Source organism: Cryptomeria japonica, chromosome 3 (assembly GCF_030272615.1).
Source record: "Cryptomeria japonica chromosome 3, Sugi_1.0, whole genome shotgun sequence".
In the NCBI taxonomy this organism is placed as follows: Eukaryota; Viridiplantae; Streptophyta; class Pinopsida; order Cupressales; family Cupressaceae; genus Cryptomeria; species Cryptomeria japonica.
The window spans coordinates 1,004,687,478-1,004,759,566 of record NC_081407.1 but is presented as its reverse complement, the minus strand read 5'-3'; the positions used below and the strand labels follow the sequence as shown (position 1 = coordinate 1,004,759,566).

The 72,089-nt window shown below is 38.1% G+C and overlaps 1 protein-coding gene across 5 annotated transcripts; it reads left to right on the top strand.

Annotated features, from left to right (window-relative positions):
• Positions 1-11,407: 11,407 nt before the first annotated feature.
• Positions 11,408-53,903, top strand: LOC131048474 (pentatricopeptide repeat-containing protein At1g71210, mitochondrial). Of its 5 annotated transcripts, none has more exons than XM_057982426.2 (4): positions 11,408-11,678; positions 11,859-14,694; positions 39,731-40,626; positions 52,963-53,903. In XM_057982426.2, exon 2 carries the CDS (start codon positions 11,934-11,936, stop codon positions 14,628-14,630), a length of 2,697 nt encoding a protein of 898 aa, XP_057838409.2. In that variant the 5' UTR covers positions 11,408-11,678; positions 11,859-11,933; the 3' UTR covers positions 14,631-14,694; positions 39,731-40,626; positions 52,963-53,903. The 5 variants fall into 5 exon arrangements, with proteins under 5 accessions (XP_057838409.2, XP_057838408.2, XP_057838411.2 ...); XM_057982425.2 differs by adding an exon at positions 40,718-42,374 and having other exon boundaries at positions 11,408-14,694; XM_057982428.2 differs by having other exon boundaries at positions 11,408-14,694; positions 53,033-53,903.
• The last annotated feature ends 18,186 nt before the right edge of the window (positions 53,904-72,089 follow it).

Here is a 72,089-nt window from a genome sequence, read left to right as displayed (position 1 = left end):
CTGTGGAGGATCCTATCAACAACATGCACCTTCGCAGGTTTTACACATAGCTCTTCAGAATATCCTAATTCAAAAAAAAAAAAATACAAATAAATACAAAAAAAAAAAAAAATCATAAACATAAAAAATCATTACTTGGTGAAAACCTGGCAAACAGGCGCCTTGTAACACAAAAAATTGAGAAACAGAAAACATTTCGTCCAACGGTGAAAACCACTTCGGTGGTGCCCTAGGCAAGTACCATGATGAAAACCGGGTCACTGGCGCCATGTGTAGAGACATTGCTCCTCCCTCTTTCAGGATTCCATTTCATCCTTTCACTTTGCACACACTCACAACCTCTTCATCCATAATAAACACCCATTCCCATCATGGCTTATTATTGATCTACCTAAGATTGGTTAGCCATTCATAATAAACCTTCATTTTCACCTATTTCCATCCATACTAAATCAACTCCTATCTGTGGCTAAGGAAAACCCTATGTCTAGTAATGGGTGTGGAACTGAGAACATCACACGTTCTAAGGAGTACAGTTTCTTCCAAATTTTCTTCAGTCTATCCGCGCACAATCTGTAATAAAGCAACATTTGCATCACAATCTGCAATAAAATTCCGTCTTCTCCACAATAAAGTATCAGTTTCATGGATTCAGTCAGTTTCAGATGGGACTCAGCAGCAACAATGGGCTTCAACAAATCAAATCCTTCAATAGACTCAAACAACATTATGGTTCAGTGCTATCTATCTTTTTGTGAAAGTAAACATTGTGATCACAATCAAATAAGACTTATACAAGTGACAAGAGACACTAAACTTGAGGACTATTGTGGATGTTGGTGTCGAGTCTTGGTTTGCTTTTGATTTTATCTTTTTGGTGACATGTTTTTTAGCTTTTCCGGGATGTCTTTGACTAGAGATTCTATCTCCAGGATGTCTTTGACTAGAAAGGCGAGGATGGGGTATCGTCACCTGATTTTCTTTGTTGTCTATGGATTGTCTCTTAGTAATGCTTTGACTTGTCCAAGGATATGAGGACACTGCGAGTATAGTGTGAACTGGGGCATTCCTTGTTTGCGACTGTCTTATCTCCATGCAAATGGGTACAATGACTTTTTGGGTCGAACATATGCCTCTATTGTCATAACCTATTTGCCATAATAAAGCTCAATGATGATAACGCACAAGAAGCTCTTTCACTTCCATATCTTCTATCTTCATCCCCCTTTCTTGATTGAATTTCATCATCCTTCTTAAGTTCGTGTAGCCTGCTATCACATGACTGAGTATAATGACACACCAAAAATATTTGCATTTCATGTAGTTGCACCTACATTAAACACATGTTAGCATTTCATACAAACATATAGATATCACAATTGCATCACATCCTGCACACAACACATGTTAGCACATTTTACATTCTCATCATGTAAATAGTTACAAGCATTATCATATTCATTTGCATTTCATACATTTACATTCACATATGCATAACATATAAAACATAAAAGAACAAAAATATTGCATTTCATCAAGTACATAGACACATACATCATGAAACATATAAAAGCATCACATAGGTACACATGTATATAGCTGCCGCAAAGATGAATCATCTCATATATATATATATATATATATATATATATATATATATATATATATATATATATATATATATATATATATATATATATATATATATATATATATATATATATATATATATAAGTGTCATGATACAATGATGTCAAATTCATATGGCTACAATCACCCGAAGGTGTTATCATACAAAATGGTACAAAATTGATACATAGGGAGCCCTCTAAGGCTATGATGAACTCCCTCCCTCGGAGCCGGCTGGCCTCAATGGAATCTGAGCCCTGGAAGGACCTGCCTTATGATCATGTCTCTTGTCCCCTCTCTCTGGTGGTGGTGGAGGACCCATGACCCCACCGCTCGATGCCTATCTCCTGTCCCTCCCTCCCGTGGTCGTCACTATCTGCGATGGTCTACGGAAGCTCCTAGCCCGCTGCTCTGGTGGCACTGCTCCATAGTATAGGTCTCTCCAGTAGCCTATCTCCTCCTTGGCTCACAAAACATAGGCGTGTCCCGCTCATGTGTCCTCTGCTGCCTGTCTTCCTTCCCTCAATGTTGTCTCAGCCTCTGTATAACGCTGGATAGCCTAATCCCTCTCCTGCTCAGTATCCCTCAGCTGTCTCCTGAGCCTATCCCTCTCCTGCTCGAGATCCTAGATCTCATCTGCCTATCCCTGGTAGATCTCCCTCAAATCCAGTAACTCATCCTCTTCCTCTCCCCCCTCACCCTGTCCCTATACCTGTGGCTTCCCCTATCCCTGTACCTGTTCAGGAACCTGTGCTGCTAGCACCTGTAAAGTCAATCCACCTCTGCCCCTCACCATGTGGGCCTATCGAGCCTGCCTCTCCTCTCCACCCTCCCTCCTCGGAGCCATTCTCCTCTCTCCTATTGCACCCCGCCTCCTCCATTGGCCTCTACCTCCGCCATCTCCATCATCATCTCCATCACCTCCGCCATCTCCATGTATCAACTCCCCTAGATCCGTCAGTCATGCAAAGGGATGCTCTGCCCAATATGCAGTATACTCTGCATCCTCTATCTCTGGCCATATATCCCAAGGCAAGGGAATCATCTCTACTAGCTATGTCACTACCTGATCATAAGACAACAATGGCCCAGAGTGCGCCTGATCTCTCATTGTTTGAGCATATATCTCGGAACCCCATGGCATCCACTATATCCTGTCGAACTGCCTACCCACATTGTCCACCAACTGCCTCTCAAGAACATATGGCATTCGCCCAATCAGATACCTGCTCCTAAACACATATGGCAGCTCCACTACGTCATCCTCCCAGTCCTCACACTCTCGGTACAACCTCCATACTACAGTGTCAATCTCATCAATGACCTTGCACCAGTACTCTAATCTCCCAATCTGTGGCTGAGATGTAATCATATCATACAGATGTACAAAATTGCGCCCATGGCCCCTGCCTCTGAAATGAATCAGTCGTGTCACCAACAGATGCTCATATGCCCACACCTGCAACAATGTCACTCCACAGCCCAATCCTGCTGATCCATGGTATACAAACTGATGTAACTCATAGTACAAGTGTGCCAGCAGACATGGTCCCCATGCAAACCTAGTGTGCTCTGTCACCAATGTCTCTAGTGTACTCCCCAACCCACAACCAATCCTCATGTCGCCCTATTCAGATAGAGGAACCCACTGATCACTCCTACCAGTACTGCTAGTAGTGCTAATCCTGTTCGTGTCATGGTATCCCAAGCCACGTGTCCAGCCCTCATCTCCAGTCCCGAATCCTGAAACACTCGTCTCAGTGCATCCCTGTCTTCATCTCGATCGTAGGGTACTAACTCCCCATCGATCGGTATCCGTAGTATCCTGTAAATATCCTCTAAGGTGATTGTCATCTCACCCATCGACAAATGAAAACTGCAAGTCTTTGAGTGCCATCTCTCAGCCAACACAGTCAACAACCCCATGTTCGCCCCAAAACTCAGGCACATACAAAATATATCGCAGGCCCATAGCCTGAACCGCTACTCTCTCCTCAATTGTCAGCTCTGCTCGCAAACTCTGAGTCGACGAGAATCTCTCTCGTGACTCCAGCATAGGTAGATCCTCCTGTAGTCAAGCAAATCAACTATGACAATTATAGTGGCATTCCCTGTTCATCACAAAATGTTGCTTATTATCCTAGTGCTTATAGTACTCTATCCTAGTGACACTCCCTGTTCATCACAAAGTGTTGCTTTTTATCCTAGTGGCACTCCCTGTTCATCACAAAGTGTTGCTGTTTATCCCAGTAGTACTCCCTGTTCATCACAAAGTACTACGTGTTTTGCACTCCCTGTTCATCACAAAGTGCTGCTCTTTTTAGTACTCCCCGTTCATCACAAAGTACTATGTTTTGGCATTCCCTATTCATCACAGAGTGCTTCGATCTATCCTATCCTAGGGCCTTTACTTGAGTGTATCCTCTTGAGTAGTTTACTGATTGGCAACGTATGTTATATCACATAATTGTCAATCCTAGCCTTATCTGCTATTCCAGTCTTCCCTAGAGGACCTGCTTGAGTGTATCCTCTCAACAACTTATCCAATCGATAACATATGTTCATCACATAACTGCCAATTTGGCCTAGAAGACATAAACGCACTTTTATGACATAAATGCGCTTACATACTGCACATACACGTCTGCTCTACACAAACGCGCCTGACATATATAGACGTGCCTCTGCTTTGCACAGACACGCCCATATAGCATAAACGCGCCTGCACAACACAGACGCGCTCGCATCTGACACAAATGCCTTTGCATTCATAGACGCGCCTGGCACAAACACAGATGCGCCTAGCCAACCCAGACATGCCTGGCACCAGCATAGACGTGCCTTAGTGTTTTTTGGACCCCACTTGACATATCCTAAAAAGCATTAAATGCGTTACCTAACGTGCATTTATGACAACATTTATTGCGACAAAGTACAATGAGGTTTTGTGGTACTCACCGACTCTCTTCCATCTACTGGCCTCTGAAATCAGTGAACGCGATCGAATCTGTGAACCAATGCCATCCCTGCTGACTGCTGTTGCTCTATTCTCTCTCTGCACTCTGATCTCTTGGATGTGTGGATGACAATGAGGATGTATTCCTCTCGTGGTCTATCTTATAGACTACCCTACTCTACCATAGTCCTAGCCCTCGTCTCCCGGGTCAGTCTTCTTTATCCCGTGACTCTATCACTCCATCTAGTCAGTCCATTCTACCCTTTCTTTCTTATCGAGAGATTGTCTGCGATCTTTTTAGACATTTTTCATCCAATCTCTCGAGGGGGCATATCATTCCCATCTTGGGGGAACGTTGTATCAGTTCATCTTATCTTCTTTGAAACAACATGACAAGCTGCATTTTCTCAAAGAGGGGCAAAATGTAGACACCTAAAATTGCCCTGTCTAATTAAATGAATATCTTTATTTATTTAATAATTTTAGCCTAATTCTTCTATTAATTGAATAAATCTTTATTTATTTAATTAATTCATTTAATTCATTTATCCTCTTCTAGCCTTATTTCTCATTTAAATAAATACATTTATTTATTTAAATTATCCTTTTCCTAAATTAAATAAATATTTTATTTATTTAATTGATCCCACTTCCTCTATTAATTAAATAAATCTTTTTTATTTAATTAATTCATTAACCTTTTCTACCCATGACACATGTCATTCATCTCTTAATTCCTACACTACCTACCCTCTCGTTATTTTCTTATTTTCTCTACCTACCCTCTAATCATAGCCGACCATTTATTTTTTACACCTCTCAATCTTATCCCTTCATTTCTTATAGTATCTTCTATATAAGGAGATGCTTCCTTCATTATCAACCCCTCAACTACGCATTCGGACCCAACTACTCTAGCATTCAAACTTTCATATGCGATCAAGCCTACTTGCAACCACATTTCCATTCTTTGTTGAGCTCTTGTGCACACATAAAATCTGAGAGCAAATATATCAAGCAAGATCAATGGAAATAAGAAGAATGGATATCCAAACCCTATTGGACATGTGATGCTATAATCTTTGTGATTTCATTTGATTTGCATTGTCTTAGGTAATCTTCATATGTTATGGTGGATCTTTGTTGTTGTTTAGGCTAGGATTTTGTGGTTGAATTCATTTAGTCTTTCAACATTGTTGTTTCCATTTTCATCATTAACAGTTGGTAAACAAGGAGGGAGATTTTAGTTGGCCCGATGGTCATCCCTGAATGAGAAAACTGCTTATTGATCTAAAATTCCATATTATCTCACTTAGAGAGATATGATCTCTATCCCTATCAAAGATTGGATCTAGCTCACAAAGGTATGGATCTTCAGTTCACTCTAGATCTTCACCACCAAAAAGAATGGACAAAGTTTGCAGAACAAATTTATGAAACCCTACATGATAGATAGTTCACCAAAAAAATAATCAAAACATGCTAAAAATTTACTTTCAGCTATTCCTCTCTCCTTCTCGTCTATTGAAAAATGCAAATTTCTTTTCTTTTTTTGTCTTAATTTTTAATTTAAGACAATTAAAATAATTTAAATTTTTAATTTAAGATAATTAAAATAATAATTTATCTGTTTAAAACAAAATACTAATTTTGTCTTAAAAATCGTCTTAAATTGCTCTCTTATGTAGAATTTAAAACAACTTACTAGGCGGGGGAGTTATTGTATATATAATTGTTGTTCAAGCATAAATATGATATTTAGTTGTGTATTTTATCTGATGATCAAATTAGTCATTTATCTAATCATTTTTATTTGTGTGACTAATTATTTAGTTGTTTTTTCTTGCCTAGTGACCAAATTAGTCATTTATAATTGTGTTGCAAAAAATGACTAGAATTTGGTCATTTTTACTTGTGACTAAAAGTTTTAGTCACCCAGTCATTTATTTGCCATATATTCTACTAGTGAATGTTCAACTCATTAGGTTTTGGCTGGAAAAAAGTAAATAAGGAATTAATCTAATTAAGTAAAATTAACCCCATGGTGGGAATAATGGTATTAGGTACCCATAACTTAGTTTGAAAAACAATTTGATATATAGCAGTTGGTATACACACACACACACACACACACACACACACACACACACACACACACACACACACACATGCATGTGTATATAATTGTTGTCCAACATAAACATGATATTTAGTTGTAATAGAGGAGTAATAGTCATTTATTTAGTCATTTTTATTCGTGTGACTAATTATTTAGTTGTGTTTTTTGCCCGATGACCAAATTGGTCATTTATTTAGTCATTTATAGTTGTGTTGCAAAAAATGACTAGAATTAGGTCAATTTAACTTGTCGTGACTAAAAGTTTTAGTCACCTGGTCATTTATTTTTCATATTTCTACTAGTGGATGCTAGGTCTATGGTTGGCTGGTAAATTGCCTTGATGATACTTTCCCTCCAGTTAGTGTACTATGGTTCTTAAAAGATTCATAATTGAATCCAAATGCTGGGAAACCCTAAACTACTGTTGTACTAATTTAATATTGCTCTATGTTAGAGTTGATTCCTTATTTTGTTTTATGCATATGAAATCATTCTTGGAAAGTTGATGCTATTACTTGCTTATAGAAAAAACTTTCTTTACTTGTTTTAAAAAAAAAATCAATTCTATGTATTTTCATTTGTAAAGAATTAAAAAGTTAGTTTGCAATCTTTTTCTGCTATTGTACTTAACTTGTTACACAATCCCATATGAGTTAATACCATGAAAGAGTTGGTATGGAGTACTCTATACCATGCAAAATTTGGCTAGATATGTTACTACCTAAGATCTAGGAGCTTCATTGAAAGCACAAGAGAGATCAAATATGAGAGAATAATGCTATTCTATCAAAATATATAAATATACAATGATAATCACATTGATATGGATTTTGAATGCAAAAGGAATCTCTTGGTTATATAGACTAAGGTGAGAGATAGGATTGTATAAGATTATGTCACATGTCTTAATCTTATAACTTAAGACATAAAATGATAAATATCTAATGTTTACCCTAGGGAAACTTAAGTAGCTAGTTTGGATAGGACCTAGGTGATGGATTAATTAAGCAAAACACCTTTTTACATCAACATTTGTTGACCAACTTATGACTCATTATAAGAAATATTTGAATTGAGATAATTGAGCCAAAATGGAGTGTCCAAGTTGATGAGTGGATTATGTTGAGCATTAAATGTGTAAAAAATACACTATTTTTATCTTTTGGACTAATATTGGGAATTGAACATTAGATCTTAACTTTAGATTTTTGTGTCACATTTTGAGAGGTTTTAGCTCATAGTTTTTCAATTGCCATTTAATGACTTCATGCATTTATCCTTGTACTTATTGGGTGCTTGAGATGGAGGTTTAGTAGTGAGTTTTGTAGGTATTGTTATGCTATTCAAAGTGATCAATATCTCTTGTTGGTGACACCTCTATAGTGGCTTAGACTCTGCAAGTGTATTGTAATCATTTACTAAATACTACATTGATTTGTTTTGGAGTAGGGTTTTTCTCTTAGAAGATTTTCTCCACACAAATCACATTGTTTTTTATTAAAGTAAAAGCAGGTTTTGAAGGGGCCCTGAAACCCTTTACAAAATGACCTTACAAGATAAAAGCATTAAGAAACCAGGAGGAACATACTTTAGAAAAAACAACAAAATAACTAGAAAAAACCAGCTAAAAGCCCCAAAAAACTAGCAAAGACCAGCCAGACCAGACAAAGCACAGAAAAGGAACTAATTTATGTTTTTCAGGGCATTAGCCAAGTTACTACTAATCCCATACAGATCTTTGATATTATCCCTAAGATTAGGGATTTTCTTAGCAGACACAACAACAATTTTCTTAACACTCGCTCTAGTTCTCTTTGTTGCTCCACCAGGTGTAGCTTCCCCGCTTCCAATCTCAATTGCATCTTCATCCATGTCGAGGTCCACCACTAGTTTGGGAGAGCTGGAGTTATCGAGGACCTTACATATATCCTCTAGGTTCTTTGTAACAACAGACAAGATATTCGGGATCATACCCAATAGGTTTTTCATCACCACTTTCCCTTCTTCCAGATAGTCAATCTGAGCTGCCATTTTTTTAACTTTTTCCTCCATGTCTTGCTTCCATTGCTTCTGATTCCTGTCATCTTCCTTCCTTTTCTCATCCATTTGTTTCCCATTTTTTTCCAGGTTCTTCAATAGTTCATATGTCTATTTGTCATAACCCAATCTAGCCTCAGTGAGTTTTTTAAGGTTATCTAGGAATAACCCTTCTCCAGCGCTCTCCTTATCCTCACTCAAACTATCCTTAGTCGTTTCCTTCTCGGGTTCCTTGTTCTTCTCCCTCTCAGAATTCATATCTTTTTCCTCATTATCCTTATCATCCTTATCCACCATAGGCTGGCTGTTGTTGTTGCCTAAGCTAGCACTGTGAATTGGGCTATCATTGTCGGACTCGTTCTCACCTTCTTCTTCCTCTGCACCCACATCCTCATCTTTCCAACTTTCCTCACCCTCTGACTCATCCATTTCCATTTCACTTCCCTCTTTTCCAATTTCCTCTGTATCATTCTTTTCATCATGGGCTTTCATCCCAGTGGCACTCTTACTTGTTTTGCTCGGAGTAGCCTCATAAATCAGACAACCTCTTGTTTTCTTGCATAGAAATAATTTTACAGTGCTCATAAATGAGCAAAATGAGCCCACAATGGAGCACCGGGTTCAATGGGTTTCTTATTGTGTTTATTGAGAGACCTAGACAGGGACCTAAAGAGATAGTAGGGTAGGGAAACCCTTTTCTCATGCCTGAAGTGGTTTAATAACACAAAGTGATAAGTGTGGGCCCTAGAAAAGCGGCCCTCAACAGTTATGTATTCCATGATGGCATTCAAAACCCAACCCCGGATTTTCTTGATGTTGGAGGCTTCAAAATAACTCCCTGTGGCTTTTCCAATTTTAGCCCTCTCCTTTTCCTTATGCGGGAAAAGTTTTACCGCATTATTGGAAACTTTAAGATCTCTAAAAAAATTGAGCCCTGAGTGGGGCATACCTGTCACAGTTGCGATGAGGCCCGCGTCCAATTTGAACCTCACACCATAGATTTTAAAAGACCCATTACTCCAATTTTCAGTTATTTTGGAGACTGCGAGATTTACCCTACTTTTGTCGTAATCAACCAGCTTCTCCATGAAACTCGTTAGGGACCCTTTTTCTAGCTTCGCCCAAACTTTTGACATATCCTTCCATCTGGAAGTGTTGTCTAGTTCCTCCCTCATTAAATCACCTCCCATATTCAATTTCAGACTTTCACCTCTGTTCTTCTACAAACTCAAAGCTTTCTTCCCATTGTCTCTCGAGATTTTGAAAAAGATGACCCACAAAGTGTGCGGAGTGTTATTATATTTGATTGGGATTCCGCCACTTTGCCAAGTAATCATTACCTTTCTATCAATGCATAAATTACTCATATCAACTATCATAATTATGCGGTCCTTCTTTCCCCGTAAATCCATCCTTCCGAGGAGCTCTTTAATACTCATATTAATTTCTTCCCCATGCCAAATTGTTTGAGATTCAGAATTAATGCCTAGGTTCGCCAGACAATCCGCCACCATATTACTTTTGTGTTTATTTCTTTGCAATTGTATGGTCAATTTAATTTATACACACAAATCCTCTCATAGATTATTGTAGGAACACCTTTGCTCCCTCTTAATTTTTGTGTTGTAATTGTTTCTTACTCTCGAGAGTTCTCTTAATGATTTAAACACATCAAATATGCAATAGTTATTTTGCTTCTTGTCTATAAGATCTTAATGCATGTTCTAAAATTTGCAATCTTGTTTGAGTGATCTCCATCACCCATATGAGTTGTAGATTGTCCTCCATGATCATCTGGATTTGATATGTATCACACATGATATTCTATTAAACTATCATGCTAATAAAACATGAGCTAGTTGTTAGACTTTTGAACAAAGATAATAAAATAAAATGTGCTACCTAATATTTAAGGGACTCTCTTAATGAGTAGAATTATGTAGAAGGTGATTGCTCATGTATAATTAGAGGGTTCATACTTTTTTTTATATAATTGTAACACACAATTATTAGAATCCTCCTTGCATGATTATGTTCAACACTTCGAAATGATCATTTGAAGACTCATATCCACATAATAGGTTGTTCCACTTTTTAATTAATATCAAGAACATCAGACAAAAGCTCCAAATTTTTAATTATTTAAAATAAAAATAAAAATCACGTATCCTTTAATTTGCACAAATGCTCTAATACTAATGAAGAGATAAACAAGTTTGTATTAGAAAAGTTTAGGACTATCATGTGGATTGAACAAATTGGTCCGAAAAAAGCACGTTATGTCAAAGAGTTCAATCTCACTTGAAAATGCTTATATGAGGGTTTTTTAAAGAAAATAATAAAATTTTAGTTGCTTAATTGAGGATTGGTTCTTATCATCTTAAATGTGAGACAAATAGATGAACAATCCTCAAAGAAGAGTCGACACAAATAACTTAAATTTTTTTTTAACAAAAAATGATTGAAATGGAATGACACTATTCTTATTCTATCTCAAAACAACTGAAAGATGGACAATTTAAATGAATTATTTGAAGAAACCAAACTTCACTAAACAACAAATTTCTTAAATAAAAAAAAAAACTTCAAAATATGTTAACCTTGATCCCTTGAACTTTATTAAAATTTCTTCATTTTCATTAAATTAAGAACTTGCTACGAAGTTAAAGATGAAAAATGGTTCCATAAAGATTGACTGGTTGGATTTGTTTTCCTGCATGCCTCGGAGATCCCAGGAACCACTTAATAAAATGCCTAGTCGCCTTCTACCCGGAATCACTAGGGATAAACTTGCAGCATAGCTGGTGCATTGTTCCATTTCGTATGGGGCAACGAGCAGGCTTACGCTTGCCTAATCTAAGGGCATTCGAGGGCCTGCACACTAGTTGATCAGGGATTGATGGACAACTTTATCCCGCCTCTACATTTCTGCTCAAGGTCAGTCGCCTATTCCACATACCGGTGAATAAATGAATTTGAATTAATGCATATGCAAACATGCTGGCAATACCTTTCAGTGCCAATATTCTTTTAAACCCAACAAAAGATGAATATGCTAATTGGCCTACCAGTTATTTGCCTTCACCAAGATCAAATTTTAATTCTGATTGTCAACAGAGGGCAGCATGCTATATGCCTATCATACAAAGACGAGATTATTGATTACAAACCTAACAACAGGCACTTGGAGGAATGATGATGAGATATATGAAAATATTCCTAGTAAACAATACGATATTGTTAGCAGGGCGCAGGCTATCAGGACTTATAAAGCCTAGATTTTTGCTAAGCAGGGATGGGATGCCATCAGTGCATTTCCGTGAAAGATCAAACTTAGTCGGCGCAGTAGCAGAAACATCATACGATTTGAGTCTGAGAGATGTTGCTAGGACTTTCAAAGAGTGGTTTACAGACAGGAAACTTAGGCCTCCCGTTTGGAGAAATGCAGAGGTGCAGAGAGATGCGGAAAGAATTTGCCAGGTTCTTGCGAATCCTGAGGATGATGCTGCACTTGCACAACTCAACATCAACCTCACAGAAGAATGCGTTGTGAGGGTACTTCAATGCCAGAATGATATATTTCTTGGCCTAATTTTTTTTGATTGGGCTGGTAGACAGAGTAACTATCATCATGGTAGAGTTGCTTACTTCACCCTGTTCAAAATGCTCTATCGAGCCAAAATGTCCGAAACCATCTTGAATTGGCTAGAGTCATTTCAGATGCAGGGACAAATAATCGGTCTTCGATATTACGAGACATTGATAATGGGCTATTCACTTGCAGGAAAGCCAGTTATCGCACTGCAAGTGCTTGCTCGGATGAGATTTCAAGGGCTAGATTTAGATTGGTTTGGATACAACGTTTTATTGAATAGGTTGATAGCAGAGGAATTCTTCGATGTTGTTGATTCACTTTGCAGACATATTTTAGACAGAGGTTTAAAATATTCTGGCACTTCTTATGTGATGATAAAAACTTTATGCAAGAGGAAGAAAGTAGATGAGGCGAAGACAAAGTTCGATGAACTCAGAAGGAACAATGATCCTATTAATAGAGACATACTTGTTGCACTTGTTAGTGCACTTGGCAAAGAAAAAAGAAATCAAGAAGCCTACCAGCTGATAGAAGAATTCAAGGAAGAGGGAAAATTCTCAATGTGCAGGGTTTATGACACATGGATCAGCACTCTTCTTCAACAGAAGAGAGTGGATGATGCATTGGATTACTACCGTAACAAAGCTTCTGAAGGATACATTCCTGGGCATTTTTGCTACAATGCTTTGGCAAGCGCTCTCCTGAGACAAAACAGACTCGAGGAGGTGTTGGATTTGCTTGTTGAGATGAGAGAGAATCATATTATCCCAGATCAGGCTACCATGAATGCAACAATTTGTTTTTTCTGCAAGGGAGGACTGATTGAAGTGGCGTTTGATTTATTCAATGGAAGGAGGGAAATTGGGTTTACTCCAGATAATTTGACTTACAATGAGCTTATCAAGGGTCTTTGCAAAGCTGGAAACATCGAGGTAGCTTACAGTGTCCTACAAGACGGGCTAGAAATAGGTTATTTCCCAGGTAAACAGACTTATGCCATTCTTGTAGGTGCCTTATCAAAGACTGGGAGATATGATAAGATGTGTGAACTTATTGACATGGGTATTGACAGATGCCAAGCTCCCAGTCTTCCTATTTGCAAAGAATTCATTTCTGCTCTTTGTAAGGCAGGTAGGGTGGAAGAAGGATACTTGCTGCCAAGCAAAATGAGAAGAAATAACATGACCGTTGACAAAAAAATTTACTATGCACTAATATACAGCCTTTGTGATGCAAAAAAGGGAGAGATGTCCTCAAAGCTATTGCTTGAAATGCAGGAGGAAGGCTACTTTGTAACTCACAACTTGTACAAAGCTGTAATAATGGTTCTTTGTGAAACAGGTCATGCAGATCAGGTTGTTCAACTTTTAGACATGAATGTAACAATTCAAAACCACAATGCTAATTTGTACAATTCTTTTATAAAAGGTCTTTGCGATGCAGGCCGATCAGATATAGCTACAAGAGTATATGAAAAAATTTTAGATAATATGCATATGCCCATTTCAAGTAACCATCTAAGCTTGCTACATGGCTACTTGAAGTGTAAAAGGATAGTAGATGCATTGACATTCTTTGAAGCAATATTAACCCACCGTCCCCCAAACAGACAGTTATACAGTGTTCTGGTAAGTGGGATTTGCAACGCAGGCAAAGCAGAGCTAGGACTCTCAAAATTTGAAGAGATGATTGGGAAAGGATTTACACCCAATCTTCAGTGTTATGAGGAACTTATTCATGCTTTATGCATGGATAACAAATTCAACAACGCATTGTGGGTTTTTGATCACATGAAGATGAAAGGTCGTCTCTCCTCACCCTTCATCTACAACATACTTTTGCGTTGTAGTTTTAAGGTAGCAAACATTGACAAGGCCTGGGATCTCTTTACAGACATGTGTAAGCAACGAAATTCTCCCAATGTTAGGATATTTGGGACATTTGTTAGTTTGCTTTCTAATGCAGGGAGACTTGAGTTCAGTCTACAAACTCTGGAAGAAGCAATAGAGCAATCATTTGGGTCTAATATTGTTGCATACAATTTATTACTAAGATCCGTGTGTAAGGAGGGCAAACTGACAGTGGCTTATGGTCTATTCAACAGAATGTATGAGAAAGGTCGTGTTCCAAATGCATGGTCTTATGATATCCTAGTACACGGTTTCTGCAGGGTAGGCAGGGTACTTGAAGCTCAGAAGCTAATGGAAGAAATGCTTGAAAAGGGGTTTTATCCAAGCAGCTGGACAGAAAAAATATATGGGTCATTAATCAACTGTGGTGTGAGAAAGGTCTGATGCCACACTTTTAAAGAGTGTTTGAAGCATTTCTAATTGAGGTCTTTAAGGTATCAGCTATCAGGTAATATTCTCTAACTTTTTGTACTTCATAGCTCTGGAAGCTTGTATACATATATTGAGATTGATTGATTGATTCATAGGTAAATCAGGGGTATAAATTTGGGACTTGGCCAAAAAAAGAAAAACTAAATTTTTTACATTGTTGAATCTTATAGCGGCTGGGTGTATCCATGGTCACACACGCAAAGATGCACAAGCCGTCAAATTCAACCTAGTACAAACGACTACCTCAATTTCAAATACAATGGGAAAACTAAAATACGACTGAAATTAGAATCTGATAATCCCAGACTATGGCCAAATTATTTACATAGAGCAGAACCGTTTATGAATTTATCTGATGTGTAATCTTTCTGCTTCCCACAGCTATCATACAGTCCAGCATACAACGTGCAGCCTTCATGTTATACGCATGTTAAGATGCAGACATGTTTAAAGTTTTATCTGAAGCATGCCTGTAGCCATATATTTTCCCCAAAACACAAAAAAAATCTTACAAAGCAACTCAGCTTTCAACAAAGCTTTTATCTTTGGTTGTAAAGTCACCATAGAATCCCCTTACACTCGGCTGGATTTTATACCAAAATATTTGGCCATTTTGAATCCATCAAAAAGGGCTGAAATTTTAGATTCAAAGTTAATCACTTTTGGGATGGTGTGTTGTAATAAACACCCCTAAATTATTTTTTTCTGAAACTTGTGCAAGGGTGATTAACGACATGAACATAAAATGGTGTTTTTAACTGCTTTCGTAAGTCTGATATACATTTTAAAATCCATGCAAACTGATACAATGTTCAATGACAAGTCATACATAATAAGGCTTCAATTTCATGAAATGAACATACATATTAAAATACCTTATTTCTGGAGCCATTAGTGAGCAATAAAGGTCTGATTTAATGTTCTAAGTGTAATAGCAGGTCTGTAACCACAAAATGATCACTCTAGCAGGCCCCCTGACTTCACCGAGCTGCTGCTACAGGTCTGCAGTTTATGGCAGCAGTGGTGACCTTCAAGAACCTCCCACCCAACAAGCATGGACTACGATTCAGCTATGGCGATAGACTGCAAGTACACTAATTTTCACCAAACATCATCACAGGAGAGGAATACAATCAGCTATAGGTCTGCTACAGCAGTGATTTCTGTTGTAGAAAAACTGATATAAGTCTACAAGTTCGCAACAGCAACATACATTCCTTAAACAACACCTCCAACCAGCATTAGCTCACCCTCCCAAGTTGCATATCCATGTCCATCATACCCAACAGCCTTGAGAAACCTCTGCTGCTACAAAGAAGTGCAAGGAATGGTCTGTTATTTTAGTTTCATACCTGAACTGCCAAGAAACAAGGCACCAATGAGCAGGGGGAATTTAAAAAATAATTCCTCTCTACTTCAAATCAAGCTGAAACAAGGCCTTAACAGTTAACACCTGCAGATGACCACAAGGATCTAGAAGCCTTCTTCCATGGTGAAAGAACCCCTCAAAGCCTGCGCTAGACTCTATGACACCTCACACCAGCTCTAGTCAGTCTGTATGGCCTGCTGAAATTGTATGGCCTTTCTAGGAATGGAGACCCAGCAGTTAACTACTAGAAAAATAATTCAAAAAGGGTCACCCAACAATCACAATAACATTGGATTGATACCCAAAATCGTTAAACCCCAAAACTCAACCTTATTAGCACGAATGGGAGGTGTGGCCTGCTTCTTGGGAAAACTTGAAACATCTTCAAACACCACAAATATCTCTCCCTCTTGGCCTCATGTGGCCTTTCACCATCTCATGTGAGGTGGTGTGCCTAATGAGGAATCTATAGCCATTCCTCCTCCTTGTATTCGCTAACTTCTCTTGCCATGATTGTTTGTTGCTATCTTGGTAATCATATTACTACTTATGTCTAGCATACATGGTGATAAGTGCATAAATATATTATATTAGTAAATAAGAATTTGTGCATTTATTACTGCATACATCAGGCATTTTTTATATTAAACAATTATTCATTCATACCAAAGAAATAGAATGTTACAGCCTGTAACTTAATAATACTTGTGATCTGGTCTTATCGCTGGTCTGATTTTTATTATGAAGATTGCTGATCTCTTCGATGTCCCTGAGCTCCTTCGATGTTCTGTCTTGGTTACTTGCTTCTTTAATTCTGCTTGTAATCTTCAATGTGTTCTGCTCATAGATTGGCAATAATTCACCTTAAAATCTGATCTCAAATGCACCTCAGACCTGCCCTAAGATCTGCTCTAAATCCGAACTAATATTCAATAATTTTTTTCCTCCATCTAACTCCACCAATCTATTTTCTTAAATACCCCACACAAGCTTCCCTTCACCCAAGAGAAGTAACACTTAAACCAAGTCCACCTCCGTTTAATTTATTTATTTTTAAATCCTTTTTTAACACAAACATGGGTGCCAAGATAGGCTCGGCCCAAAAATGTTTTAATTTACCTTCTGATTTGGGCGCCCAAATCAAGAGGGGTCAGCCTCGAGTATAAATTGTTTTTTTATCATTTATTACCCTAGTCGGCCCTTGTTTGAATGGCTAGGGCATTCTCTTGACTGGGTTGGACCTAGCTCTTTTCCAGGTTTACAGACTGCAACTTGTATTTATTAAGCCAGCGATAATTCACAAGTCTGCAGATTGGCGGGGGCATGACAACATGCCCACTGGAGACTCACAACACACTCATACCAACAAGAAGTGTTTTTCTGGTAACACTTGATGTCATTCTCTCATAGTTCTCTGCAGTTAGAGGATTTCCTCACACCTGCAACAAATTTTTAGAGCCTTCAAAACACCTCCCAACAAGAAAAAGTTGATTAGATACACTCTTGACATAGTCTTCGCAAGGAAGTATAAACTGCCTAAACCTATAGTGATTTGAATGGGTTCCAAATGAGTAATCAATTTGTACAGTCATGAACATAGTAAAAGAATGTGAATATAAAATCAGATTCAAATGCAAAGGCAGCTGAGGAATCAAGTTGTGAAGGAGTACAATAAGGAAAAAGTGTATTGGACACTAATGTAGATGCATAGTTGTAGTTTGTCCATTACAAGTACACTCTGTAATTATGGAATACAAAGTGAGCGACAAATTTCTTGTGACTGTAAGACATCTTGGAAGATATTAAAGACCTTATTGCACATGAGAATACACAAGGACGAGGAAATGAAAGGTCAGTTCTCTTCATTTCTTCATTGGAATCTATATATGGAATGTGAGCATGGATTTCATCGGGCAAAGTGAGAGGGGACAATCGTGTGTTGTACCTTCTCCACCTTTGAGAGGAACAATCTTGTGTTTTTATCATTCTTTTTCATGAGTAATATACTTAGGTAGAAGAGTAGTTGCCTCTACCAAATGGGTTTTTCACCTTGCATTGGGGTTTTCTAGCTCAAATATGGTGTTATGACACTATAAGTAGCCTAGCATAGCCATCAATTAATTAACAGCTATCATTTATTTAATCATTGTAGTGGAGGAAATTTGTCACCTCAAGGATGATAAACCCAAGAGGACAAATTGATCCTCCAGTACCTCACTTATACTGGCACTAAGGGTAAGCTAGGGGATGAAGATAACAAACTAAGCTAACAGACTATAAACAAGATTCCTGGACGACTCTGTTGAGTCTTTGTCCTCGGGACGAGCGTGCGGAGCTGGGACACCAGTGTGGCGCGCTGTCGTCCTATACGGACGAAACACAGAAGCTGTACGGAAATGATAAAAACATCTAAACTAACTGACGAGACAGTATGGAAAATGAAATAATTGAAATATTGCAGAATGCGAAATGAAAGAATAAGATAAGGGAGGATAATAAAAACTCATAGTTGGTCCACGATAGAACCCTCCTGCAAGACGATAGCTTTTCCACCACTGCAAGTTTACACACAAGCAAGAAGGGAAAATGTTGGGGTTGTGTTTTGGAGTTTGCCTAAGTTAGACCCCCATTTTTTGTGTTTCCACCACCACGGACAACCCAAAGAATTAGCCATAGGAATGATAAAATGATATAGATAAATAGAGAATTGAAAATAGATTTGAAATGGACAAATGTGAATATGTAAACGAATCAAAGAAAGAGGTGAATAAAATCCCCTTCTACGACTTGTGAAGATGGCGCTATGAGCTACGTGAAGGTCTACAACAATGGTGGTCTGTAGAATGCTAGAAAATCTGTGAATATTGCCCAATGGCTCCAACCTGCAAGAAAACATCCAAGAATGCCAAAAGATCCCAAAAATGCCTTCAAACTGGAGAGATATAGGCTTTGGACCAAAAACCGATGTCGATGGGCGCATGCAGGGGCGTTACGATTCCTTCCAAGCGCAGCCGTAATGCTCAAATGGCCACTTGCAAATTGTCAGATTCTTGGGACGCTGGCGCACTGCGCTGACATCTCCGTGCCGCGCTATAGTCCCAAAGGTGACATGTCGACAAAGTTGGTGAAATACCAGTTTGAAGTTGTCAAAGCGATCTCGAGTGGACAAAAGGACAAAGATGGTGGTACACGACCTTCGATGACATGGAGGAAGGTGCCATTTGTTGTGATGAATTGTGCTAGGTGCGATTTTTGATATTACATTTTGCCCCCACTTTAGCGAGCATGTCTTTGTTGAGAGATGCGAAGCTAAAGTAGAGGAATATAAAGAAAAGAGTCACGACAGGGAGGTAAAATTTTGTTGATCAAACGAGGTTGCCCCCAGTGAGAAGTTTGAAGTAGATATTGCTAACCGATAAATCACAAACATGTTAGTTGCAGACTAACATGCCGGATGATAAGATAAAGGATAGATTTAAGATAGATGATAGATGATAGATGAGATAGCGTAACAGAAATGAACCTCGCTTTGGAGGGAAGCCCCTCTGTTACAAAAAGATACAAGATAAGAGACCGCCGTGATATGAGGTACGCTAGTATGGATAACAAAGTGCGTTATGCTAGATAGCCATATGATAGGGCGAGATTGTGCTGGCATGGGTAGCGATACGCTAGATAGCCATGCGATAAGGCGATGATTTATGCTAGTATGGATAACCATATGATAGGGCGAGATTTTGCTGACATGGGTAGTGATACGCTAGATAGCCATGCGATTGGGCGAGATTAAAGACAAATTTGATAAGCAGTAGATTGGCCCCTAGAAAGGCAAACATAAAAAAGAAAAAGATCAAATGATTTGGCCCCCATCTAGGCAAACATGATAAAGAAAAAGATCAAGTGGTTTGGCCTCCACTTAGGCAAACTTGATAAAGAAAAAGATCAAGTGGTTTGGCGCCCACCTAGGCAAACATGAAAAAGCGATTGACCAGAAACATAGACACAAGAGGCTAAATAACAAATGCAGAACATGCAGATATATGAAAGGTATGTTATTCTAAGGAGAAGAGCAGTTGTGGCATGTCAACATAGCAAGATGTTTTTGTGGAATGCCACTAGTAGCGGGTGGCACATAAAGTCCACAACATCGATGATAAATGCAAGAGGACAGGGGGATCCGATAGTTTGGCATCAGAACCCATAGCAGTGAGAAAAGATATGAAATATAACTGCGAGATGGGTATATCATCATAGCACCAAAGCTCTCGGATCTGAAGAAGAGCACATGAAGACAAAGATAAAATAAAAGTTCGGGTCAACATGGAAGAGGGCCCAAAATGCCCCCAACACTTTGCATCGTTCTCGAATATCGAAAAGCAAGATACGACAGATAGAAGTAGGGAGACAAATAGAAGATGTACGACATAAAATCTCCCGTATTTGAGCACCTACGGAGTAACTCGGGTCCTCCGGGAGAGAACAACAGATAAAAATAATCAACCTCTTGTATCCAAGCACCTACGAAGCAACATGGGTCCTTCGGGAGGGAACAACATATAAAGAAAGCATGAGGGAACACAATCAAGGGCACACTCAAAAAGATGGAGGTAAGAGTTAAATATCCTAAAGGTCATCCCGTAGGAGATCATCGTCCTCCCAGTCTAGATCATAGGGAGAAGGGAGACGAGCTCGGAGAGGGAACACTGCAAGAGCTTCATTGGTATTTTAATTTAATTTTTAATATTTAAATTTAATTATTATTATTTATTATTAAATTCTATTTCAAAGTGGGGACATTACAGGCTCACCGTTATGTTCAAAGCTGTTAGAAGATTTACTAGTTTCTTTTTTTTTTGTGTGAAGTGTCAAATTTATTATTTTGTTAGTGTTTAGATTTCAGTTACTGAATAGCTATCATTGCTTAGCAAATTTAATTTGCTATGATTATGATGCTTATTTGCTGGCCATACCACTATAGCTGGGCCATACAAGTTCTTCAATGAAGTTTGAATTTTGTGATTGAATAGAGTCTAAAGGGGCTTTACCATTGGTTTATATTCATTGTTTGCAGCTGTACTAGTACTGACCAGAAAGCTTTTTGTCCTTTGACTTCACTTTTCAGCTATACATACCCTTCTTGCAGGCCGTAATACTCCATATTAGGCTGTGCCACCTTCTAAGGTGAATTGGGCATCTTTTGGCGTCTATCTGAGCAGTTAACATTAACAACAACCAATACTACGCCAATTGCACTTTTGGATGATGAAATTTTTACTTATTTATACTGATGTAATCCATCATCAGCATACAGTTTCATATTGGGTGTTTTAACTTAGTTGTTTCTTGTTATATTTACCTACAACTTCTTGTACAAATTTGGGTGACTGTTGCATCATATTTCTCTTTGTTTTAGATTTCAATGGTTGTTGGTTATTTTCTATATGAGCCACACAAAATCAGGGTATGTTGTTTATTTATTTTGGAGCTATATCAGAATTCTAGCATTTCTTTTTTGATATTTTGAATACATTTCATTGATAATTTCTAATTATTATTGCTATTTGGTGAAAAGCATGAAATCTTATTTCAATATTATATGATTTATTCTAGCATTATTATTTGATAGATTGATAATGTAACTATGTGCAGTTCTCTGCTAGGGCTCTCATATTGCTTGCGTTTGATCTAGAAGGCATGGCCACTAAATCATTGTTATAACATTGATTTGTAATGAGTCCAGAGGGCTTCCCACCATGACCTGGATTGTGAATTTGCATTTGTATGCATTGTGACTTTATGGCTTGCTGCCAATAAGTGTAATACACTTGATTATTAGCTCGCATTCTAGTCACTATATGCTCTCACCTTGTCCACAATGGAATTTTGGTGATCAAAAAGTGCTAGGGTTTGTGTTTGATTTTGAAAATTTGGCGAATCAAACTAATGTTCTAGCTGGCAACTTTACAAATATTCATTGTTTGGACTTCGGAGCGTGAAATCGAGGATAATCATTATTTGCTGCTATTACTATAAAAATTAGACTTTATTCAGGGTTTGTTGCTATCATATATTGCTGCCACACACTGCCACCGTAATTCATAGTGCAGCTGCCACTGTACAACATAGTTGTTGCCATTTTTTAGTGTCATTCATTGAGGTCTTTGAGAGTTTGTGATCTGATTTTTATTGCATCATTTGGATCTGCATTTATCAGCGAGTTTCAGTTATTTTAGCTGAAAATTGGTGAAATTTCAGTATATCAGGAAGTGTTGTTTTGTTTCCAGCTGTCATTAATGCAAAGATCAGATTTAGGGTTTCATATTGTTGTTTCTAATTGATTTTTCTAAGTAGATTATTTCTGTTTTAAATTCAGATCTAAGTGTAATTGCTGTCCTAGGGTTTCATATTGCTATCAATAGACAAATCTGCAAGCATACCTGATATCCATTTCTGTTCAAGGGTTTCATACTTGCTGTTCGTACATAAATCAGAAAGTACATTTGTTGAAACTGCTCATCTACACGTTAGACCTGCTGTTGCAATGCATTGGAGGGTTTATATCAGCATTATGAGGGTTTGAATTTGCTGTTTGAAGTTGCATTTTTGATTTACAAGGCTTTGAAATATTGCATCAGTGCTGATCAGCTAGGGTTTGGTATCTATATTTTGCATTTGATTATTGTTTATGATTGCACATGTTTGATATTCTGCCTTGGTTTTACTATTCACAGACTTGGGAGGACTTTATCACTTCTTTTTATGTGGATAACAACACTTACAAACATGATTTAAATATGACAAGAAAGGAAAAAGATGACTGTCCTCTCCTTGGCACACCTAGTCTCCCATAATAGTCCTAGGGCTTGGACTTTTGGTGAGCACACAATCCAAACCATTCAATGCTTTAAGTTTATGCATTTGGGGTCCTCCCTCAACCCTTCACATCCTTCCACAACCATCCACCCTCAAACCCTAGCATTCATATCAAAATTCTTCCCTTTTCATGCTCTTGCCAGACTGATACATAGAGATATCAGTCATACTGTCAATGTTTTGCACGTGCAACCCTTGTCAAACCAATCTGCAACTTTGGAATATGAAAATACATATGTACAGATCTTCCTACAAAAGTTTAGCATTTTCCATCGTGTAAAACAAAAGATATTACATTTTTTTCCCTCTCGGGTAACCCTAGGTAGGGTTTCAAAAATACAATAACTTTCTTAATTCTCAATGGATTTGAATGAAACAAAAAAACAAATCAAAGTATATTCACCAAACTTTCATTCCCAATTGGTCTCAGATCATTTAATGCACCGTACAATCCGTACCATTTGCTACAACAGCTTGCAACTTCCAGAAAAAAAACAGTCTTATAGGGTTGCCTATGGTAAAATGGCCATAACTCTCTCCAAACTCAATGAAAAACCACCAAACCAATTGCAAATGAAAGGTGATTCATTCCTCTACAAGATCCAATCATGTGTAGTTTGTACAAATGCCGTACAGATCGTACAAAATCAAAAGAACAGTCAAAATGTGAGAAAACCACCAAATCTCATTGCTCAAAGATGCAAATTTTCATTCCAATTGTTCTCCAACATTTAACAACCCTTGGGGTCGTGTGTACAAGGCATATTTATGCTATTACAATCAGGTTTGCCCCTGCAACCGACCTCCAACTACCTTTTAACATCTTTTTAAAAAATTGGCATTACAATGTAAAAGTTGTCATTACAACATTGACAACTTTTACAACTTTTGACCAAATGACCCACAAACTTCCAAAATGACTCCAAATGATCTAAAATGACCTTATTACTACATAACCCGGGGACGCGTCCCCGGGCTAAAATCCCCCATCCCTGTACTGGGGACGTTTCGGGGACTTGGGTACGGCTAGAGGACGTCCCCCCGCCGTCCCCAAAATTGCAAAATTTGTGGGAAACGTCCTAGAAACTTGGGGATGACAATGATTCTCAAAGGGGACGTCCCCTGTCCCCGATATGGTTGGGGGACATCCCCCTGTCCCCTAACCGTCCCGGGGACAGCCAGCCATCCCCGTTTTCCTAGCACATTTAAAAAAAAAGACTCAAATGCTCAAAAAAAACATTTTTTATTTTTTATTATAGGTCTGTAAAACTGTATTTTCACTAATATGATGGGTAAACATGTCTGAATCACCTCCAAAAGCACTTAGAAATAATGAGCAACAACCTGGTAATAAATTTCACAAACACTTACAACTTGGTATTGCGTAAAAAAGTGGTTGCAGGTCTGTAATATTGGACTTTTCACAATTATGAAAGGTAAAGAGGTCTGAATCATTGCCAAAAGCACTTAGAAATATGAATAACAGCTTGGTATAGAATTTCACAAACACCTAAAACTTTGTAGTGCATAAAGAAGCGGTTGTAGGTCATAATTGAAATCAAAGACTATCAAAATATCCTCCAACCAGAAAGAAACAATGAACTACATGCAAACAAGTGTTGGCATATTGACAATGTATTTTCAATTATGAATGCATATTGAGTATTGACAATGAATTCTGAATTATGAATGCATATTGAGTATTGACAATGAATTTTGAACACAAATGTGGTATGTTAAAGTTCTATAATGTACATATACCTGCTTTATCCACGTTTTCATATGAATATAATGTAAATATACGTGCTTTATCTATTTTTCATATGAACATTTAAAATTTCCCTATATTTTATATAGCCGTCCCCTTTGCCATCCCCTTTTGTCCCGAAACTTGTCCTGCCATTCCTTGTCGCCCTCGTCCCGGAAACTCGGGGTAACATAGCCTTATTAACATGAAACAACATAGAACAAGACAAAAACTCAAACTTGACTCCTGGAGGCATGATAGGCCTATGGGTGCTCTTGCACCACAAACTGCCTCACAGTTGCCTTAAGTGTTCCCTGATATTCTGCTTCAGTCAAGGAAAGAGCCAGTGCCCGTTGCTTCTTGCTAGTCCATGTTACAACACCTATACCCAAAAGTGGATTTTCTGTCATCCACTGAACCTACCCAATCTGAGTCTGTATAACCAATCAGCTTTGGATCCTTGCACCTGCTATACAAAATGCCAAAATCTGAAGTGCCCTTCTCATATTGCAGCACACGCTTCGTTGCAACCCAATGATTAGCTTTTGCAACTGTCATGAAGTGAGAAATGTAGCTCACGACAAAATTGAGATCTGGTCTATTGGTAGTGAGTTAAATGAGGTTGCTCACTAGTTGCCTGAATGCTATTTCATCCACCATAGGTGAATCAAACTTGGCCGATAACTTCAACCCTTTCTCCATAGGTGTGGAAGTAGGTTGACAATCTTGCATTCGACATTTGTCAAGCAGGCTTTTGGCATACTTAGACTGTGAGATAAAAATATTGTCACCAGTCTGCCAAACCGCAACACCTAAGAGTAATGGAGAAGCCCTAAATTTGTCATGTCAAAAGCCTTGTACAAATCCTGTTTGATTGCTGCAATCAAATGTGCTGAACTGCTAGTAATGATTAAGTCATCAACATAGACAACAAGAAAAAGGATATCATCACTAGAGTGTTTGACATACAGATTAGTGTCAGAGGGATTGCACTGAAAACCACGATCAACCAGGTACTAATCAATTTTGATGTACCAAACCCAAGGAGCCTGTTTCAGGCCATAGAGTGCTTTCACCAATTTGCAAACTTGATGTTCCTTACCGAGAACCTTGAATCCAAGAGGCTGCGTCATATAAACTTCTTACTGCAATTCACCATTGAGGAAGGCACTCTTAATATCCATCTGATGAAGTTTCCATCCAAACTGTGTTTTGCTGCTTGCTCTTTCTGCGAACAGATCTGCCCTCAATGAGCTCATCACTTTGGAGATCCCCTATAGTCTTGGCCCACCATTTGGGCCGAAGGGTAGAAGTACAAACATTTGGAATAGGAGAAACAACATCTTTTGGGGGTATTGGAACAAAGTCATCTATATGCAGATCCTCAGGAATGTTAGGTGGTGCAGTATCATGCCTAGGATACTCTTCATCGTCAGAGTCGGAGTGATCTGAAGCCCACCCTTTAGGTGATCCTAAGGGAAGACAAACACCCAAATTAGAAGCCTTCATAGGTTGATCTTCATGACTTATAGTAGTAGAAGAAAGAAATGGACTAGTATTCTCATCAACCACAACGTCACGACTGAATATGAGATGATTTGTCTCCACATCAATCACCCTGTATGCCTTGTGATTGTTGCTGTAACCAGTAAACAAAATTTTCCGGCTCTTGGAATCTAGCTTGGCACGCTTGGCTTCTGGAATCCATACATGAGCAGTAGAACCAAAAAATTTCAAATGGCCCACCTTAGGCTTTCATCCTGACTAAGCTTCTTCAGGAGTCATCTTCTTAACAACCTATGTAGGTGATCAATTCAAAAGATAAACTGTAGTATAAACGACTTCATCCCAATATTTCTTAGGAACATTTCTATGCTCCAACATAGAACGAGCCATTTCAGTAATGGTGCGATTCTGATGTTCAACTACACCATTTTGCTGAGGGGAGTATGGTATGGTAAGCTGGCACTTAATGCCATGTGTAGCACAAAAGGTGGAGAAAGCAGATGAACGAAACTCCCCCCCATTATCTGACCTAGTAACAATCTGAGAACTTGATTCTTTCTCAACTAAGGCCTTATACAGCTGAAATGTACTGAACACATCTGATTTATTCTTAAGAAAATATACCCACATTTTTCTACTGAAATCATCAACAAATAATAAAAAGTACCTGGGCCCAGTAACATGAGTGTTCATTGGTCCACATACATCAGTAAGAACCAATTGAAGTACCTTGGAGGCCCACTAAGAATCACCATCCAAGAATGGTGTCTGATGTTGCTTCCTAGCCTAACAAGCTCCACAAATTCCATGATTTTGAGTTTGGATCTCAGGTAGACCAGCAACCAAAACCTCCCGAGATAACTAAGAGAGGTAGTGCACATTCAAGTGCCCATAATGCTGATGCCAAAGATTTCTAAGGGAAGTACTCCTGGCTGCCATGGTGTGTTCTTGAGAATCACTTAAATAAACAAGACTATAAAGACCATGATCCTCAAGTCCCATAGCGATTGTAGTGCTAGTCTCCCTATCAACAATGCTACAAGTGTGGGAATTGAAAATAATATTCAACTGGGGAGAATGCCTCATGATCTGGTTAGCTGAGAGAAGATTAAGTTCCATGCCTGGAACATAGTATACATCGAGAAATATCAAATTTCTCCCTCCAGAGTGAATCTGTACGTTGCCCTTGCCGACAACAGTATACTCCTCTCCTCCAAAGATAATTGAATCAGAGAATGGTTCAAATTTTGTGAACCAATCTCAACGATGAGTAAAATGTCGAGAAGCCCTTGAATCGATATACCAAGCAGAAGATTTCATTGGATCTTTAGTTCTTTTGGCCTAAAAGGCGTAGAAGGCAGATTCTTTTTGATCAGAGTGCTCTGCGACATTTGCTTTGGGTTGAGACCCTCCCTAATTTTTTGTTTAGAATCAAATCAATGTTGATAGTTGGTCTTCATGTGACCATACTTGTGACAAGAGTTACATTGAACGTTCTTTTTCTTCTTGCTATCTTGAGGACTTGAGCTTTTCAGCTGAAAAAGCGTGACCTTTCCCTTTGTCCTTAGCAGAAGACATGGTAGAGAACGCTTGTTCAGTAGCGGATGAACTGGCACTACTCCCAAATTGCTGTCTCCAACAATCCTGTTGTAAAAGCTTGTTACAAAGATCTGGAAACTTCAAATTGACATTTGTTGAAGTAATGTTGAGCGTTTCAATGAAATGCTCATAAGATTTTGGCAGACTCTTCAGAGTAATCGTGACCATATCTTCTTCCTCCTTTTTTTGACCAATAGCCTCCAGCTGGTCGCAAATATCCTTTATCTTTGTCAGATGCTCCTAAAGAGATGTTTTCTCATCCATCATGATTGTGAAGAGCATATTCTTGAGAAACAATGTACAACTCTTATCTGACGTTTCATGGAGATCTTTTAGGTGCTTCCAGATCTCAGTAGCTGTCTTGTCAGACGACACTTGGGGCAACTAATCGTCAGTCACTGAAAGTTTGATGAGCATCACTGCTTCACGGTTGCACTCGTCATACTTGTCTTGGTCCTTTCTGGCTGTCGTGGGTCTTGTTTGAGTGCCTAGAACAACTTGATCATGAATATCATTAGCATGTGGTACTTCCAGGTATTATAATTTATCCCATTGTATTTCTGACTGCTTTCAAGCATAATATTTGTCAAAGATGCCATTTTTCACGATTTTCGAGGAATTGCTGAAAACGAAAAAAATGGCATGATTCTCAAGGCAGCAAAAACATGCACAAATTCCAATGCAAAAAACTCCAGAAACCCTAGGTTGAGTTTCACAAAAAGCCCAATTTTTTTTTTTAGAAAATGTGCCCTAGCCATATAAAAAATTGAGGGTTAAAATAAAACTCTAGGCGCAAAAAAGCAGGGTTAAAATTAAACCTTAGGCAGTAGAAGCCGAACCAAAAACTCGTGAAAACACTAGGCGTGGGGTGCATAAAAAAATCATGATTTTAAGAAAATTGTGCTGAAACCCTAGTTGCCATCGCAAAAAAATCCTAGTCGTGGGCGGAAGAGATATACAAAGCCGTCACAAAAAAAATACTAGTTGTGGGCAAAAGAGATACAAAGCCATTGTGGGTTTACAAAATAACCTTCCGTTGAAGATGGAGCCGTCGTAGAAAAGTGCAGGCCTTGTAGAGCAAAAAAGGGCCCAAACACAAACAAAAAATTACTCACGAAACCCTTGAATGCCCGCGAGAAAAAACTGAAGAGAAACTTGTTGCATGTAGTTGCGGGTTGTAGAAACCATTGTAAAAAAACATAACACACACAAGTTAAGTCATGGGTTGAAAAACGTGTGTTGTAGAGGTGCGCGAACGTGTGAAAACAACACGATTGTGGGCGGAAAGAAACAAACACCCACAGTGTTGTCCTCATTTTTGTTTTAAAAAATATGGACTATTACATTGAAATTTTTGTAAAAAAATGAAAATTTTACTCTATGGCATGCTTCTCGAGGTAGAATTTTGCTCTACCCCTGAACTGGACTAATCCTCAGTCCATCCTCAAACCACGTTTTGAATTTCATCGCGTTTTGAGTTTGTTTGCTTTGTTTGTCTTTCAATTTCGGGTTTTTTCTCCTTGACTGCAGGTGGGAAATTTTTCTTAAGTTGCAAGTTTTAATTTTCTCTTTTTTTAAATGTTGTAGGGAAATTTTTAGTTAGTTACAAGTGCACTTTATGTAATTTTAAACTTGTAACTTACTTTTTATTTTCTTCCTTGTTCCTTTTTATCTTTTAAGTCATTGTAGGAACTTTTTGAACATATTACAAGTGAACTTTAAATTATAAAGTTAAAATAAAACTTGTAATTTATCTAAAAAGTTTCACTCAAGTGATTTTAAGTTATGGTAGGGGTTTTCTCCTTCATTAACAAGTTTTATAAAGTCACTTTAAGTTGTAGTAGGGATTTTATTTGCCTATTACAAGTTTTATTTTTAAGTTAAGTTATTTTTATGACTTGTTAAAGGAATTTTATTTTCCCTTTACTAGTCTTTTGTTGAGTTGTTTAAAATTTGTAAAGGGAGTTTTATTTCCCTATGGCATGTATTTTAAACTTGTAGTTTTCTCTCAAAAACCCAATTTTGCCTTAATGCATGAAAAGTGAACACGTTAAAACTTGCAAATAGGTTTTAGAAACCTGATTTCATATGTTCTTGGCAATTTTTAAACTTGTTGCCCTTCTCCAAGAACCCGACCAGCTATTGAAGTTGAATTGTTCAAGGATTCAAATGATTTTTGTGGAGAGATTTTAGGAGGAGGAAGGCGTTTTGAATCTTAAACGATTTTCATGCATTTTCAAACTCTTTTTGTGCCATTTGGAAGTCGTATTTGCTGGTTCAAAGGCATTAAAACAACAAAAACGTGTTCTTCAAATGCCACAATTTACCTCATGAAAGTGCCACGAATCCTCCTTCTCCTAAGTCGTTTTGGCTTATCTTACCTAGACGTGGAGATTGGAAGCTTCATTTGACCGATTCCTCATGCATTTGATAGGCGTTTTGTAGCATATGGCGTTTTTGTAAAAACGTGGCTGGGGTTTGAATTACCTTCTTTTGTCTATTTAAGAGATTCAATCTCTTCTTTCAAGGATTGCTTCTTGTTCTTGGGAGGTCGTTTTTGTTGATCAAGTGTTTTCTTTTCTTGTTCTTCATTTTCTTTCTCTTGTTTTAATTTCTTTAAGTTTCCTTGATCAAGTTGTATATATGTTAGTTTTGTTTTGCTCTTACCTAAAATCGGTTTTGTGAAAGATTTTCCCCTTTGTTCCAAGTTTGCAAAGCAATTTGCAAATTGCATTGTCTTTCCCCATTTTCCCTCTTTGCTTGCATTCAGGATTTAAAAACCCGATTAGAAGTGAGATGAAAATAGTTGATCTATCCCTTTGGTTAAAAAATCTTAACCATCATTTGTTGAAATTCCAAGTTTCAAAGTTGGAAAATGCTCATCCTTTAAAAAGGGGGTTTTGAAAACTTGATTACAAGTTGAAAGTTCTTCCCATTTTCATAAAGATGATCTTCCCAAAATCTTTTCATTTTCTTTCATATTCGTTGCCATCATCCGTACATACCATTTCCACCATTTCCTACATGTCAAAATCTCATTTTTCACTCACTGCTTCATTCTCCTTTTTACAAGTATGCTTGCATTCGGGTTTCAAAAGCTCGATTGCACATTTGTTCTTCCCCACTTGTATACTTGTAAAACGTTCCCCAAGATCCGAAATTGGTCAAAAGCCAAGTTCCAAGCATCCCTATTTATTTCCCATCTTCCTCTCACAAAGTTGTGAAGTGCAAGAGTTAGAATTTTTCCCATTTGAAGAGGAAAGATGATAGTTGCAGCTGATCTTGATGTTTCTTTGACACTTTTAAGTCTTCATCGCAGCATACCAGGTTGCTCTTCAATGTCAGATTTACCATCATCTTCCCCTCCAAAAAAGATGAAATACAAATTTGATAAGTACCAGAATGAGGTCTCCCCTTCACAAGTTTCCTCTCCTATGGATCATATCAAGGATACGGAAATAGGGCATGTTGACATGTCAGATTTCATCAAAAGGGTGGAGGATCCAAAGGATAGCAATATGCAGCGATTGTTGGACAGCTATATTCACCATGCTTCTTCTTTTCCGGTGGCTGCCCTAGAACCCGAGTTCGTTCTTGCTTGTGCTCACCATTTTGACAAGGACCATCAAGAATGATGATGGAGAAGCCATAATCCATCTTGATGTGGACACCATTGAGAAAGTTTTCAGAATCCCATTTGCTGCCCTATACATGGAGATTTCCAAAAGTAGTGCAGCTGATTACCATGCCAAAAGGGAAAAGGATTGCAAGCACCACATTAACAGGTGGATTCATGAACCACAAGTAGCTCTCACAAGGTGGGCCAAATTGCATCATCGTGATTTCAAGTGGGAAATCAGAGACACCATCACTCTCCTTAGTAGGATGTTGGGTTTGGAACATTCTTATGTTTTCAAACCCTGGATGTATCAATTTATCATGTTCATAAGGTAGTCCCATCACATCTCTTGGGGAGAAGTAATCAGTGACGCTTTGTGTGAACAACTTGCAGCAGTTCCTACCACTATGAAGTTCTATATGAACTCATATCTTGTGTATATAGCAACATCACTTAGACATTTTCCTGGTCTTTCTACCAAGGGTGATCGCTCGCTTATACTTGTGTGGGAATACTATGATCAGTTGCCCTTGAGGCCCAATAGATTGCATTACAGGAGGGTTCAGGATGCTTTCTTTGGTCACTACATGTCAATTTTGTCAGAGGAAGCATGGGAGAAGGTGAATGAGTATGGCTGTTTGTTTCTTCAGTTCTCAACTTTCACATACACGAGAGTTGGATGTTATGGTGGGCAACCATACATGCTTCCTAGATACCCAACCGATAAGATTATTCTTATGGAGTTGGGAAGACAGATCATGGTTGTTCATACATACCAATCAACCAAGCATAAGGTTGGAATGGGAATCTCTTCAACTAACCCATTGAAGATTGCCGATATTCCCTCATCACATCTACCAATGCCAAGGCCATAAAAACCGAGTTGTAGGAGATCAAACTTAAAAGATTCAAATCAAGAGCAGATTTTGACTACCGAGGCATGAAAGAAAGGATCAAAAAATCCTTTATACATGTGCATCGGATAGAAGACATTTGGATAGATCTTCATGCAGAAAAGGAGGTTCGTAAGATGGATTATTGCAGGCTCATCCTTGAGGAGATTATTGATTTGAACCTGGTGGACATTCCGCAAGGAATGTGCTTGATCTAGAGTATGTTTCACAAAGAGTTGATGAAGCCCCACTTTCATTAATTCAGTGGTCACACAAAGAATGCACTTCCATTCTTGAGAGATTTCAGCCTATCCTAGCTAAGACCAACACTTGGCTCAAAGGTAATGGTGTTAAACTTATCAAGATCAAAATTGGTAAGGAAGATGACTCTACATGACCCCTTGGTTGTAGGTACGAGATTCAGATAGATAACAAGGAAGGTGCATCATCTTCAGGCACTAGAATTAAGTTGAGGGTGAGTCAGGTGATGGTACTTCCTCCTGAGGAGGTGACAGTTCGTGGGAAGGAGAAATCCTAGCTTCATATTCATGTGATTGATCCCGAAAATCCAGAGGAAGAACAACAGTCAGATGATGCTCCTAAGTCATCAGCTTCGGAGTCACCTCATGAGGTCCCTTCCTCGGTCCCCATGGAGCTACCTTTATCTCCTCTTGACACAAATGTGGATGCTTCTTCCACTATTCATGATGTTCCTATGGTAGTGGATGAGTCCCCTCAGAATGCCATTCCCATTTCAGCAGTTGAGCCATCTCTTGATCATCAACAAGAGAGTTTGCTGGAAATCTTCGAGGATATTCCCGCATGTATTCATTTGTCAGAAATTGATACCTCTACTTCCGGCTTTGAGGAGTTTATGAGACAATCTTCATGCCCTTTTGTTACCAAGCAAGCCATGGTTGCCATCTAGGCAGATACTTTCCCCAGGGTGATCACGGTTGTTCAAACAAAAACTGCTTCTCCTTTGCTTTCAGTTGCTACTGAAGGAGAGCTAATGGCTTTACCTCCATGACACAGTTCTTTCACTCCCAAGAGAAAGAAGCAGGAAATTTCTCCCGATGTCTTTGATTATCATTAGCTCAAGCAATCTAGGCCCAAGGTTGCTAAAAGAGCCAAGACAATCTCAAGGGTAATAGTTGACAACAACAAAATGAAGGTGGCTGGAATTGTTGAGCGTCTTGTAGACAAGCCACACAAGGAGATGCAAGCAGCTGATTACAGGGTCACAAGGGTAGAATTGGGTAAGCAAACACATGAACTAGTCAAGCATGATGCCCAACAGTCTGTAGCTTCACTAGTACAATGATATGATGAGCTTCTAGCGAAGAAGGACAAGCTAGAAGAGGAGAATAGGCAACTTGTAGTAGCTGTTCAAAAGATCACTAAATCCACTAGTGAAGGGAGCAATCCTTCAAGTTCTTCTGGTCCACAAGAATCAATTCAAGGATTTGAGAGAGCTGCTCAAAAGGTACAAGCATTGGAATCTTGGGTAGATCAGCTTCATGATTTGTGTGCACAGGTCTTGAAGGAGGTTTTTCAAATGATGGTCAAATTGAAGACCATTGAGGAACAATTGAACTAGGTTTCTGACACTTTCAAACAGAACTCGGGAAAGGTGGAAGATAGTTTGACAACTTGGCTCAAGATTCCTCAACAAAAAATAAGTGTTCTTCTAGAACATCAGGTTATTCCTTCGAGGGTTGTGCATCTAGAATACCAAGAGCTCTTGGAGAATAAAGCTCTTGTTCTCAAGTCACTTGTTGCAGACATTGATGATGCCATGAGATTGCGAGTGGAAGTATTTCAGGATGTTGTTTCTCGTTGTGAGAAAGCTTTTTGTAATATCATGGATCAAAATGGGGAATTATTATCAGAAAGGGTTCTCTCAGATCTACAGTTGAAGATTCATCATGAGTGGAAGAGTGAACCATTTTCAGCTGTATCTATTCAAGCTTCGGTTACATACCAAGTCTTCTTAGAGGAAAATCAGTCTTCTTTTGAGAAGAATAATGCCACAATCCTTCGTTGCAGCGATGTTATTGTGAAGACCATGATCGTGGCAAAAAATACTTATGAACCGAATCCTGATGAGCTGCAAATGATCATCCAGAAGTTTGAAGGATTCATGTCTACATATGCTGTAACATAAGTGTTTTTCAACACTTAGTTGCATTTTCAAAATTGTAATTTCTTAGTTGTAGTTTCTCTTTTGACATGTTTACTTGTAAAAAGATATTTGTAAATTGCAAGTTAAGTCATTACTTGCACTTTTGTAATTACAAGTAGACAAGTTACAAGTCAAATTAGAATAGGACTTGTAACTCTGAATAAGTCATAGCTAGTTGTTGAATAAGTCTTGGTGGTTGAGAGAATTTCTCAAGTTAGTTAGGATCAAAGAAACGGGACTCGGACTCGGTTCAGACTCGGCTCGGACTCGGTTCAGACTCGGTTCGGACTTGGCTTCAGACTCGGTTGGACTCGGCAAAGTGAAAAACTCAAGAAATTTAGAGATTTTTAAAGATTTAAAAATTGTTTAGGCACCCTTTATTGAATACACCTTAAAGACACAATAACATCATCAAACTTGGCTCATTTGATTACATACACAAGTATACATCAATCACATAAGCATAAATGCAAATTGTAGCTGAAGGAAATAACAAACATAGATATATAAATATTGTCAAATGTATACAATATTACAAAACTCATGGAATAAAAAATCCATGTCATCATATGATCATCATCAAATGTTTCATACAAATACCAAAGGTAAATACAACTACAAGCCTATGGCTCAGAGGAGCTAGCACAGCTGCACCCTCCGGCCTCGGCCCCCTGCGAAGGCGTCTAAGGTAGGTCCTGGATGATTCGACAACCATAGCCGCTCCTCGTGACACCATGCCATGCTCACCAACATCAGGAACATCCGTGTCACTATCTGCCTCTGAATCTCCTATCTGTGCTCATGCTCTTCGCTCCTCCTCTGCCATGGCTACAGTCTTAGGTTCTATATCTACCTGGTCGATCCAATTAGTGTCAGACTCGGAGGTTAAATTTTCCCTACTTCTATCGACGCAGTTTCCCCCCATATTTTTCGACGGGGGTTTGGGGGCAGGGCCCCTTGCGCGCGCCTTGTCACGATACAGGGCGGGGTTGAGGGGCAGCGCCTTGCGAGGCCAAAAAACTTATTATTCAATAAAGGCGTTGGGTGTTATTTTTCTATTGGCTGACATGTTTTAACTCTAATTTTTCTCATTCTCAGGCGGAGGTTGTAGTGAACAAAGACGAGACCATTCATTTTAAAAACTTTTTAAAATGTTTTTTTTTTGTCATTTTACGTAACCCAGCCAGTAGCCGAGTTTCAGGCACTGGACTTGCCGAGTTTGGCGAGTTTTTGCCAAACTCGCCAACTCGGCGAGTGCTCGCCAGACTCGGACAAGTTCGAGTATGAGTCCCAGAGACTCGGCGAGCATGTCTCGAACTCGGACTTGCCGACTATGGCGATTTTCGTTTCTCTAGTTAGGATCCTCCCACTTTTTTCTCAAGACTCCTCTCCTATAAATACTAGAGGGGGTCTATTGTATTTTCTTATCTTTGAGAAAGCAAGCAAAAACTTTGTCAAGTTTGTAACAAGAAAGTCTTTGAGCTTTTATGTGTAAATTGAAGAATTTAAAGAAGTAGAAGAAGATTACTCAAGTGTTGAGTCTTTGTGCTACATTTTTGAGTTTGTGTTCCATATTATCTTTCTTGCAAGTGTTTCTTAGAGAGCTTAATCGAATTTGATTTGTAGTCTTTGTGCTGCAAGTATTGGAGGTTAATATCAATTAGAGTAAATTTTCTCTTGGGAAGAATTGTAAGTCTTTTTGCTCACACTTATTCTTGAGAATGAGATTAGAAATAGATTTTATGATAAGAAACAGTTGTGAGTCTTTGAGCTCATACTAGTTCTTACTGTTTTGTGTAGAAGGGAATAAGATATTTCAGACTTTGTGCTGCTATAATTTGTTCTTGATATCATTAGCATAGAATTGGGTAGACAGGACTTCATATATTCAAGTCTTTGAGCTTGATATTGCTGTCCCATCCCGAAGGAAGTGACGGAAGTCTTTGAGCTTTCAAGAAACTTCATTTCCTTTCTCTCATCTTATTTCAAAAGGTTGTCATTGCTGTTTTAAATTAACTTGCTATCACTTTTCTGTGAAGAGAAAAGGATATTGGCTTTCTTGAAGAAAGAAGAAAGACTGCTGTCTCATCCCGTTTACTTTTAGATTAGATATAGATAGGGGGAGCCTTCCCTTAATTAGGAGAGTTTAACTCACACACTGTGGTTGAAACCACAATTTTGTATATTTTTCCAAGTGTACAAAATTTTCAATCAACACACAGAACAACAAATGCCCACATAAGTCTTAACCAAAAAAATTGTTTTTCAAAAAACTTTTAAAATTTCTTTTGAAATCTTAGAAAAACAATTTTTTTTGTTTTCCCACTTTGATACCATGTAAAATAAATTAGACAATGGTAATTGCTTTCATTAACAAAATGAGTCTAAGCTCATTATAAAGAAAATACAAATAAGAAGTTTCTAAAAGAAACTAACTGAAACAAATACATAAATAGAAACTAACTATCTAAACTAAAGATGACCATTAATAATATAGATATTATTCTAACAGATGCAAGATTGCCAATTGACCTGGATGATTCTGCATCAGATTTGCAGGTTTTGTCAGGTATTTCTATTTTTTAGATTAATCTCTTGACCTACCAAAAAACCTTTTGGCTCTTGATTCTTGGAAAATTAAACAAAGATTGATTTGAGTAAAATTTCATCTTGAAAAAGGGTCAAGTCATTTGTCTGGTAATATAAAATGGCTGGATCCAAACTTGAATTCATACGCAGTCTATATCAAGGTTGGAAGCCACCGTGTTCATTGCAGCAGTCCAACAAGGTTCCTTGGCATATTGGCTGAGCGCCTCAATCTCCTGAAGTCAATCTAGCACATAAGTGCCCTATCAAATCCTGTTTTTGGTAACTTCGTGTTGTTCATGGTTCTTTCATCTCTCATACTGAATTGATTTCCATTGTATGTAAAAGCTTAGTTACATAAGGTTTTAAAATTTCCATCAGCCACTGAATTTAATGTGGGTTATGTTTACCAGCTAAACACCTTTCAAAGGTTCTGCAAGAAAACTCTTTCTGAAACCTCAACTAGAAAAGAAGCTCAATTCTCTCAATTTGTCACACTGAAGGAAATCGGCAGTTGTCAGGATTCAATTGCTGTTTGCAAAGTCTGGCATAATTAGTTCATTCCATGAGACCCCATTGTATTGAGGTATCTTGTTGAACAAAATGTACCCATCTTCTATCAGACATTTTGTCAGGAAACTCACATGTATCCTTCAACCAGCCATGTATATTCATCATAAAGCATAGTTGAAAAACAATTTGGGCCTTTTGCATGCTTCCGCATCTTGCCTTTGTACCTCTGTGATGACCAGCATTCTAATTCTGCTTCAAAGAGGATTCTGATTAAGGGGTGAGGGTATAAAACACCGAGTCAAAATCTTTGATATAAATGAAATTGAATGGACCTTAGAGCTTCACACAGCTTAATATTTTCACAGCCGATAGTCAGCCATCTTCTTGAGATCTGCAGGCCTTCCTTTGAAGCACTGTTTTAAAGTTAAGCAGGAAAAAGGGGTTAAGAATGCTTGTTCATGCAGGGGTAGTGACGTTTTTCATCACACATTATGTGTTAATAAATTTGCACTTAATCCGCCCCAGAGATTTGGCTTGTGGTGCAGCTTCCTGCTCTAAGTGCGTGGTAGCTTGTCCACCCAAGTTCAAATCCCATTCACTCGTTAGCCGGGGTTGGGAGCATCCTAGTGCTGGCCTGAGGTTTATAGGGGTTTCCCTGCTAATTGCGTTCATGCCAAGCTGCACCTGTTAATGGGTTGCTGATTTCCCCATCTATCAAAAAAATAAAATAAAAAAATGTGCACTTAATAAAATCTTATTTATCTTGCAAATGTGAAAGTGGTGCTTAATGTGTGGTTGAACAAGCACAGCTATGGTTTCTGCTTCTCTTAAATCTCTGAAACTCCTTGCATCGTCCACTATTGCTTTAGCCTAGATACAGTTTTGTCAGACTACAGTTACTTGATTTATTTATTTTTACAGTATAATTCTTAAATGATATATACAAGCTTTGTGATCCCACAGGTAGAAATATGAATATTAACCCAACAAACGTGGATGGGATGATTAAGGATATACCAACTAAATTTTGTATATCTTTATTTGCATATGAAATTATTACCGAGAAGAAGACCAGAGATGGTTGGCCAAGGATTACAATTGATCGGACTCTATCTTACTACCTTTCTTGACGTACACAATATATTTGAAGGACCGACAATTGCCAAGAGGAACACAACCGTCAACCAACCGATGCTTATAACTACTTGAAAGTGACAACCCACTTAATACAAATAACTAATACATTGGCAGATAACCAATGTTATCAAACATAACAGTAGGCATTGTACGCCGACTACAGATAGTTGACGTAATCTGCTTTGGAGTAGACAATATAGAAATGAATGTTGCATATTGTGGTGACTGACAACACATTCAATTTCTAAAGTATTTTGTCTTAAAATTTTTTCCATACCAAACGCCAACAAGTTGCACAAGAATTAGCAGCATTAGATTTCTACAGTACATTTAAGTGGATTTTTCAAAGTTTTTTGGACAAAACTGTTTAACAATTTTTTGCACGAACATATTGGATTACAACCTGATCCATCATCAGGTTGCTCAAGAATCAACAAGAAGGTCAAGCCTCTTATGGGACCAAGACTAATAAATACCATGAGAACCTTAGGTTTATTTTTAGATAAATTCCTAGCTAGTCATCATTTGGTGCCCATATCTTGTGGTTGTCAGATTGTCATGTTCACTTTGAAGAACTAAAAATTTCCTTTAGACAATTTTACAAGCTTTTAACATGAGTTGCATGTTTCATTTTGATATGCCACAAATTGGTATTGTTCATGTGCATTCTAGAGCCTAATTGAGTAGTCAATGTTGTTCAACATATTAATATTCTACTGTAATTCTAGCAGTATTTATGGTAACTATTCAAAAATGTACTAAAACAATTGCAGGTGTGTTTTGGATATAAATTTGTCTTTTGCATCTTGCAAAATCTAGTTTTTGTAGGTTCTTAACCACACATTCTATCTTTTAATTTTCCAATGTTGTATGATAAGGTTTAGAATTGGTGTTCATGGAATGCAATCTGAATTCAGTTTATCAACTTTAACATTTATGACATAGAATACAGTTCAGAAAACATGGATGTTGTTGGTTGCTTGCAAAGTGCATCCAAGTAATCTTTGTGCTTTGGCTTGTTACAGAATTTGTCAAAGAACTGGAAGCTATGACCATAAGCTTGCAGGGCTGTATTATTCATTGAAAGGGGTCGCTGCCAATGCAGAGAATTTTCATTACCTTTTCGTTATGCTGATTGTTACTGGTAGCCTTCTATTGCAAGATATTGGGCTATTCTGCATAGTATAAGAAAGGTACTTGCACAAAAGCTGGGCATTCTTTCTGAAGCCAGTAAAGCGGGATGTGTCTCAGTATGGCATTATTCAATTTCTGCTGATGGTTTACATGCATTGGATTAATAGTGATGATTGAATAAGTGAAGATTTTCCTGGTAAGTTGGTTCATTCATAGATGAAGCCAGCCTTTTTAAAAGGCAGCACAAAGCATCATGTGAGTCTCTCTACGAAAATAAATTACTATCTTGTTCATGACCTAGAAAATTATTTTCCTTTGTTTATCAAAGTTACTGGGCAACTTGGTATCCTATCTATGAAATGGTTGACAAAATTGTCAAATATAGGGGCTTCTGCAAAATAATGAGGCACATGAACCATGCTGCTTTGTTCATTTCCTTTTGTAATTGGGATCTGGTATTCCAAAAAGACCCTAGTACTTAGAACATTGAAATGATCCCTCATTTTAAACAACCTTCAATTAGGAAGAGGAAGTTCATTTGTTTATGTTGGAGAATTCCAAGATTGTTTCTTACTTTTCACCCCTCAAAAGATGTCCTGTTAGCAGTTATTTACTTCACTATAATGGTCTACACTTTCCAATATTCGTCAATTGTTGCAAGGCCAACATTTATACAGCACTGCCTTATGTGCCTGAAGATTAACATCGCCGTGAAGCATTTGCTACAAAGAAGAGCACTAAAAATTATACAGCTTTCTGACTCCTTCTGTCTTCTGAGATCTATAAGGTACGGATGATTTCTTGCCCTTGTTTATTTTGCCTGCCAAGTCTATTCATTTTATTTTGCGGGATTGCTCATTAGGTGGCCTGGTGGACAGCTTAAGTTTGCTTTCTGGTGATCTGGTGATTAAACTGCAGTTCGCTGATGACTCCACCCTTTTTGTGGATTTGGATGAGTAGAACATTATTAATTTGAGTAAGAGATTACATTTGTACAGTCCTGCCTCTGTTTCTAAAATTGCTCACACAAATCAAGTGTTGTATGATAATCTAATGAGTTCCCCAGTGGGTTTTTTAAGAGTGGTTGAAAGTGTTTACGTCCAAAATGGGGTGTTCCTTTTTCTCCGTGCCCTTCTTCAAAAGAAATGTGGAATTGAGTGATGGATAAAGTTAAAAGTAAAATTTAAATGGAATTGTAACTTGACTTACTTGGCAAGGAGATTTCAGGTTTTCCAGAAGGTTTTTTTCTTCGTACTCTTTGTATTTTTCCTCCTGATGGTTAGTATCTTTTGCCCAGATTAATCATTTAACTTATTAGGGGATTCCTTTGGTCAAATGGAAAGGGGATCAAAAGATGACATGCTATCTCTTGGGAATCATGTTATATACCCAGGAGGCTGGGTGGAATGGGGTTGAGGAATTTGTTTTCGTGTAATATCCCCATTTTCGTGAGCATCAGAGTTCGAAGGATTAGCCTATCATTTGACCCTTGTAGGCTAGTGTGGTGGATTAGAGGGTCTAGTTTGGGATTTTTGGAGCTCTTCAGATGGCCGTTGTTAGTGTTTACCTCTCCAGGTTGTGGGTATATTCTGAGGCTAGGCTATTCAGAGGTTTCTGGTTCCATTTTGAGGGACTTACTATTTATAGTAAGTCAGTGCATGTTAGAGAGGGACCCTTACTATTTTTAGTAAGGCAGTTGGATGCACAGTGGATACAATGGTTAACTCCCAGATTCAGTCGGAATTGAGAAATAATGATTAATGATGGAGTTATAATGTTATAATTGTTATTAAAGTTATAATTTAATAATAATTAATTATTAAGTGCATATCATTGATAAATTAAGTGGACTTTATTTAAAAGGGAGATTTAATGTTTTAAAAGTATACTTTGTAATAAGTGATAAAGTGTTATTTAAAGGGGAGATATAATTGTTTAATAAAGTATACTTTATATTTTAATGTTGTGCACCAAAAGGAGGGAAAAAGAAATGAAATTAAAGTAAATTAAAGGAGATGAAGACAAATGCAAATTAAACATTATAAAAGAGGATTTGGATTTCATTTCATTCATTTTCTCGAATCATTTCAACATTTGTCTATTCTGAAGAAGCTTTGGCTTTGAAGAAGAAACCTAGGGTTTCGCTGTAATTTCAATCTTGGAGAATGTAGCCTCTCTTCAATTGTGCTAGTGGCTTCATACGAAGTCACATCTGAGCATCAATGGAGTTTATGTAAATCTGAGTTGATTATGTCAAAGTATTTCAAGGGAATTTAGAGCAGATCAGAAGTTATTGGAGATAAGCATTATTAAATTTCTTCATTGTTGGTTGTGCCTTCTTCATTGGCACGTGGGAATCATTAGTGTGCAGATTGGAAGTGATAATCTATAGAAATTTTCAAGGGTTTGATGATTTAATTGCTGCCATATATTGGATGGGATTTGATAATATTCTTTCTACTGTATGGATGCTCCAAACTTTATATTTCATTCTAGAACCACGTATGGCAGAGGGTTTCAAGGCATATCTTACCTGTAAGTTCATGAATTGTAACTCCTAAATTTTCTGGGTATTGTTGATTTAGATAATAGGGGATATTTTATGAACTGGGTTGTTGATATTTTGTGAAAATACTGAGTATCCAAGCTGATGTAAAAATCTGGAATTTTCAGCTGTATATTCCCTATGTAATGTCCAGTTTTTTGAGTTGAAATAATTATTGTAATATCTTCTATTTCGCTGCATTATATTGCTGTATTGAACATTGCAAATATATCAAAAAACATAAAACCCAAATCAAAGACAAGCGAAAATTAGAAAAGTAAATATCCTATCAGGGGTGGGATATTACATTTCGCGGGGTGTGTCAATTGTAGTTATATGAATTATTAAGGTTATTAATGGTAGTGAACATGGAAGCAGCTTATTAGATGTAATTTAGTCAGTGGTTTCCCCACAGGGAATCCTAATTGGAAGGATTTGCATTTGTGGGATATTCTTTTTTAAAATTTTGATTTCAAACTGTTTGGATGTAATATTTTTCTGTTTGGAAAGATTTTACAAGTGGGCATGATGTTTTCTTAGGTAACAAAGTTTGTGGTTTTAGATGTGTGTGTTCATCTCTTATATGCAAAAATTCTTTTCTTGCTAATACTAGGCTGTGGTAAATGGTGGAATAACTAGGGTATCGAGGCGATTGATTGTTTGCTTGACAACGGTGCTTAAATGCAATGGGAGACTCTGCATACTAATTTTGGTATACATAAAAGTAATAAGAAAAATTAAACTTATGCTCAGAAGTACTGGTCTGAATGACAGCTTTGAGGTTATTCCTTGGAATGATTCGCTGAATATCAATTGTGATGGTGGTAAGAAATTCTTTTAGGTTATCCCTATATATTTGTGTGCTTTATTGTCCTTTGCTGATTGATGCAAAAAGTTGAACCTCCCTACATGATTCCAAGGATGTGTGGGCTAAGAGACTTAAGAGACTTTGGTCTAATTTTCTTGAGCCTAAAAGGATTTTTTCCAGATGTTTGTTGTTTAATAAACTTCGTGTGGGTTAATGCTAGCATCTTTGGGTCTAAGTCTTGTCTGGCATGTGGTTCAGTTGAATCACTTGTTCATTTTTTATGTGAATGCCCATATGCTAAAGCTCATTTGGGACTATTTTTAATTGGCTTGGTCATCTTGTGTGGGTCATCTTTTTTAGTTTTATGCTTTGTATTCCCCCTTTTCCTAAGTGTTTGATTAAGTTATGGTTGATTACTTTATCTAAGGTTCTTTGGTATATTTGGATTGTTAGGAGCAATTAATGTGAACAATGTGGCAATGCAGGTGCATAAAGGTAAAGACAATGTTTAGAGGTTTTATCTTGATGTGACTCCTATTCTAGAGTCTGATATCTTGGAGAAGGGGTCAAACTTTCAGGTGGCTTTCTAGGGTAATGTTGATTGAATGAAGCAGAAAAATATTGAGAGGGTTGTTTTCTAGGGCTTGGTTCCAAGGAGCGTGGGTGAGCAGCCTATCAGTGTTTCTCTCGGTCTTCATAGTATGGTGGATACTGTAGTAGATAATCAGGTCCATGTAGTTATTTCAGATAAGGGAAAGTTTCTTGCTGAAGACATTCCAGTGCAAGTTGGTCATGTGCCTATTAAGATATCTCCAAGTTGTCATGTCTGTTGTTGTTTTTCCAGGTTGTTAGAACCCTAGGGTTGTTGTGGATAAAAAGAAAATTGTTTCTGTGGATGTTTCAGTGTGTGAGGGTGTTTGGTCAGATGGTAGTTCTGTAGATAATGGCAGTGATGATGTTTATTCTCCTTGTAGTGCTTTTCATGCGAGATGCTATCTGGATTTTTGGCTACAAGAATGTGTGGATTTTAGGGTTCAGTCTCTCAAGTAGAAAGTGGAGGGGTTTCATAAATTATTATGTCGAGAAAGGAAATAAGAAAAATAATTAAGGTGTTCTTTGATGATTTGGCTGTTTGCTTGAGTTTCTTTTGGGCTGTTGGACATAATGATGTTTTTGATTAATATAAGCAGCAAAACAAGGGTGCTGGCCCATTATACAACAGCCCTTAGGTGGCAAAAGGAGACACAAGAAAAAAGGGGTGCAAAAACCCAAAAACAAAACAAGGCCAGACAGGCCTTTGACAATAGACCACTGTAAAAAACTTGTCAAACCTGCAACAACCCAAAACCCAACTCAAGAATGGGGAGAAACACCCAAAACTTGACAATGAGGGTGTTTACTGCTACAACTGGTAAATTAAATACATATAATAATAATGTACATGACAATGCATACCAAACATGACAGTAAAATATATTTTTATTCGCACATGCAATTATTACTATGTAACCCGGGGACGCGTCCCCGGCCTGAAAACCCCCGTCTCGGGGACGGCCAGGGGACGGCCAAGGGATGTTTCCCCCCATCCCCAAATTGCCAAGAATTTAGAGGGGGACGTCCCCGAAACGGGGGGGCGTCTTCCCTAGCTGGGGGGGACGTCCGTACGTCCCGGGGATGGCTGGGACGTCCCCAATCCGTCCCGGGGACGGCGAGACGTCCCCCACATCTAAGACTATTAAAAATATTATAAAAATAAAAAATGTTGTATTTTCAATTGTTTTTTAAAATGGGCCCCTATTAATTTAAATTGTTATTAAAAAAATTAAAAGGCAACATTAATTAAATTTTAATTTTATTAAAAATTAGTTCATATCAAATGTTTAAAATTAATTCATATTATAAATAGAAAATATTAAATTGTTAAATTAATTGGTAAACATTTAAAAATTTAAAATTAATAAATAATAAATTATAAATAGGAAATCAAAATAATAAATATTAATTCATTAGTACTATTTTGATTTTCATACCGTAATTGACAATGAAACTATATGGCAGCAGTGTAGCTTTTGGGCATTTTGACATTTTGTATGCTATTTCTTTAATATCTATTATGATATGCATATTGACAATGTGAATGAATTGAAATTCTGAATTATGAATGCATAATTGCATATCGAGTATTGACAATGTTGTATGTTCAAAATTTACATTCTAAAATGTTTTAATAGTATCATACACATGCTATATCCATGTTTTCATATGAACATAATGTATATATGCATGCTTTATACATGTTTTCATATGAACATTGAGAATTTTCCTATATATTTAAAATTTTCCCTATATTTAATATAACCGTCCCCTTTGCCGTCCCCAAATTTGGCAAAAAAATTTGCCATCTCGGAAACGCATCCCATCGTCCCCTGCCGTCCCCGTCCTGGAAACTTGGGGTAACATAGAATTATAACAAAGAAGAGACCAAAGATGGTCGGCCAAGGATTACAATAGATCCGACAATACCGTACCACTTCCTTGGCGGTACACAACATATTTAAAGAACTCGACGGTTGCTGAGAGGAACACAACCATCAACCAACTGACACATAACCACCAAGAGTGACAACCCACTTTATATAATTAATTAATACATGCTTTGTCGGGTAACCAAAATTATCAACCATAACAGTACGCATTTTATGCCAACTACATTATCCCCCCAAAAAAATAAGTCGTCTTCCAAACGACTACAACAAAACGGGTCAAACGGGCCACCTCTGCCATGGGAGTATCTAACCTGGCTGGCTCTTGTACCACCCCTCCAGCTGTAGGGGTTTCCTCCTACCATCCGTAGGTGTCGGTCCGCATACCTTCAGCTGTAGGTGTGACCATGCCTTCGACCATGGGTGTCACCAAGCCTTCAGCCGTAAGTGTTTTCTCCCATACTACCTTGCCATCTGTATGTGTCTCTCCACGTACCATACTTTCCGTAGGTGTTTCCTCACATACCATACTTTCGGCCGTAGGTGTCTCTCCACATACCATACCTTCGGTCGTAGTTGTTTTCTCGCGTACCATACCTTTGGCCGTAGGTGTTTCCTCACGTACCATACCTTCGGCTGTAGGTGTTTTCTCACATAACATACCTTCGGCCGTAGGAGTTCCATCCCGTACCACCTTGCCATCCATAGGGGTCTTTCCACGTACCACACCTTCGGCCGTATTTGTTTCCTTCCGTACCACCCCTTCAATTGCCAGGGCCACTTTCTGCACATGTACCTGCGTTGTTTGCTTAGGTCCTTTAGGCATCTTTTGAAATAGTATGCCCATAGGAGTGGCTTTTTCGAGAGGCATCACCAGTCTAAGTGATTCTGTGGGTACCAAGTGGGCAGAAGGGGACAACTTTGCGGCTGTAAATTTGACCTTGGCTGTAACTCTAGCAGGTGTCGGTAATTCTTTTTGGCTGTGTCTGAACTTCTCCTTCGGCCATGGGCAGTTCCTCTTCTTACAACCTCCTCCTGGGCTGTGGGGATGTCTTGTACCACTCTCTTTGCTTCTGTTATAGCAACCTTCTTCAGGGTAGCGTGTTGTACTACTCCCTTGATCGTAGTGGTGACATGACGTACCACCCCCTCAGCTACCTGTCGTACCAATCCCTCGGTTGTAGGGGTAATCTGTCATACCACTCCCTCAGCCGTAGTTGTGACCTGCTGTACCACTCCCTCGGCTGAAGGAGTCATCTGACGTACCACTCCCTCAGTCGTAGTGGTGACTTGCCGTACCACTCCCTCGGCCATTGGGACATTCTCCCATACCACTCCCTCGGCCGTAGGGGTATCCTCCCGTACCACTCCCTCGGCCGTAGGGACTTCTTCCGTACCTTTGCCAACCTCTTCGATCTCTTTGATTTCCAACATATTACAACCCGCGTGGAAGACCTCATAGTCCTCCATTTGCCAGTGAAAGAGTCCGTTGAGGGAGCTTGTCTCATCATCAGAGCAGTCTTCCAACTCGAGCAGCCCTTCATCATTGGGTTCCATGTCTTTCCTCCCTTCATTCATACCTAACTCTCCACCCTTAGACTCTAAGTCGGAGGATGCCAGTTCTTCATTCACTGCCTGGTTCCTCAAGTCAATCACATATTTACGCCCTTCACTCGCGATGGAGAGTGTGTTCTTCTTCTAGTAATGATTTGCCTTCGCGATGATCAACCAACCTCTTCTGAGGAGGGCATCATAGGCCTTTTTCTCCAATGGAATGACGATGAAGTCGAGGAAGAAATGTTGGTTGTTGATAACAACTTTTTGTGCCATAAGTGTTCCCAAGGGTTTGATACCATGTTGTTCAGCACCTACAAGATGGAATATTGGTGGTCGGAGAGTTGGGTTGCCCAGACCCCTCCATGTTTCTTCCGACAATACATTTACTCCAGAGTCGCCGTCCACGATGGTATTGGTTAGCTTCCGTCCCATGATCTCCATTTCTACTACGGCTGGCTCCTAGCCAATACTCACAATGAGCAACATGGGGTCCGTGGTCGATGTGCCAGATGGTTTTGCCGGCTCGTGATGTTCCTCGCTGATGATGTTGTCGTCGACTACATTTGTGAGGGCCAGTTTCAATTGTGGCATAGTGTGCAGAAGGTTGGAAACCCGTATTGGTACGGTAGCCTGCAACATCTGTTTTATGATAGTTTTCTTGGACTCCGACTGTGGTGGAGTAGTGGCGGCATCATGTGAGGCCCTTCCCTCCTCCACCATCGCCCATTCAACATCAGCCTTTGCCTCTCGAAGTATTTCCTTCTCCGTAAGGGGATCAGGGTACATTGCTTTTTTGCTTTGTAACCTCATGATTGTGAGTACCTCCTCGTCTGTCTCTTTGACGTCCAACATATTTACCCCTTTTTGTTTTGGATAGTTGGTGTCTTCATGGTCACCTGGTCCACACCATTTGCACAATGATTGTATGTTGTCTTTCTTGTTTTGGCAATCTCTGGCAAAGTGTCCCCATTCACTACATTGTCGGCATTGTATGATAGGACGTCCTCTGGAGTTGTACTATATTTGGTTTCGCCCTCGTTGATTTCCATAACCGCTTGGCGATACATTCTGTGATTTCGATGGGCTGGACTCTCCTTGTGTGAAGAGTACTTGTGTACTTCTCATCTTCAAATTGTACGGGCACTCCTTGATTGAATGCCCCGGCACTTGGCAAATTTCACAAAACATATTTCTAGGACAATTACCTATCGTGTGCCCCTCACTTTTGCACTCAGTACACCATAGTTCATTACCTTCTCTGTTGGTTCCTTTCTCAGCCTTCAATTCTTTCATCATTCTCCACATATCCTGTCGAAGGGCTCATATGGTTTTGGATTCTTTGTCACTGCTACCTTCGAGGCTCTCCTCTTCTCTCGGGAGGAGGTTTTGTTTTCACACTCGATGTCCATCGCTCGATTGTAAGCATCGGCGTGTGAGGATGGAGGCACTACTTTCATTTTCTTGTGCAGTGAGGGTATCAATCCCTCCGTGAACCACCTCTTCTACCCATCGTCTGGTTGGTTCTCCATCTTGTTCAACAGTTCTTTGAGCCTACGGTTGTAAGCGCGCACACTCTCATTTTTCCCTTGCTTGGTATTATAGATTTCGGCCACGATCTCATTATCATCCCTCAGGAGTTTGAATTCCTCCTCGAAGGCCTTCTTTAGATTATTCCATCTTGTTTTGTACTGGGCGTCGAGGTCGGTATACCAATCAATTGCCATCCCCGAAGGGTGCGGAAACGCCTTCAACCAGTAATCTTGGTCATCTTGGCCATTTGCCTCCCAAATGGTTATACATGTTTTGCAATGTCGTACGGGGTCCTCTCATCCATCCCCCATGGACTTCGACAATTTCTGCTTCTCCTGGGTGTTCACCATTGTTTTCACTTGGAAGGTACCGTGTGTATCCGCCTTGGGTGTCGAACCTGGGTGGACTATTTCGACTGCTACGTTTCGATGCTTTCCCGGCACCCTCGGCCATGCAGGAGTCCTCTACATGTCCACCTTTAGCGTCCCCCACACTCCGAGTACTTTCAGGTGTGTCGGACTTGGGTGGACTGTTCCGACCTCTACATTCCGATGATTTCCTTGCACTCTCGGCCACGCCATGTCCACCTCCAACGTCCCAACACTCCGGGTACTTTTAGGCTCTGACTCGTCCCTGTGACTGCCTCCTACCAAGGGTCGGCGGATCACCTAATCACTTGGTCTTGACCACCCTGTGGCCTCTTCTCACTTTTATTGGGGTCTATAGGCATGAATCACTCAAGACTGACCCGACTTCTTTTAAGGCAACGACGCCAAAATGTTTACCGCTACAACTGGTAAATTAAATACAGATAATAATAATGTACATGACAATGCATACCAGACACGACAGTAAAATATATCTTTATTCGCACATGCAATTATTACAGAGAAGAGACCAAAGATGATTGGCCAAGGATTATAATAGATCCGACAATATCGTACCACTTCCTTGGCGGTACACAACATATTTAAAGAACCTGATGGTTGCCGAGAGGAACACAACCGTCAACCAACCGACACATAACTACCAAGAGTGACAACCCACTTAATATAATTAATTAATATATACATTGTCAGGTAAACAAAATTATCAACCATAACAGTACGCATTTTATGCCAACTACAGAGGGGTTTGGGGGAGGGGGGAAGACTTACCCTTCCACCAACAACAAACAATAGTCTAGGCAATACTGTCATTAGGAACATCCAAAGAAGGATCAAGTGGGGAGGACCCCGCAAAATTTCTGTCAGCAACAACAACAGATTGTTGTTACAAAACAACACCAGGAGTAGATTCACCAGGAGTAGATCGGAGTTGCAGAGCAGGAGCAACGGGTGTGGGAGCCTTAGGGACGGAGGAGGCCACAACAGTACAAATGAGAGGGTCAACAGAGGCTTCAATAGAAGCAAGGGGCACAACCTCACCCCGGGAGGAGACATCATCCTCCTGAGAGGAGTGAATAGAATCGGAATCAGAGGCATTGACAGTCAAGTGATCAGCAGTAGCATCCTTCCACCAAGTAGCAACACCTTTGTGGCATGAGAGAGAACAATCCGAAGCTGAGTGACCCGTTGAGAAGCATCTCCAACAGGGAAAGGGGAGGCCCTCATAATCCACCGATTGAGTCCATGGACTATCCCCAATCATAAGAACCACATCCCCAAGGAGAGGCGAAGAGATGTCAACATTGATTAACAGGTAGACAAAGGTATAATGACCCATGGAAGACATGGCATCATCAATCTTCAAGAATCTGCCAATAGAGTTACCAATGGCCTCGTAATAAGAATGCTCCTAGAAATGCAGGGGAAGATTAGGAAGGCGAGCCCATACCGGACGCACATTAAGTGGTTCCATAAGAGGGTTAAAAGAAGTTGTCAAGGGCTTGACAGAGAGAGTGAACTCCCCAAGTGCACAACTTGCTGAACACCCAGTTACGATCATAAGAGGAAGCAAAGGATGCAATGAAAAAGCCTTTAGCACAAGGAAAAAACTCAATGCTATGAGCAACCAAAGGCTTCTAGAGATCACTCACCCAACTATGGAGGTCCAGGAGAGAAGGCCAAAACCTAACAAATTTGCACACCAACGCTATGCGTTGGTAGAAATCAACATTTTCCACTACATCCTACCCACAAACCACCATAGGGGAGGTCTTGGCACAAGGAAGAGGACGAATTCCATTGGGGATGAGCAGCAGATCTGGCCACACGAGCAAAGCTGCGCCTACCAGCAAAAGAAGGAGGTTTGGGAGGGACGTTAGCACCCACAATAGGGTCACCATCAGCAGCAGTGGAGGCAAGAGCAGCATCACCTGCCTGAGCATCCAGAGCACAATCACCCATAGGGACACCCACTGCAGCAAAACCAACACCAGTAGCACTGACAACAGCACCACGCACAGCAGCACCCACAGGAGGGAGAGGGGGACCTGATCCTCCCAGCATAGAGGCAAGCTCTGCACCAGGAGACAAACCGGTGGACAGAGCATACTTGGTAGAAGTGGCATGAGCATTCAAACTTCTTCGGGCTGGAGAGCCGTTAGCGGAACAAGCCATACTGAAGAACCTCATAAACTTCATGAAGTGTTGGACATGCCGATGTTATTTTGACCTACTTGTATGGTTTTTTTGACTCTGTAATATGAGACTATATTGGCTGATGCTTGATGTTCCTTCGTTTGGAACTCTATGGACATGGCTGGCAGATTTGGTGATGGATATTGTTTTAGTAAAATTGAGATTCTTGTGTGTTTTCTTCAAGTTTCTGGTGATATGGTTTATCCCTTTTGGTTCGTGGAGTGATGTTTGGAATGCTGAAGGTTGCTCCTTCTAATGCTGGTTTATGGTCTGTCTGATGATTGGCATCTTGTGGTTTTGAGGTTCTTGTTCTTATATCAGAGTGCTGGTTCTTTGTGATTCTTGATTGCTCAGATCTTTGTAAATTTTTGATGCTTGTTTGAGTTATATTTTTGTACTATTTCCAACATATAAAAATAAAAATTGTAGAGCCACATAAGTTATGCAATGCAAGTCTACTTAAGACTTTAAAGACATATAACCTTCACCTGATTGTTTTGGACTCCTCTGAACAACATGACTTGGGAAGAATAATCATCATCTCAAGTCTTTCATAATAGGCACACTCTTGTAGTTTTTGCAACTTACATTCCTTGCTACTTCATTTCCAATAGTGGATGACCTATAGTTCTTCCTCTGTAATAACTGTAAGGGCATATAATTGTTCTTCTTGGTGCCTCTCAAGTCTACTTATAGAAGCTAAGAATGAGTACATGCTGAACTGAGTATGATAGAGTTAGTGCCAAACTAAGTAGTTTGTCCCTCATCTTTAGTTGGATTTAATATTGCATGTGCAATTCCTTTATTCTTTCCACAGCTACGTACATGTACCTTGGACAAGCTATGCACAAAACCTTGAATCAACCATGCCTACCACATGCATAATGATTATGTAAATGTCTTGGGAGATTGCTTTATATTTCCAGTATACATTGTTCGGTCAGGATAATGTATGTTACACATTTGCTACTATTTAAATCAGGCATTTACATGTATTCTTAAGTGTTTATCACGTTATCTTGTTTTGCAATACATATGACAATTTTCCAGCTATTTACCAATTTTTGCACGATCTTGTCCGTTATCCAGACTTGTGGTCACACTTCATGGCATCTGTAAATTTTGTGTTTATAGATTTGTGGGATAACAGCATGCATCTTTTTGCTTCTTAGAACTGATTTACAATAATTTTTGCCTATTTTATTTTTTCAAACCCTGGAAGAATCCTTTTTTGAGATGCATTGAATTCTGAATAATGAATGTCTGAATGTGGTCAATTGCTGTTTCTGCTGCATGACACTCACTATTGATACTGATAGATGATGACCCTTTTTGGGAGTTGCGGAAATGTTTGCATTATTGATAGCCCAGAATGATCTTTTCTCTGTCTTGCTGTTATCTTAAATGGGAGCAGAATTTTTATGTTGTGAATCTCACTCTTTCATTTGTAGAATTTGGTTGCTCTGAGACTTTATTTTGGGAATGATCTGGAGTTTTTACATTTATTCTTTTAAATGAGTACTGCTGTGAGTGGATGGATGGTTGAGGACAGGTGTTGCTGTTTATCATTTGTTAATTTCTTTGGCAAATATGCTGATAGTTATGATATGGACTCCAGAATTTGCATGGAGAAACTTTCAATCTATACGAGACTCTGGAGATCTCTATTCTATTTTCATCTTTTTCAGGTGCGTACTTGGAAAATGAAGATAATAAATCGGAGACATGGACATCAAGGAAGATGATTGTTCTCTTGACCGGCAAAGTTCTGGGAAATTGCATATTAAAAAACTAATTTCGGCTGGATAGCATAGCAGATAGTGTGAAGGTCTTTTTAAAACAAAAAAGCTCTTGGGTGGCACCAATCAGATTGAGCCCATCTCAATCTAGAAATAAATGGGAACATTGCTCCTGTTGGAAGTTCTTCCGTAATATTAAACTTTGCTGGTGTTATGATTTCCTGTTCTACAATGAAGTTTGCAGAGAGGGCACCTAATTTGGAGTTACGTTTGTTCAATGAACAAGCATGTCTTTTGGTAAAGGACAGTTAAATTGCAGGACAACTGATGGGATCTATATTTGAAGAACACCAAAAATACTTCAATTCTATACCAGAGTTCTGGGATCTATCTTTGAAGAATACAATTCTTGTAAAGCTCTCTGTCACAAGAATGAACCCAGAGTAAAGCCTGATTAATGAATAAAGATCTTCTACAACAATCATATTTTGTTGTGACAATGCTAAAAAAGTTAGAAAAAGTGTCATTTGTATTCAGTAAAAAGTTGTTGGGAGGCATATTTTGCATGAACTCATCACATTATAGTCATGCAGAACCTAACATGTAAAAGCTTGTAATTGCACTTAACTGGAAAGATGCATTTGAGAAAATGCGATTAGAGCTTGCCCTATGAATCTCTAAAGTAAAAAGACTATGAGAGACCAGTAGATGGTATTGTCTGGATAAATGTTGACAGCTGGGAATATATTTGTAGCTTAACCTGTACATGCTTTGTCTTCATCCATATAGTTTTATGATCAGAGCAGTTTAACTTCTTTGATATTACCGCCCTTTCAAGTAGATTTTGATATTACATGCACAGATCTACCATGTAGACTGTAGCTTTGTCAAACCATCTTCTGCAAATTATAAACAAGGGATTCTCAAAGATGACAAGGCTTTTTAACGATACGTTTAAAATGTCAAATTGGTTCAAGGTTCAAGGCATGTTGGATAAAAAATGATTTACCATGGTTTGAACTATTTATAAGAAAAATATTTATTCAGAAATTTCTGAACGGAGAGACACCTATATAATAAATCTTCTAGGTTGTCTTGAAGGAAACTGGTACATGTTAATAAATGCTAGGATCTCCGCGCAACAATACTAGGCTGCAGTTGAAATCAACATGCTAATTGGCTGCAAGCCCAACTCATGTGTCCACAAGATAAAGTATTAGGAAATAATTGCATTTATTGCCCATAAAGAGTACTAGTTGAACACAAGCACCTATCGTTTTTGTGTATTTACAATTTTGAGAAACAAACTAACTAGGGGAAGAGTACCAATAGCTGAAATAGTTCCAATAACCGTCACCTTAATACCATGTTGACCCCCCAAAACATAAAAAAAAAATTGTTAGTACATAAATAAAAAAATACCAGTAAATATTTATTTTAACACCAATACATGTTCACAAATGAATTAGTAGTTGAAAACCAAAAAGTAAAAAAAAAAACAACTACTGGTACATTTCCTATTTTAATACAAAACATCTTGAACAAATAATAAACATTTTTATTTTTTTTAAAACTTAATGTTTACATTTGCCACTTTATGCAAGTGGCTTAACAGTAAAAATGTACTCCAATTACAATTACATATGCACAAATATTGGTGCATTACATGACATAAAAACAATCAATTGTAAACTTCTTAGACACTCTCAAGTGTACTTCCTTCCAAATATCACTTCACAGCTTCATGCATTAAATGGATCTGCATTTGGTACCTGCATTTGCAACAACTAGTGTAAGACTCCCCAATATCCAAGAATTTGCATAAAATCCAATTTAAAAAACCAAGTTTCATTCAAAGCAGGGAAGAAAATTGAACAATTTGAAGCAATGGAGGACTGCATATTTAATATGACATGACCGACTGTTTCCCACAAAAATTCAAATTTGAAAATAGCTAGCTACCACAATCGAATGCATTGCACATTCAAATTATATTATAAGACAAAATTTTCCGTGTCATTTTCACTACAATCCAATTCATTGCATATTTTTGAGCTCTGCAAATACCCTCTGCACATTCCTTACTCGAGGGCGCACATTCAGGTTGGTACACAGAAAGTAACTAAATTCCCTACGTTCAATGAATACTATTAACTAAATGCTATAAATCTTTCAATTCAAATTATATTGTTTTCAATAAACCAACATTTCTTTCAATATAGTCACTGTAAATGATATAAACTATAAACTAGCATTTCTTTCAATATAGTCATTGTAAATAATATTAACAGCCATATTGGATGTCCAATGATGGTTTACCTCCTTCGTAGCTACATTATGCTTTGTCTATTGATGATTTCTTTGTATGCGGTTTACAATTTCATTTCAAACCAACTGAATATCTTTTCGTTTTCTTCGAAACCCCTTCATTATTTATCATTTCTTTTTATGGGTGCGCTATTAAATGGTGTCTCTCTGTTTATAATGCCAAAATCATTACAATGAATGCGAAAAAAATTGATTATTGTTCATAATTGTTCGAAACCCCTTCATTATTTATCATTACAACAATGTGTATGCCTGATACTATTACTTACAGTGACTATATACTGACAATACACACACACACACACACACACCAGGCCAGACAACTTTTATCGCAGAGTTTAAAATGGGTGGTCAAAAAATATGTTGAACACCCATAACATCCTTCCCACAGACACGTTATGGGCCCATGTTGCACAAACTCTCGCTATCTTTTTTGCCCTCAAAACATAGGGAAATGAAGATTTTTTGTGGCATTTTCATTGTTTGCTCTGCCTTCAATTTGTTAATATACTCATTGTAAATAATATTATCAGGCATATCATGTAGTACTTCCATTAAATTTCATATGAGAAATACAACATCATTCAACCATTTACTCATTTGAGAAATGAATCTGCATCTTCGTACTATATCAACAATAACCACTTTTTAATCACATCACAGTTACATCTTCCACTCATGCATTTCGTGCTTGTAGTTTTTCTCCTTGTTATATAAAGTTTCAAGTTCTGTACCTATGTTTGTGTGTGTCCACACACACACACACACACACACACACACACACACACACACACATCACAGTTACATACTGGACTCCTGCATGGCTTTTTTGAGTTCTCTGGCTATATGGTTATTGTCTATATTTTCATGCCTACAAAAATAGAGACACAATACCATTTTTTCTGGTTTCCCTTGATGTTCAATGATGAGTTACATAAATAGATTTGTTTTCCATCATTTATCTCAATGGCATTGAGGGTTTCATTTCAATGATCTGTCTCTCTCTATATATTTATATGGTAGCATTTTTTTGGTTGTTGAAAGATGTTCACTGATGAGTTACAGAAATAGATTTGTTTTCCATCATTTATCTCAATGGCATTGAGGGTTTCATTTCAATGATCTGTCTCTCTGTATATATTTATACGGTAGCATTTTTTGTTGTTGTTGAAAGATGTTCAATGATGAGTTACAGAAATAGATTTGTTTTCCATCATTTATCTCAATGGCATTGAGGGTTTCATTTCAATGATCTGTCTCTCTCTATATATTTATACGGTAGCATTTTTTTTGTTGTTGAAAGATGTTCAATGTTGAGTTACAGAAATAGATTTGTTTTTCATCATTTATCTCAATGGCATTGAGGGTTTCATTTCAATGATCTCTCTCTGTATATATATTTATACTGTACCATTTTTTTTTGGTTGAAAGATGTTCAATGATGTAATTGTTCACTATCTAATACAATATCAACAATATCCAATTTTCAATCACATCGCAGTTACATACCGAACTCCTGCATGGATTTTTTGAGTTCTCTGGCTATATGGTTATTGTCTATATTTTCATGCATACAGAAATAAAGACACAGTACCATTTTATTTTGTTCAATGATAAGTTACACAAATAGATTTGTTTTTCATCATTTATTTCAATGACATTAAGGGTTTCATGGAAATGATCTGTTGCAGGTTCACTGAACATAATGGCACGAGGTAGAAAGGGAAACAGTGCTGTTAGACGTTGAATAGTTAGAGTCACTCGTAAGGTGCACTTCCTTGCTGAAGATAATTTTGTCCAAAATAAAGACCCACTGACTCCTGTTGTAGATGACCACTCACCTAACAATGCAACTGATGTGGATACTGCTGCTGTACATGACCACCCTACTGCAGATTCTAATCGTATTCCACAAACACCACAAGTAGAGGTGGCCTCAAAGGATCCTAAACCAAAATGGAGCATATCTGACATGAAAGAGGCAATTTCATGCATTAAAGACATGCACATGTCTCTTAGAGGCACATCAATCAAATATGGTATCCCCATTGCTTCTCTGAGGGCATGGCTGATGGGAACCACAACTACGACTATGAAGGGTCCACACACCATTTTATCAGCAGAGGAGGAGGACACAGTTGTTCAATGGTGCAAAGACATGGCTGAAATTGGTCACGGTCTCCAAATCAGTCAACTTCAATCAACTGTTGCACAAATTATTGAGAATAGGCCTAATCCATTCAAAAACGGGATGCCAGGGAGGTCATGGTGGGTAGGTTTTAGACGAAGGCACCCTGATCTGACAATGAGAACAATAGAAGGAGTGGACTTTGATAGGGCTATTATGCTTTGACCTTCTATTGTTGCCTCTTTCTATGACAACTTGGAGTTAATGTACAACCTCAATCACTATGGTAGTAGTCAGATTTGGAATTGTGATGAGACTGGTGTGCAAGCTGGGAGAAATTGTGGAATGAAAGTGATAGCCAAATTGGGGCAGAGGTGTGTACCGCACCTAATTTCGAAGAGTAGAGAGTGGATCATTGGTTTGACATGTGTTAGTGCATGTGGTTTCAACATTCCTGGATTTTATTTGTTCAAATCTAAGAGGCATATCCGAAACTACATAGCAAACTGTGAGCCAGGAGCATGCATGGCAGTCCAAGAACATGCATGGATGACGAAGGAGCTGTTCTTAAATTGGTTGGAACATTTTGCATGTTCAGTCCCTGGTGGAGTTTCACCCTCACATAGGGCCTTACTGATCTTTGACGGTCATGGCAGCCATGTAGCCTTCAAGACAATTGAAGAAGCAAGGCGGATAGGTATTGATTTGGTGACCCTTCCGGCTCATACAAGTCACAAACTGCAGCCACTTGATATCTTTGTATTCTCACCTTTCAAAAATTATTTCAAACAACAAAGGAGTATATGGATGTCTAAGTTCCCACAAATTGAAATTGGAAGGGAAGAGTTGGCAACTCTTGCGAGCAAGGCCTTTGCCTAAGCATTAACACTGGCCAATATAATCAGTGGCTTTCGTAGGACAGGGATTTGGCCACTTAACCGAAATGCATTACAGAATGATATGAGACCAAGTGAGGCATTTGAGGTTGGAACAGAACATGATGCTGCTTCAAGGGATGAACAACCAGAGTATATGGCAGCGGAAGCATGCTTGCGATTGGCAGGTTTTAATGAGGAACAGATTCAAGATTTTGTAGAGCTCCATAGCGGAACACAAGCAACGGTTGAGGGTACAAGTTTGACACCAGAAACTACCGAAGCAGGTCTGCCCCCACAAACCAACCAACCAAATGATGGTTTCGAAAATACATCAATAGGCATGTCTTTGCCAACACAAGCTGACATACCAGAGTGGACCCAAGATGCAGCCAACTGTGATGATGAAACACTTTCCATGCCTAGTCTGCCAGAAATTGATCCAGCAGATGTCATTCATTACTTCACCAATGCAGTCAACTGGGAGCAGCAAGATGGTGTTGATGGTGAAGACGAAGTTCACATAAGTGAAGACGAACCTGAGTTTGTACCATGCACACAAGAGGATGGGCAGCAATAGCCAAGGCAAATCAGCCAATTCTTAAGACTTCCAGTGCAGAGAATGAACCAATCTTCACGTGGAGGTAAGAAAGGGGTTCTACGTCTTAGTAGCCAGTCGCAGATCTTGACATCTGATGAGTACATTCAAAGGGAAAAAGATAAAGATGCTGAAAGGAAAAGAGAAGAGGAATTGGCAGAGTGAAAGAAAGAGCAGATGAGACAGAGGAAGGCACAACGTGAAGCAGAAGAAATAGAAAAGGAGGCTATGAGGGTGGAAAAACAGGCCAAACAATTGCAGGATTCCCAAGACAAGTTCATTCGAAGACAAGACAAGGCAAACAAAGATGCAGAAGCAAAGCTTGAGAAGGAGAGGATGAAAGCTGAAAAGGCAGCCAAGCGTGCGAAGATGACAAAAGATGTTGCCACAGTCATAGAACCTCTACCCATCCGACACCCAATTCTCATGGAAATGATGAACCTCTTGTCCCCAGCCTTTGCAACTATTAATACTATGCAGGTTGGGACTACACCTGGACCCTCAGACACCGTGCAACTTACTTCAGGTGTAAACCAGACATTCCTTGCTCAAATAGCAAGTTGCTTACAAACCCCTCACAACGAAGAAAACAATTTTGGTGGGCCAGACCCTAGTAGGCCACAGTCCATTGGGGTTGGATTTGTCACACCTCCTCCATTTAATACCCAAATGGAGAATTGATATAACCCTGATGTGATTAATACCCAAATGGAGAGCAAATTTTGAGTTTCAATATAACTGTGATGTGATTATAGAATGACATACTGCCATATTTTGTAATGTGTTCAGAACTTCGTTGTTTTCAGATATATCAGATGGACATTCCAATGAATTGATGGTGTTGTTGTAAATTTGATATGTTTGTTTTCTGTGATGTGATATTTCTCATATATCAGTTGAATTGATCTCGTATATTTCTCACTATCAAAAAAGGCCACATAAGTGTTCAAATTACTCACTATCAAAAAGGCCATATCAATGGCATTTGATTATTCACATGCCATTGATTTGTCCCCTTTTGATAGTGAGAAATTTGAACACTTATAAATATTCAAGTTGCAGTCATCATATTATAAGTATTCAAATTGCAGTCATATATAAATTGCAGTGTGTAATATGTCTACTAGGTCATTGCCTTGAAATGATAAAAGGAAGTGTCCCATTTGTAAAAAGGCACCAGACAAAGAACTATTTTCTACTGCCTTAAAAGATATCTTGTTAGCTGCCAAGTTATCATTCTTGGCAGTATCTAACAAGACATCTTTTAAGGGAATATAAGACAATTCTTTGTTTGGTTCTTTTCCTCAAATAGGGCACTTCCATTTGATCATTGAAATACAAACAATTCAGAATTAGAAACAAATTGAAACACAAACAATTCAGAAAGTGAGGAATTTAAACAAATTGAAACACAAACAATAGGGCACTTCCTTTTTCTACTGCACTAAGTGAGGAATTTAAACAAATTGAAACACAAACAATTCAGAAATTGAAACATATACAAATAAGAAATCGCATTGTCTACTAGATCATTTCCAAAGTACAGATAAAAAAAAGAGAAGATTGAAACATATGAACTAAGTGAGGAATTTAAACAAATTAAAAAAAAAACAAAATTCTGAATTTGAAACATAAACAAATCAAAAATTGCATTGTCTACTAGATCATTGCGAAAGTACAATTCCAAAAAAGAGAAGATTGAAACATATGAATTAAGTGAGAAATTAAAACAAATTGAAACACAAACAATTCAGAAATTGAAACATAAACAATTCATAAATTGCATTGTCATTGCCAAAGTAAAGTCATATGGATTTTACTTGAGAGGCATGCTTGTTGTCTTTGTCATAGTGAGTCCTAGATCATTGCCTGCAATAACAATCACAACAAAATGCAAAACAAACTAAGGTGTGTTAAGAAACACATTTAATAAGAAATGCATAACTACCTAAGATATCTACATAAATTAATATAAAATATAAGCATTAAAGGCATAATCTCTAAAGAATTGAAGTGTGTTAATAAACACATTTACATTGATATGATGATCTTCCACAGGTATGGTTCTTCCCTCGATGCTTTAGCACGCCTGCAAAAAACAACAATATTCGAGGGTAGCGTAACGTTGTAACAACAAATCATCCATACATTATTGAATGCATAAGTACATACATATACATATCCATCTACATACATATGCACATGTACATAGAATTGCACATATACATACATATGCATATGCATATGTATAACATACATACATATTGCAAAGAAATAGTTACCTAAGGAACGTGCAAAGGGAATTTGTAAAACTTAGAAATATGCAATGAATTGGATTGTAATCAAAGTGACATAGAAAATTTTGTCTTATAATATAACTCGAATGTGCAATGCATTCAATTGTGGTAGCTACCAATTTTCAAATTTGAATTTTTGTGGGAAACATTCGTTCATGTCATATTGAATATGCAGACCTCCATTGCTTCGAATTGTTCAGTTTTATTCTACACACACACACACATGTATATGTGTGTATGGACAATAACCATTAATGTATGTGTGTGTGTGGATGACAAACATATAGGCACACTAAGCTGTAAGAGAGCATTGAAATGGAACTGTAAACCGCATACAAAGAAATCGTCAATATACAAAGCATAATGCAGCTACGAAGGAGCATAAACCATCATTGGACATCCATTATGGTTGTTAATATTATTTACAGTGACTATATTGAAATAAATGCTGGTTTACTGAAAATAGTATAATTTAAATTGAAAGATTTGTAACATTTAACATTGACTGTAGAAGGAATTTACTTATTCAATGTGTACCAATCTGAATGACCGCCCTTGAATAAGGAAATTGTTGTTGATTACAACAAGTTCTGTGGCTATATGGTTATTGTCCATATACATATAAAAATATATATAGACAATAACCATATAGCCAGAGAATTCGCATCAACCATCGTTATAGAATATATTATGTTATTGTGTGTTTCTTCATGTATACATATACATGTATATGTACATACATGTACACATGTATATATATACATATACATATATATGTATTATGTGTGTATATATGTATGTGTATACATATACATGGACAATAACCATATAGGCAGAGAACTTGAAACTGTATATAACAAGGAGACAAACTATAAGCATGAGATGCAGGAACAAAATATGTAACTGTGATGTGACTGAAAACTGGATATTGCTGATGTTCTATTAGATAGTGAACAATTCCATCATTGAACAAGATTTTCAAAAAATAAATGGTATCGTATAAATATATAAAGAGAGACAGATCATTGAAATGAAACCCTCAATGCCATTGAGAGAAATGATGAAAAACAAATCTATTTCTGTAACTCATCACTGAACATCTTTCAACAAAATAAAATGGTATTGTGTCTCTATTTGTGTATGCATGATAATATAGACAATAACCATATAGCCGGAGAACTCAAAAAAGCCATGCAAGAGTTGTAAGTATGTAACTGTGATGTGTGTCTATATATATATATATATAGACACACAGACATAGGTACAAAACTTGAAACATTATATAACATTAACCATATAGCCAGAGAACTCAAAAGAGCCATGCAGAGTTATAAGTATGTAACTGTGTTGTGCGCGCGCGCGTGTATATATATAGACACACAAACATAGGTACAAAACTTGAAATATTATATAACAAGGAGAGAAACTAGAAGCATGAGATAGTGAACTGTGATGTGATTGAAAATTGGATATTGTTGATATTCTACTAGATAGAGAACAATTACATCATTGAACATCTTTCAACAACAAAAAAAATGCTACCGTATAAATATATATACAGACAGAGATCATTGAAATTAACCCCTCAATGCCATTGAGATAAATGATGAAAAACAAATCTATTTTTGTAACTCATCATTGAACATTTTTTAACAAAATAAAATGGTATTGTGTCTCTATTTCTATATACATGATAATATAGACAATAGCCATATAGCTGAAAACAAAATGAGTAAATGGCTGAATGATGTTATTGTATTTCTCATATGAAATTTAATGGAAGTACCACATGGTATACCTGATAATATTATTTGCAGTGAATATATCAACAAATTGAAGGCAGAGCAAACAATGAAAATGCCACAAAAATCTTCATTTCCCTAAGTTTTTAGGGCGAAAAGGATAGGGGGAGTTCGTGCCACGTGTACACACCCGCCCCTCCCCCCACCCACACACAAAAACAAACACACACACATTATATATGTGTGTGTGTGTGTGTGTGTGTGTGTGTGTGTATCTGCATATATGTAATGAAAAATAATGAAGGGGTTTCGAATAATTATGAACAATAATCAATCCTTTTTGCATTCTCCGTAATGATTTCGGCATTATAAATAGAGAGACACCATTTAACTGTGCACCCATAAAATGAAATGATAAGTAATGAAGGGGTTTCAATTAATTATGAACAATAATCATTTTTTTTGCATTCACTGTAATGATTTCGACATTATAAATAGAGAGACACCATTTAACAACACACACACACGCATATATATATGTAAAGCGGAAAAATCGCGAACCCTAGTTGCTCTCCCCTCTTCCAACTCCAAGGAGATAGAAAGGAGGTTACTAGGGTTGACGGTTTTCACTTAGGGGAGACTTTACATTCAAAAGAGGGGTTGAAACCCACAAGATCCAATCCCACACAATACAAGATTGGATTCTAAATGAGTTTCAAGGGTTAAGACAACAAGGCTACCCTCTTTTGTAAAGAATGTAGATAGAAGGATCAAGCTAGAAATGCATAGAAAGTGAGAAAGATTCACTTATAAACTGAGATAGGGATATAGGATGAAGCTACGGACCTGGAATTAGCAGTAAAATGTCGAGACGGCGCTGTCTTACAAATTTGAGCAAAAGTTGACGGGACGATGGCGCCCGACGTGCACACGGTCCTCCGAAAAATCTGCGAAACGAAGGGGGATCTGTTCGTCTCTGCACAAGGATTCCAGATCTTCAATTTCAGCCGCGTACCTGCAACCTACACACAGAAAAGCGAAGACGATTGGGGGGTTAGGGATTAGGGGTTTGCCCTTAGGTCAAACCCCGGTTTTGGAATTAACCAAGAAATGAGAAATGCTGTAAATGTAAATGATTGTAATGTAAAACAAGTACTAGTACCTTGTTGTAAGAATGTTTGTATTCTTACATGCGAAGGTGTAGATGTTGTTGTATATTGTATGTTGTATGTTGTAGTATGTGATCTCCTCTTCAATGGTTGAATCCTTGTCTTGAATGCAACACTTTGCCTTGAATGGAGACTTGAAATGATCAATTGCTTGAAGGAATGCTTGAATGCTTGAATGCTTGAATGCTTGAATGTTGTTTCCACCTCTTTTTTTTCATCCATCCAAATGAGAGAGGAAAATGTCGTTTATATACTTGCCAATTAGGGTTGATAGACTAATTTTCCCGACCTTAGGCCGACCAGGAAATGTTATTTTCCAAATTGCAAACAAAAAGACCCGAAGCCCCATAGGAGACCGGGCCCAAAATAGGGCCAGGGACCAGGGTGCTGGGCGCCCTGGTCCTGAAGGACCAGGGCGTTGGGCGCTCTAGTCCCACCTCCCGGGACAGCAGGGTGCAAGGAGGGATCAGGCAGGGTGCTGGAAAAATGCAGTTTTTGATGCTATGAGCAAGTTTCGGGGTCTCCATTCAGGTTTCGTGTTGCGTCGCCATCATGAAGACCGAAATGTAGTCGAAATTGCAAGTGTCGCAATTTTAGGACGCTACATTTAGCCCCCACTTTAGCAGGAGTATAAGCATATGCTCATACTTCCGGTAAAGTACAAGGAAACAACATTGAAAGACTTTCACCACGTCAAGGAGGCAAGACACACCAAGCCCCCAGTGGACTAAGGATCTTACGACTTCGATTGACAAAGTAAAAGGGAAGATCACGAGGGAGAACCATGACTGTCAGTAGTAAGGTTCCCTCACTATGAGTCATGTAAGAAAAAAATACCAAAAAGTTTCAAGGCAAAGCTAAGTTCGCCAAGAAATTTTCAAGTATCCTGAAGGGATAGACGGGGTGTATGCCCCCCTACGTTAAAGCGATCACACACACCTCAACGGGGGTGATTGCTTTAACGTAGTGATACACATAAGAAATGAGAAGGGAAGGAGCACGTTATCACAAAGATTTAGCCCCCAAGTGTGAGATAAACCCAAGGATAATAGATACAAAACACAAAGCACGAGGTGACTTCGCTTTCCTCGGGGTCAGTATGCTGTATGATAATTCATGTATATCATATGTATGTATGCATAATTGTTCTTCATTCCCCAATCAAGGAAGGTCACCTAGAAGAAGGGAACACATGTGTCTTTTGAGTCAACATGAGAGAGACCAAAAGAGATCTCAATGCTTTGCATCGTCCTCAAGTAGACAACACTAAGGACAACAAATAGAAGAATGAGAATAACACATAGAAGAAGTAACAAAAGAGAGGAGGAGAGAATCTGCTATGCTAATGAAACTAGTCTAGCACGTCATCTACCCCCTGATCTTGCTGATCAATGTTTCAGGAAGGTAGGGAACACGCTAGAGGAAGAACATCCAACACAGCAGATGGAGCTATCACAAGATCCAAACAAGGGCTATGTTCATGTTCCAAGCCACATTGTTCTTGTCTAGGAGCTAGGATAAGTGCTTTAGAAAATTCGTTAGATAAATGGTTATCAATATCAACAAGTTCATATTCACTATCAGAAGCAAGAGAAGTAACATTTTCATCATGAATAACATTTTCATCTATAACATCATCAAGATTTATAAAAATAGGATCTTTAACTCGCACAGGATCAAGATCATCATGCATCTTATGTTTAGGAGATTTTGGCTCAATTTCTGATTGAGGAGAAAATGCAATAATGCTTGTTGAAGGTGTTTTTGGAGATGGCGAAGTTTGAGAAGCAGCTGCCTGAGCTCTAAGACGACGCTTTCGTCGGCGTTCACGTGCAGAACGGTTTCGTCTAGTCTTAGTAGGAAGTTGAGAAGATTGAGGAGGAGGAATGTTCTCATCCTTATCACTTGGGTGTTTAGGTTGTGGTCTCTTAGGCTGGATAATAGGAGAAGAAGAAGGTCTCTTCTCTCTATAAAAGGAAGGAGGAGGAACTGCTCCATATAAAGGAGGAATTTTTGGTTTAGGAAGAAGACCAAGTCCATCATGACGAGGAGGTATAGGTCTATTTTTAGAAAGTTTATTCGGCATAGACATAGTCACATCCATAGGAATAGGTTGGGAATCTTCTTGAGGAAAGACATTAGTTTTATCTTTCAAAGGAAGAACTTCCTTCTCAAGAACAATAGGAATATCAAGTTTGGGTGTTCTAGGTTCACTTAGAGATAGGTTCATATCTGTTTTCCACTTTTGATAAGATTTGAAAAGATGATCACTTCGTGGTGGAAGCGATTGGAATTGTTTAGACAAAAAATAATCAATAGGAACGCTAGAAGTTCTTTCAACTGGTTTAAAGAGACTATGATTGATAGTAACAACTTCACCATTATGGGGAAATTTCAATCACTTGTGAATAGGAGAAGCAATAGCTTTCATGGAAGATAGCCAAGGATAGCCAAGCTTCACACAGAATTGTTCGGATGAAGGAATAATAGCAAAGTTCACATCAAGGGATTTGTTATGGACCTCAATAGGTAATGTAATAGAACCAATTGCAGGAGAAGAAAATGCATCAAATAATTTCACAACCACATCTGTTTTGTCATAGATCACTTGATTCAATTGCAAAGTAAAAAGAAATTCTTCAGTAATAACATTAACCATGCACGAAGGATCAATAAGCACTCCACGGCAAGGTGTATTCTTGACTTTTGCAACTATGTATAAAGGACCATCAGGTGCCCTGATAGTTTCACTAGAATCAAATGTGATGGAAGGTTCTTTAGGGTTTTCTTGCTGCTCTACAAAGTTAATCACATTCGGAGTCATAGACACAAGACCATCAGATGAGAAAGAGGAATCATTAGCCTCAATCGCATTAGAGGTATGAGAAGGTAATGGATCAGTAAAAATCTTAAGATTTTGGTTAGGAGGAGCTACAGATGTGTTGCCTTTATCATTCACTCCAGAAACAGAGATAGTATTATTATCAATTAAATCTTGAATTTTACCCTTTAAAGCAAAACATTTTTCAGTATCATGCCCAGGTTGACGATGAAATTGACAAAAAGATTTGTTATCAAAATAGGGCGAATTAATCTTTGCAGGATCAATTTGCCTTATAGGAGGAAGAGTAAGCACATTTTGTTCCAATAGCTTATTCATAATACTATGCAATGATTCATTCAAAGGAGTATACTTTCTTTCTTTCTTGAAAAACTTAGGAATAGGAGGCACACCTGATGCTGCATTCACATTGTTATTGAAGATGTTTTCATTGAATTTGATGGAATCTCTGTTCGGTTTAAACTTTCCAAATGGTTGTTGACTGCTATCACCCTTATCACTCGGAGCCATAGGATGTGATTGTTCCATTTGACTCACAGTCAGTTGATAATTGTGAAGAATTGCACACAACTGTTGGAAAAAAGTAAACTCAGAAAACATAAGTTTATCTCGAATATCTTTTTGTAAATTAGAAATAAAGATTCTTTGAATATCATTGTCAGGCACTGGAAAAGAAATTTGAGCATACAAATGCTTATATCTACCAATGAAATCAGTCACTTTTTCTTTAACACCTTGTTTACAATGCATTAAATCAATCAAAGTAACTTTAGGACTTATATTGTTTTGAAATTGTTGAATGAAAGCATTTGCAAGTTGTTCGAAAGAAGTAATAGAATAAGAAGGCAACGAGCAATACCATTGTAGGGCTTTGTCTCTTAATGTTCTAGTAAACAGTTTTGCAAGCAACCTTTGGTCATAAGCAAAATCAGTACATATTGTTTGAAAAGTCTTAACATGTGTTAGAGGATCACCTTTACCATTATAAAGTTCCAAATGCGGGATTTCAACATGTTTAGGAGGGATAGCTCGAACAATGTCAAGAGAAAGTGGGCTCGCAACATCAAATGTGGGCACACTAAACTTAGATTGATTCATAGAGACAATTTGTTGCTGTAAAGAAGAGACAGTTTGTGCAAGATTGTTAATGGTCGCTTCAGTCGAAGAATTCATATTAGATGTGTTAGATTGAGATGGAGGTGTTATGTTATTGAAAGAAGGTAAAGAGTAAGGTGGCGGGACACTATGATAGTTAGTCATAGGAGAGGATTGGAAAGGAGGAACACTACAAGGAGGAATGGAATGGTTAAATGAATTGCCCCCTTGCGTCATGTTCATTTGTGGAGATATAATAGGGACACTCATTGAAGGAATGAATGAAGAAGTCGGATTGAATGAAGGAAGAGGGTTAATTGAAGAAGAAGGATTGCCCCCATGACTGGTGATCATAGGAGGAATGTCTTGTATAGAAGTAGTCATTATGTTTGATGTAAAAGTAGGTATGCTAGCAATAGAAGTTGTCAAAGGAATAGAATGATTGACTTGAGTGGGAGGTTGTGTATAACCTAAAGTTTCGGCACAACTCTTTATAGGCATCACATTCGAATCCACAATGTGTGCAATACCACGCAAAATATCAATTCCATTCTTATCACTTTGAAGCATATGTTTTAGACCCTCAATTAAAGGAAGAGCTTGACTATCAGGGTACTCTTGAGACATCCATTGTCGAAAATCGTCAAATTGGTTATCCAATTTCGCAAGTTGTTCTACAGAAACCTCATGGAGAGCTTCTTCATCATTAGGAGGATTAGAGGAATTACCCATGTCCTCGTTAAAAAGGCTATTCAAATTAGGTTCCATCTCCTCAGTAATTAAACCTTGGAAAGACTTAATTCTAAGGCTTCGTCTAACGGGAATAGTGTAAGTAGGGCTTATTGTTGTAAAACTCATGCACTAAAGAGAGAGAGAAGATTTTTTGAATTTAGAGGTAGGAAATTTCAGTAAAATCAGCCAATCTTCTAGATTTAAGTTGTTAAATGCAATCACGACAATCTCCCGAAATTTCGGAAAAAATGTCAGGGACCGTGGCGCTCGGAGTGCACACGGTCCTCGCAACTTTTTTTGAAATTTGCAGGGATGAAAGTTATGATGATTTTAAAGCTAACCTGAAAAAATTGAGTGATTTTACGATCTGTAGATAGGCCAAATTAAAGTTGCAATCTCAAAATTGAACCCTACCAAGATTGTCGAAAAATGCAAAATTTGAATTTTGAAAAAGAGAGGGAAACTGAAATTTTGAATTTTATGATTTTAGAGGGAATACCAAAAGCAATGCAAGTTTTGAAATTTTAAAAGTTGACTCAATTTCACGCAAAATTCAATTTTGAAAGCGGAAATCAAAGTTGTTGTAATTAAGCGCTTAATTTCAAAAGTCACAAATTGCAAGAATTTGAATAAAGCACTGAAATTTTGAATGAATGCAAACACACTTTTCAGATTTAAGACAGTAAGAACACAATTTTGACACAAAATTTCAATTTCCACAATTTTTGAATGATTAGAAGCCTTAAACCAAGCAATCACAAGACCAACTTTGACTTTAATTTTGAAAGTGTTGTAATTGATAAAATCAGCTAAAATTCTGGATTTTAGCAGAAAAATATAGTAAGATCTAGCTCCCGAAATTTCGGAAAAAATGTCGGGGACGATGGCGCTCGGAGTGCACACGGTCCTCGCAACTTTTTTCCAAATTTTCAGGGATGAAAGATATTATGATTTTGTTGCGAAATCCAAAGTTACAGCCGATTTGGAGATGTTTTGATCAGTGAAATTGTCGGACAAAGGTTGAATCAAGAGGGTTTCAAAAATTAGGGTTTTGACACTTAACCACTTAATTTTCAGAATTAAAGCACAAATATGAATTGATAATTTGTAATAGAAGGGTAGATCTGAAACAAGCATTAACAATTAGACATTTCACAAGCTTAATTACTAAAAAAAGAAAATTTAGGGTTTTTATGCAATCAACCTCTAAAATTTGCAAAAGATCAAACATGGAAATGTAATCAAGGAATCCAATTTTCAGATCTAACCATGAATAATCAGAAAGGATGTTCACGTCGGGTTCACCAAAATGTAAAGCGGAAAAATCGCGAACCCTAGTTGCTCTCCCCTCTTCCAACTCCAAGGAGATAGAAGGGAGGTTACTAGGGTTGACAGTTTTCACTTAGGGGAGACTTTACATTCAAAAGAGGGGTTGAAACCCACAAGATCCAATCCCACACAATAAAAGATTGGATTCTAAATGAGTTTCAAGGGTTAAGACAGCAAGGCTACCCTCTTTTGTAAAGAATGTAGATAGAAGGATCAAGCTAGGAATGCATAGAAAGTGAGAAAGATTCACTTATAAACCGAGATAGGGATATAGGATGAAGCTACGGACCTGGAATTAGCAATAAAATGTCGAGACGGCGTTGTCCTGCAAATTTGAGCAAAAGTTGACGGGACGATGGCGCCCGGCGTGCACACGGTCCTTCGAAAAATCCGCGAAACGAAGGGGGATCCGTTCGTCTCTGCACAAGGATTCCAGATCTTCAATTTCAGCCGCGTACCTGCAACCTACACACAGAAAAGCGAAGACGATTGGGGGGTTAGGGATTAGGGGTTTGCCCTTAGGTCAAACCCTGGTTTTGGAACTAACCAAGAAATGAGAAATGCTGTAAATGTAAATGATTGTAATGTAAAACAAGTACTAGTACCTTGTTGTAAGAATGTTTGTATTCTTACATGCGAAGGTGTAGATGTTGTTGTATATTGTATGTTGTATGTTGTAGTATGTGATCTCCTCTTCAATGGTTGAATCCTTGTCTTGAATGCAACACTTAGCCTTGAATGGAGACTTGAAATGATCAATTGCTTGAAGGAATGCTTGAATGCTTGAATGTTGTTTCCACCTTTTTTTTTTTCATCCATCCAAATGAGAGAGGAAAATGTCGTTTATATACTTGCCAATTAGGGTTGATAGACTGATTTTCCCGACCTTAGGCCGACCAGGAAATGTTATTTTCCAAATTGCAAACAAAAAGACCCGAATCCCCATAGGAGACCGGGCCCAAAATAGGGCCAGGGACCAGGGCGCTGGGCGCTCTGGTCCCACCTCCCGGGACAGCAGGGTGCAAGGAGGGATCAGGCAAGGTGCTGGAAAAATGCAGTTTTTGATGCTATGAGCAAGTTTCGGGGTCTCCATTCAGGTTCCGTGTTGCGTCGCCATCGTGAAGACCGAAATGCAGTCGAAATTGCAAGTGTCGCAATTTTAGGACGCTACTATATATATATATGCGCGTGTGTGTATATATGTAATGGTAAATAATAAAGGGGTTTTGAACAATTATGAACAATAGTCCATTTTTTTCCGCATTCACTGTAATGATTTCGACAGTATAAACAAAGAGACAACATTTAACAACGCAGCCATAAAAGAAAATGATAAATAATGAAGGGGTTTCGAACAATTCTGAACTATAATCAATTATTTTTGCAATCACTGTAATGATTTCGGCATTATAAACAAAGAGACACCATTTAAGAGCACACACCCATTAACCATTTAAGAGTGCGCACACACACACACATACACACACACACACAGATATATATATATATATATATATATATATATATATATATATATATATATATATATATATATATATATATATATATATATATATATATATATATATATATATATATATATATATATATATATATATGAGTGTGTGTGTATATATGTAATGCTAAATAATAAAGGGGTTTTGAACAATTATGAACAACAGTCCATTTATTTCTGCATTCACTGTAATGATTTCGACAGTATAAACATAGAGACAACATTTAACAACGCAACCATAAAAGAAAATGATAAATAATGAAGGGGTTTCGAATAGTTATGAACAATAATAAATTATTTTCGCATTCATTGTAATGATTTCAGCATTATTAACAAAGAGATAGCATTTAACAAC

Coding starts and splice junctions, on each gene's coding strand:
- LOC131048474 (XM_057982426.2), top strand. CDS start 11,934: ATGATGATGAGATATATGAAAATATTCCTAGTAAACAATACGATATTG.